A 72,089-nucleotide genomic window follows, 5' to 3' on the forward strand; every position below is an offset into this window, starting at 1 on the left:
CTAGATATCGGGTACCATTGTTAGATGGTCACTTTGATTAGTACAGGAGTTGATTCATGTGCTACTGACTTAGGTTCGAACCTGCAGGGTCACACACATTAGAGGTTCCTATCTGATCTGATGGCTGATGAAGAGTACTAATATTCATGGACTATGAGTCCTATATGTCTGAGACTCTGTGATTGAGAATTAGGACTCTTTGATCATGAGTCCCACACATTTTGGGTACCGGGGTCAAGAGTCCCATTGGTTTGGGACTTTTCGATCAGAATTTCATATCGATGAATTCTGATGCTCGATTGCCCATCAAATTTGGACTCAATATTTATGAGAGGTTTAATTAGTGATTTGATTGCTAATTAACTCAATTTGATTGAGTAATTATTTTTGGATCAAGTCCAATTGAATTGGATTCAGTTGGGTTTGACCCGATTAGGTTAAGAGTTGACCTAATCATCGAGATGGTTTGGTCCCTGATTTGATCAGGGGTTGGACTTAGTCAATTCCTGATTTGATTAAGATTTTATTGAGCCTAATTAAGCCTAATTAAATTGAGTTTAATTTAGTCTAATTGTGCTTAACCTATTTTGATTAGGTTGGTTCAATTAAGATTAAACCACCATTTGAATTTGAATCCCTGTGCCACTTCATATCTCTGCGCCCATTTGAATTCACGAGAAGAAACTTCTCATGAATTTTCTCTCATGCAAAACCCTTCCCATGCCCCACATTTGTGCACCACATAGGTGGATAAGGATGGTTGGTTGGCCATTCAAATTCAAAATAAAGTTTGAATTTAAATGAGCAACCAATCCATGCACCATGTCCTTATCCTCTTTAGCGCCCCATATCTTACATGAGAAAGAGTTTCTCATGAAACCTTTCCACGCACAAAGCAGCCACACACCTTCTCTTCTCACGCCCAAGTGGATAGGGATGAGTTCGTTTGCATTTGAATTCAAATTTGATTTGAATTCAAATGTGCAACCAGTTATCTTTATCCTCTCATGCGGATAAGACACATTTTGAACTATTTTAAAAGAGATAGGGAGGTGGGGCGTGTGTAGAAATTTTTTGAGAGAGAAAGTTGGGCGTGAGAAACCCTTGTGCGTGAGTAGGAAGTCTAAAACTTCCGAGAGAAAAAGAAAGAAAAGAAAGAAAATTGGACGCAGGGTTTTCTGTGTGTTCCCTAGGGTTTCAGCCTGGGGTTCGGGAAGTGAGAAGGTGAGCTACGAGTGTCGTGAGCCCACCAAATTTTAAGAAAATATTCATCAACCTCTCAAGCACACTTGCTAATGATTTGGAGCATCCAAAGAGTCAATAGACATCGATCGAAGGAGTTTGATCAGCATCGGCCATCGAAAGGGCTCTACAATGAGCTAGCACTCGTAAGGAGCTGATCAGATCGGGAGCTTCATGTGGATGATCTGCAGAGGCCAGATATGCTATGTGGCTGTATTGCGATGATCAGATCCTCACGAGGGTGATTAGATTACGGAGATCGACTACCCGCATAAAGGTATTATGTTCTGAACACAGAACAATAAATTATTTACTGTTCAAATTTGAATTTTAAATTTAAATTCATGCATGGTATATATCATATTTAGATCCTAGTATAGGATAAATATATATTAATTAATTAGATTAATTAATTATTTTCACTATAAAATAATAATTTTGAGAAAGTTTTAAAATTATTATTTTACCCCTGCACTCAAATTTCGCTTCATTTTCCATCTCGTAGATCAAGTAGGATCTCCCGTCCTCCTAAAAGATACTTGTATTCTTACAGAGGATTTAGAGGAAGTATTCCTTGTGGGAGATAGGGACATTAGGAATAATCCCAAAACCTACAATGAGGCAATATTAGATATAGACTCCGAGAAATGGATGGAAGTGATGAAGTCAGAAATTGATTCCATGCATTTCAACCAAGTTTGGTCCTTAGTAGATCTACTTGAAGGTATTGTACCTATTGGGTGTAAATGAATTTACAAAAGGAAGATTGAGTCGGATGGTAAGGTAGAGACCTATAAGATAAGGCTAGTCGCAAAATGTTATAGTCAACATGAAGGTATTGACTATCATGAAATCTTTTCATCCATAGCTATGCTAAAATCCATCCATACTCTGCTTGCCATAACAGCATTTCATGATTATGAAATTTGGTAGATGGATATGAAAACTACCTTCCTAAATGGATATCTTGAGGAAGATATCTATATGGAGCAGCCTCTGGGTTTCACGTCCAGTGATAATGATCATAAGGTCTGCAAGCTACAAAGATTCATATATGGACTCAAGCAAGCATCTCAGAGTTGGAACACTCACTTTAATGATGTGATCAAAATATTTGATTTCATCAAAAATGAGGAGGAGCCGTGTATGTACAAAAAGATCAATGGGAATGCTGTTATATTTTTCATATTGTATGTGGATGACATCCTTCTGATTGGAAATGATATTCCCATATTGGCGTCGATCAAAATATGGTTGTCGAAAGGGTTTGCCATAAAAGATCTAGGAGAAGCTTTCTACATTCTTGGTATAAAGATTTATAGAGATAGATCTAAGAGAATGATAGGACTCTCACAGCATATATACATAGAGGAGGTGTTGAAGAGGTTCAGCATGAAAAACTTCAAGAGAGATCTTTTGCCCCTTAGACATGGCATTCATCTCTCTAAAAAAATGTGTCCTGACACACCTGAGAAGAATCGATGCATGAGCAAGATCCTTTATGCTTCGACAATAGGGAGCTTCGTGTATGCTATGTTATGTACGTGCCCTGAAATAGCACTTGTCGTGAGTGTCACGAGTAGATATTAAGCATATCTAGGTGAAGAACAATGGATTGCTGTTAAAAATATCCTTAAGTACTTGAGAAGGACTAAGCATTTGATGTTGGTCTTTATGTTGGATTTATGCCCTAAAAGTCAATTATTGACTGACATATTTGTAATTCTAAAGCCTAAACTTGTACTTGTAATCTTTTTATCAATAAAAGACTTTTTCATTCCAATCATATTTGTGTTCATAATTTATCCCAGAAATTAACAAAGATAATTTTTGTATATTCTTAAAGAGTTAATAATTTGAGACATACATTAATTAGTAGTTAATTTCTAAATGCTCTCAATCAAAGGATCATCACGAAGGACAATGATCAATCCTTTTGAGATCGGTACATGGTTTACCTCCCTTGTGGGCAGATGAGTCTCAGGTTTGCGGTGTAGAGACAATAGGGTGAAGGTATGGGTGGTTGTTAGAGAACAACTTGTATTGAGCGTGACCAACATGAGAACCATATGGATGCCCACTTACTCATCAATGGTCTTCGCGATGCTGCAGTGGTGTGAGTGGTCCATTGATTTGCAGTGCCATTGGCTATTCACAGTGAGGTTACTAGGTTGACTGTACGTTCCCTTGGTCCCTAGCTATTCGGGTCCTTGCTATGTATGTTGACTTTAGTAGGTTCAGGTTCACTATTTGAAGTAGGACGCACCTGATAGAATCTATCGATCTTGGTAGAAAAGGAAAAGTCCTATGTGATTTGCAAGATCGAATTTAGAAAGTCTTTGATCAAAGTAAGTGTGAATACTGAAAAGAGTTTCCACGGGATTCATAAATAAACTCGAGTCAAGCCAATTTAGTATATAACTGACGATGGGGTCTGACGAGTTCTCTATGACCTCCATCAAGTTGGGACTCACGATAGAAGAACTAAATCATATGATAAGTGCACCTAGGAGTTCATATTTTTATTCTTCTGAGTTGTCACTACATACTATTAGGTATCACTGGTTGATTGTGAGACTTATCAGGTATCATCTTGATGATCGATGGCCCTCGAAGGACAGAATTGAAAATATTTCAATTCATCAAAAAGAGTTTCGATGATATTATGATGGAGATCATAATATATCTCATTACCAGATAGAATGGAACCTATGGGGTCACACATTAAGGTATTTAATCTCGAATTTACTAATTAGGCTTATGAAGTTTCAATTGGGTTAGGATTTATTGAAATTCTATTAGATTTATGAGAATCATGGTAGCACATGGTTAAACCTAATTCTTTTCAGGACTTTGATTTGATTGAGTCCATAGCCTTTAACCAAACCTAAATCTATTTGAATTTTAATTGGGCCTTAATTGTGAGCCCAAGAAGATTTGATTAAGTCAATTAGTTGACATAATTATCCTAATATTATCTCTTCTTTATCTCCTAATTATCTCTAAATATGCATGTGGAATTGAAAGAAAGAAGGAGCAATCTTCTCTTTTTGGCATGACTAAGGGGCGCCAACCCCCTAGATTTGGCATGTGGGGCTCGCCACCTTCTCATGTGTGGCATGGAGGAGAGAGAGGTGGGGCCACGCCCCTTTCTTATTTGGTTAGAAATCTTATTGTGGGGTGCCAACCCTACTGTGGGGTGCCAAGAGTTGTTGCCCCAACTACCTGACATGAATTTCTAGGGCACCTCTTGTACATGCTTAAAGGGCTAACCATATACCTTTTATATCTGATATTAATTGAAATAAATCAGATTAAAAAGGTAGAGGATTCTTATAAGTTAAGGATCTACCTTTTTAAGATAAATGGGTTCCTATTTTGTGTTAGGATAGTGCCTATATAAAGGGTACATCTTTAGGGTTCCTAGCTAATTGATTTTTGGTGAAAAATCTCTCTCTCTCCCTTCTCCACTTTTCCTCTCCTCCCTCTCTTCCTTTTCACACCCAAGAGTTGGGTATCCCCTCTTTCACACACCATGAGGTAGTGCTTGGTGACTTAGAGATTGAAGATCGAGGAGAAAAAGAAGAAGGCTACTGATCAAGGAGTTGATCCTGCAGTCCAGATCAAGGCATTGATCAAAGTGTTCAAGGCTAAGATTCTTCTTGGAAAGAAAAATCTTCTATGAGAAGAAATTAGTTCGAGATCGATCCCGATGGATACCTGTAGAGGCCGAACGTATATGTAGCTCAAGCATCTACGAATCCATGATCATCAGAAGCGATGAACATCTATCCGCACCAAGGTAAAGAGATGTGATCTCATATTTATATCTAAATTCTAGATTGTATATATGTGTTTTCTTCTGGACTTGGATAAGATTGATTTGATCTCTTACATGTGGGGTTAAAGGGTTTAATCCATTTTATTTTTCGTCATGTATTTCAAAAATTTTGAAATCTATATATGCTGCCTAACCAGTTTTCTAATAGTGGTATCAGAGCCAAATTTTTGAAAATACATATGATTTGAATTTTAGGTTAGATCTAAAAGTTTTAATAATTTAAAATTAATTTTATGCTGATATAAGATTGTCCTGGTATAGGGTTTACCTCCTATATTGCCAAGGTTGTCCTAGCATAAGATTGATCGATTTTGAAAATTATTTTTAAAATAATTAAATCAAATTTTTTAGATATAAAAATTAGCATATATGATATGTTTAATTTGAGTTTAGATCTAAAATTAGAATGATTAAAAATATACATCAAAACTGATATAAAGTTGTCCTGATATAGTGTTTATCCTCCATATTGTAGGTTGTCCTAGCTTGATGTGAATTATTTTTTAAAAAGATATTTTAAAAATATTTTAATTATTATTTTAGATCTGGTTTTACATATATTTGATATGTGCAAATTTAGTTTTAGATTTGAAATTTGATATATCTGTGATGCAATTTTATTTAGATCTGAATCTACATATATTTGGTATATGAAACTAGGTTTAGATCTGAAACTGTTTCAAGTTCATAAGCTACTAATTGCATGCAATGAAATATAATATAAAATTATTTTTAGATCTGAAATTATGTTGTTGCATATGGGTATGGGATGAATAAATTAGGTCCAGTGATCAAACTACAATTAGGATCTAATTGATTAGATCAGGCTAGAACTTGTTTTTGATTTTGAGCAGTTGATTGTAAAGGAAAAATCGGCTTTTTCCTTGTAGGATCTTCCAAATCTAATGAGATCTGAGGTGAAATATTTTAAAAAATTATCCTATAATATTTCAGATCTAAGATCTATTAGATCTAATTTCTATTATCTGATATTAAATCTAAAATTAAATCTAAAAATATGAGGAATAGAGAAATACCTCTAAGGTAACTAGATTACCCTGTAGATGATCGCAGCAATGCTCGAGGTTCTAAAATAGCCATGTAGTCGCCTGGCCTCTACCAATATCCACTCAAGCAGGATCTAGATTGTCTTCTCCTTGTAAATTTTTGCTCCAAAAATTAGATCTGGATCTGATCTAGAAGATCTTCAAAAGATCTTCTGAAGCTGGAGCAGCAGCTTCTCAACAAATCTCTGCAGCCTTCTAATCAGAAAGCCACCATGCCTTGGACAAGCACTAGATGGATGCCCAACTTCTTAGACATGAAGAGGGGAGGGAGAGGAGTAGAGGGGTTATGGAGAAGTGGAGAGGATTCAAGCTTTTTCTGGTTATTGTGCAGAGAGTCTCTCATCCCTAAGCGCAGACAGGGTTTAAATAGACCTGCTGCGCCATGCAGTGCCACGTCATTCGACCAATCAAAAAATTCTAATTAATTCTGAAAAAAATTTGATTGATGGAGTGATATCATCTGATCATATCAGATAAGAGTCCCCACAATCTCTCCTACTGTTGATGCCAACACTGTATAAGCATAGTGAGATTTGTGCCCCACAGTCCAAGTTGATCAAGGGATCAGAGTCCTCATCTCATGGGACTCTATCTTTATCCACTTGGGGTGCACGCCCAATTTGAATATGGCACCAACTTTGAGGCCCAATTTAGTAGGTGGACACTCCATAAAAAATCTCCAATGACCTCTTGCCAAGTGGCCTTCAGTCTAAAGTCCATGGGCCAACGTTTGACCAATGTCCTAAAACAAAAATGGCCGGTGATAGGAATTAGCAGGTATTGTCTTAAATTCATCTTATAAATTAAGATAAATCTTTTTTAAGCTGGACTGGCTCCAGTTAGACTGTGAGAAACCTTCTCAAGATTCTTTGGGTGAGTCAAATCATATTTGGCTCAGTCAAGATAGAAAAGATTACACGAGGAGAAAGTTAGGCTCAATCATATGCTAGCACGATTTTCTTGAACCTAATTGGATCTAATCCAAATCAATCGAACTAGGTTAGCTCAATTGATGACATCTAGACTCTAACTCTTGTTTGTGTGACCCAGTTAGATTCATTTTTGTATGGTAAAGAGACATGTCGTGATCTCATCATCGACATCATCGAAACTCCTTTCGATGGACCAGAACTCTTCTGATTCAGACAATTAGAATGATCGATCATCAAGATCGTTCTAATTGCTCTCAAAATCTACTAGTGACACCTAGCAGTATATGGTGGCAACCCATCAGAAATGAAGATGAACCTCTCGATGCAGCTATCTGTGCGATTGAGTTCTTCTATCATGAGTCCCGACTGAATTAGGGTTAAGGTGAACTGTTGGGAATAGTATCCCAAAGCCAATTATCAGTCTGTTGATAGTTGTGCTCCTTTTTATATTAGTATATGAATTATAAATAAATAAAAATTATTTTGATATTTTTCATCATAAAATATTTCATCTTTTAATGAACTCTTGTGTTGTGGTGAAGTCCTTAGGACTATTTAGACTCGACAAAGGAGGATTTATCGTTTAGTCCTTAAACCTATTCGTGACCAAATGGTACGTTGTTACTAAGAATGACAACGTTTATCAAGCATAGGTCATTGTGTGCCATATGGGTTGGATGTCCTCTTAACCAAGGAGTGTGGAGACACTGGTATGGCATACAGGTGAGATGTAAGGGTACATCTGCACTGAACGTGACTGACTCTAGAGCTATTTCTACTGTCAAGATTTGCTCTGATGGGATATGGGTATAATTGTTCCTCCGACCTGAGACCGTCACGGTGACTTACAAGCAACTCACTACACTTAGGCATTGGACTACCTGAATTTCTAATTCAATAACGGAAGGATGCTGGGTGTAGTCAAGTACATGACTTATCGGTGCGTGTGTCAAGATGGGATTGACCACTCTAGTTCAAGAGCTGTGTACAGTCATGTTTTAATTTAGCAAAATCTTGGTCAGGGTAGTCCTAGTAAGGAGTCACAAGACTATTTGAGTTGAGCACGATTCGGATGATCTGATCAGGGTTGACAGTTTAACCCTGAGTCATCCTAAACAGAGGGGTCAAAAGGGATGAATTATACGGTAACCATATTCACGTAGGTTCTGAATGTTGTGATTGTGACTATTCAACCTATCTGGATATTGGGTAGCATTGCTAGATGGTCACTTCGATTAGTACAGGAATTGGTTCCTGTGCTACTGGCTTAGGCTCGAACCTGCGGGGTCACACACATTAGAGGTTCCTATCTGATCTGATGGTTGATGAAGAGTCCTAATGCTCGTAGACTATGAGTCCTACATATTTGAAACTCTGTGATCGAGAATCAGGATTCTCTGATCATGAGTTTCACACATTTTGGATACCGGGGTCAAGAGTCCCACTGGTATGGGACTCTTCGATCAGGGTTTTATATCGATGAACTCTGATGCCCGATTGCTCATCGAATTTGGACTCAGTATTTATGAGAGATTTAATTAGTGATTTGATCATTAATTAACTCAATTTGATTGAGTAATTATTTTTAGATCAAGTCCAATTGAATTGGATTCAGTTGGGTTTGACCCGATTAGGTTAAGTGTTGACCTAATCGCCAAGATGGTTTGGTCCCTGATCTGATCAGGGGTTGGGCTTAGTCAATTCTTGATTTGATTAGGATTTTATTGAGACTAATTAAGCCTAATTGTGTTGGGTTTAATTTAGTCTAATTGTGTCTAACCTATTTTAAATAAGGTTGGTTCAATTGGATTTCAAACCACCTTGACTAATCTCCCTTTGCCACCTCACTTCACATGCACCCATTTGAATTCACAAGAAATGAGTTCTCATGAATTTTCTCCCATGCAGAAGCCATTTCACACCCCTTCTTTGTGCACCATTTTGAATGGATAAGGATGAGATTGGTTGGCCATTCAAATTCAAAAGATGTTTGAATTTGAATGGATAACAAATCTCTGCGCCCACCCTTTATTTTGTACGCCCCTTCTTCCACATGAGAAAAGGTTTCTCGTGTAAAGTCTCCACGCACAAATATGCCCACACCCCTCTCTTATCACGTGTAGAGTGGATAAGAATGAGTTGGTTGGCATTTGAATTCAAATTCGATTTGAATTCAAATGAGCAACCACTTATCTTTATCCTCTCACGTGGAGAAAATGCTGCAAAGATGCATTTTACACTGTTTTTAAAAGGAAGAGAAGATAAGGCATGCGCTAATTGGATCCTAGAGAGAAAGATGGCGTGAGAAAGCTTTCCTGCATGAGAAAAGAAAAGAAAAGGAGAGAAAAGAAAGAAACAGAGTGGGTGCAAGTTTCTTCGGTGAGTACCCTAGGGTTTTGGCCTAGGGTTCGGGAAGTGAGAAGGTGAGCTACGAGTGTTGTGAGCCCACCAAACTTTAGGGAGAGCTTCATCAACCTCTCAAGTACATCTGCTAATGATCTGAAGCATCCAAAGAGTTGGCAGATCAAGATCGAAGAAGTTCGATCAGCATCAGCCATCAAAAGGGTTCTACGATGAACTAGCATTTGTGAGGAGTCGATCAGATCGGGAGCTTCGTGTGGATAATTTGTAGAGGCCATACATACTATGTGGCTGTATTGCAATGATCTGACCCTCCCGATGGTGATCAGATTACGACGATCGACTATCCGCATGAAGCTAATGTGTTCTGAACACATAATAGTAAAATATTTACTGTAGAGAATTCGAAATTTAAATTTAAATATATGTTATTTATATCATATTTATATCCTTATGTAGGGTTAATATATATTAATTAATTAGATTAATTAATAATTTTTACTATAAAATTATAATTTTGAAAAAGTTTTAAAATTACCATTTTACCCCTGCACTGTTTTTCCCACATAAGGTATCAAAGTGGGTTCGAAAATATGATATATATTTGCATGCATAGATTAAGTTGTAATCTAAAAGTTTAAATTTAAAATTTAAAATTTAAAATTCAAAATTTGAATTTTGAAATTTGTTCAAAATTCAAAATTCAAAAATTTGAAATTCAAAAATTGAAATTTAAATTTTGAAATTCGAAATTCAAAATTTAAAAATTTAAAATTCAAAATTTGGAATTTAAAATTTGAAATTTATTTGAAATTTCAAATTTAAAATTCAAAATTTAAAATTCAAAATTTGAAATTCAAAAATTTGAAATTCAAAAATTTGAAATTTGAAATTTGTTTGAAATTTGAAATTCAAAATTTGAAATTTAAAATTTGAAATTTGAAATTTAAATTTTGAAATTGGTATATTTAGATATACTTTATCCAAGTAGCAAGTAGTCTAATTAGGTTGGTTGCCATGGTCGTCCGGTCATAGGAGAAAAGTAGGGTTTAAAGGTCCTCTCCTCCCATTCGATGGGGTTCTCCTATGGCGGTAGGGGTGCCCCTGTAATTATATCCCATGCAGATGAAGCAGCGAAAGGACTTAATTGTAAAGGTTTAATTGTAAAATTTATCATGAATGCGTTAGATTAGATCTAAAAGAATATTCATGATTTATTTTGATGGAGTTATTTTCTGTTATGTAATTAGCAATAGGATTGCTGTTTATGAAATGTGCTGATCTATTTGTGAAATGAGTCAACACATTTGATGAATAGAAAATAAAACCTTTCAAATTTAAAAATTATTTTTGAAATATCAAACCCTGATCCATCAGCCCAAATACTTAATTAAAAGAATTAAGTGTTGTCAAGTTGGTCTAGAATTGTGAATTATGACCTAAGACAATTGCATAAACTTATGGATCAATAGGTTAGATGGATTAGATCCATAATTGGGTTATACCTAAGGTTAGCTTAAAGAAATGGACTAAATTAGAGTAATTGGTCAAATCTAATCAAAAGTTGAATTAGATTAGGTCAAGGACACTCTAGACTCAACTCCAATAGTTGTAGTTGAATGGATCCATGTCTTTAACTAGACCAAGATGGACTTAATTCATGGCTACGCGGTAAAACCCTATTTACTAAGTTGATCAAATTAAAATTAATGAACCGATTAGTGTCTAAGGTAAGTTCGGCAGTTTGACCAGTGGTTTTTAAGTGGGAGCTACTCGCATTGATTTGATTTCTGATGAGTTAATTGCATATCCTCACCACCGATCTCACTTACCTGGCCAATCTGGTGAGTTAGATTTTGATTAGATCACTTGGTGATTAGGGCTCACCCATGTCATTAGGTAAATTAGTGTGACTGATTTAGGTGCTCCTAATGCCAGCTTTAATTAAATCCTTTTTAATCTGACTTGATGAAATCAGTGGGAGGATTGAAATTGGCTGGTTAATTTCTTCTCTTCTATCTTTTAATAAAAATCTTTAAAAATTATTAGGTCCCTAAAATGATTAAGTTATAGTGATAACTAAGTCATAGCCTCCCATTAAGTGAGTGATAATGAGTCCATTAGTTTAATAATCACTGGAGGCCCAAAGGCCTGGTGCTTATTGACTAATGGAATTATCATTCATAGTATGATCATTTGGTTGAGTCTTTCTGATGGTGGTTAGGTTGACTGACCAAAGTCGGGCTGTTTGGAATAGTGTCCCAAAGCCAATCGTCAGCTGTTGACGGTTGTGCTCCTTTTGTATTAGTACATGAATTATAAATAAATAAAAGTTATTTTGACATTTTTTCATCACAAATGTTTCATCTTCTAATGAACTCCTGTGTTGTGGTGAAGTCCTTAGGACTATTTAGACTCGACAAAGGAGGATTTATCGCTTAGTCCTTAAACCTGTTCGCGACCAAATGATATGTTGTTACCAAGGATGACAACATTTATCGAGCATAGGTCGTTGTGTGCCATATGGGTTGGTTGTCCTCATAACCAAGGAGTGTGGAGACACTGGTATGACATACAGATGAGATGTAATGGTACATCTGCACTGAACGTGACCGACTCCGGAGCTATTTCTGCTGTCAAGATTTGCTCCGATGGGATATGGATATAAATATCCCTCCGACCTGAGACCGCCACGGTGACTTGCAAGCAACTCACTGCACTTAGGCACTGGACTACCTAAATTTCTAATTCAGTGACGGAAGGCTGCTGGGTGTAGTCAAGTACTTGACTTGTCGGTGCGTGTGTCAAGATGGGATTGACCACTCCAGTTTAGAAGCTGTGTACAGTCGTGTTTCAATTTAGCAAAATCTTGACCAAGGTAGTCCTAGTGAGGAGTTACAGGACTAGTTGAGTTGAGCACGATTCGGATGATCTCATCAGGGTTGACAGTTTAACCCTAAGTCATCCTAAACACAGGGGTCAAAAGGGATGAATTATACGGTAACCATATTCACGTAGGTTCTGAATGTTGCGATTGTGACTATTCGACCTATCCGATCATTGGGTACCATTGCTAGATGGTCACTTCGATTAGTACAGGAATTGGTTCCTGTGCTACCGGCTTAGGTTCGAACCTGCGGGGTCACACACATTAGAGGTTCCTTTCTGATCTGATGGCTGATTATGAGTCTTATGTGTCTGGGACTCTATGATTGAGAATTAGGATTCTCTGATCATGAGTTCCACATATTTTGGGTACCGGGGTCAAAATTTTGAATTTCAAATTTTGAATTTGAAATTTGAACTCTTTGATCAGGATTTCATATCGATGGTCTCTGATGCCTAATTGCCCATCGGATTTGGATTCAATATTTATGAGAGATTTAATTAGTGATTTGATCACTAATTAACTCAATTTGATTGAGTAATTATTTTTAGATCAAGTCCAATTGAATTGGATTCAGTTTGGATTGACCCGATTAGGTTAAGTGTTGATCTAATCGCTAAGGTGGCTTAGTCCCTGATTTGATCAGGGGTTAGGTTTAGTTAATTTCTGATTTGATTAGGATTTTATTGAGCCTAATTAAGCTTAATTATATTGTGTTTAATCTGATCTAATTGTGCTTAACCTATTTTAATTAGGTTGGCTCAATTTGAATCAAACCACCTTGTTTTAAATTCCCTGCGCCACCCAACTTCCTTGCATCCATTTGAATTCACGAGAAGAAATTTTCTCATGAATTTTCACCCATGAAAAGCTCTCTCACATCCACTTTTGTGCACCATATGGATGGATAAAGCTAATTAGTTAACCATTCAAATTCAAAGCGTGTTTGAATTTGAATTGATAACTTATCTCTTTTGCCTTCAAGCTTATCCATCTTGTGTGCCACATAATTCACACGAGAAAGAGTTTCTCGTGAAACCTTTCCACACACAAAGAGTCCACACCCTTCTCTTCTCATGCCATAAGTGGATAGGGATGAGTTGGTTTTCATTTGAATTCAAATGTGTAACCACTTGTCTTTATCCTCTCACGCGGATAAGACACGTTTTGAACTATTTTAAAAAAGATAGGGAGGTGGGCCGTACGTAGAAAAATTTTGAGAAAGAAAGTGGGGCGTGAGAAAGCCTTGTGCATAAGGTGAAGGTCCAAAACCTTTCGAGAGAAAAAGAAAGAAAAGAAAGAAAATTGGGTGTAGGGTTTTTGGTGTGTACCCTAGGGTTTCTACCTAGGGTTCGGGAAGTGAGATTGGTGTGCCACGAGTGTTGTGAGTCCACCAAATTTTACGGAGAGATCCATCAACCTCTCAACCAATCGTGCAGACAATCCAGAGCATCCGAGGAGTCGGCACACATCGATCGAAGGAGTTCGATCAACATCAGCCATCAAAAGGGTGAAATCACGAACTAGCATTCGTGAGGAACCGATCAGATGAAAGCTTCGTGTGGATGATCTGCAGAGGCCAGACACTAGTGTAGCTGCAATGTGATGATCAGAGCCCCCTGATGGTGATCAGATTACGGTGATCGACTACCCGCAAAAGGTGATGTGTTTTGAACACAGTATTGTAAAAAGTTTATTGTTTCAAATTTGAATTTCAAATTTAAATACATACTATTATATCATATTTAGATCTTAGTGTAGAGTTAATTAGTATTAATTAATGAGATTAATTAATAATTTTACTGTAAAATAGTAATTTTGAAAAAGTTTTAAAATTACCATTTTGCCCCTGCACTAAATTTTCGCTTCAAATGGTATCAGAGCATGGTTCTAGAATATGATATACATATGCATGCGTAGATTAAGGTGTAATCTATAAGTTCAAATTTGAAATTTAAAATTTAAAATTTGAATTTTGAAATTTGAATTTTGAAATTTGAAATTTAAAATTTGAAATTCAAAATTTGAAATTTGAAATTCAAAAATTCAAAATTTAAAATTCAAAGATTGGAAATTTGAAATTTGAAATTTGGTTGAAATCTCAAATTTAAAATTTGAAATTTGAAATTTAAAATTTGAAATTCAAAATTCAAAAATTTAAAATTCAAAGATTGGAAATTCAAATTTTGAAATTTGGTTGAAATCTCAAATTTGAAATTTGAAATTTAAAATTTGAAATTCAAAATTTAAATTTTGAAATTGGTATATTTAGATATACTTGATCCAAGTAGCAAGTAATCTAATTGGGTTGGTTGCCACGGCCGTCCAGTCATAGGAGAAAAGTAGGGTTTAAAGGCCCTCTCTTCCCATTCGATGGGATCTCCTATGGCGGTAGGGGTGCTGATGTAATTATATCCCATGTCGATGAAGCAGTGAAAGGACTTAATTATAAAATTTATCATGAATGTGTTAGATTTGATCTAAAAAAAAATTCATGATTTATTTTGAGTTATTTTCTGTTATGAAATGAGCAATAGGATTGCTGTTTATGAATTGTGCTGACCCGTTTGTGAAATGAGTCAACATATTTGGTGAACAAAAAATAAAATCTTTCAAAATTTAAAAATTATTTTTGAAATGCCAAACCCTGATCCATCAGTCCAAGTACTTAATTAAAAGAATTAAGTATTGTCTAGTAGGTCTAGAATTGTGAATTAAGACCTAAGACAATTGCATAAACTTGTGGGTCAATGGGTTGATGAATTAGGTCCATAATTGGGTTAGACCTAAGGTTAGCTTAAAAAATGGACTAAATGGAGTAATTGGTTAAATCTAATCAAAAGTTGAATTAGATTAGGTCAAGGATACTCTAGAATCAACTTCAATAGTTGTAGTTGAATGGGTCCATATCTTTAACTAGACCAAGATGGACTTAATTCATGGCTACGCGGTGGAGTCCTATTTACTAAGTTGATCAAAATTAAAACTAATGAACCGGTTGGTGTCTAAGATAAGTTCGATAGTTTTGACCAGTTGTTCTTAAGCGGGAGCTACTCGCATTGATTCGATCATTGATGAGTTAATGACAAATCCCCACCACTGATCTCACTTACCTGGCCAATCTGGTAAGTTAGATTTTGATTAGATCACTTGGTGATTAGAGCTCACCCATGTCATTAGGTAAATCAGTGTGACTGATTTAGGTGCTCCTAATGCTAGCTTTAATTAAATCTTTTTTTAATCTGACTTGGTGATGTCAGTGGGAGGATTGAAATTAGCTGGATGATTTCTTCTCTACTATCCTTTAATAAAATCCTCAAAAATTATTAGGTCCCTAAAATGATTAAGTTATAATGATAACTAAGTCAATGCCTCCCATTAAGTGAGTGATAATGAGTCCATTAGTTCAATGATCATTGGAGGCCCAAAGGCCTGGTGCTCATTGGCTAATGGAATTATCATTCATAATATGATAATTTGGTTGAGTCTTTCTGATGGTGGTTAGGTTGGCTGGCCAAAGTCGGGCCTGATCATTTATTGGTCTAATTCACTAAATTTAGTCATGTTAATGGTTGGACCTAACCAGATCTTTTTAGTGGAGGCCAAAGCCTACTGATTAGGTTCTGTGGCAAAATCAATTACTAGAAGTTGTTTAGAGAAATAACTAGTTAAAAACCTATCCATAGATGCACATGGGTTGACCAACCAAAGTTAGGCTCGTGTGTAGTCTGTGTGGATTCTAGTACCCATTAAGGAATTAAAGTAATTCCTCGAATTGGAGGTTGAGGCTACCAGTTCGTAAAAATATTGAGAAAAACTTTAGACTAAAGTCCAAATCTTTAGTATTAATTTATGTGCTAATAGAGGTCTGGTTTTTCTTTATACAGCTATGGCCACTACCCTGTCGCTCCGGTCATTATTAGATAATGACAAGCTCATGGGACCTAATTTCGATAGCTGGTATTGAAAATTAAAAATCATCCTTGAGCATGAGCGGATCCTTTATGTAGTAACGGATCCAGCACCTGAGGAGCCAACTCCAAACGCTAGTAAGGCGATCCGAGATACTTACTAGAAGTGGCTCAATGACCGCACTACCGTCCGATGTATTATGCTGGCAGCAATGAATGACGAGTTCAGCCACAGGTTTGAGAATGCCCAGCCACAGGAGATGCTTCAAATGTTGAACGACTCCTTTGGCACGCCTGACGATATTGAAAGGCACGAAACTAGTTGTGCTATTTTCAATACTTGGATGAGGGATGGGGCCTCAGTCATTGATCATGTACTGTACATGATCGAGATGATTGAGCACCTAAGCAAATTGGGTTTTCCTCTGCACGAGCAGCTCGGTAAGGATGCGATCCTTAATTCCTTGCCCAAGTCCTTCCTCCCATTCCTTACTCATTTTTGAATGACAAAGCCTGCAGTAAACTACCATGGGTTATTGGGATTGCTGCAGAACTTTGAGAAGAATCACCAGCTCCATAAGGAGTCAGTGAATGTAGTGGGAGGGTCTTCTTCTCATCGTCAACCCTTTGGGAAGGGGAAGAAGAACAAGAAGAAGAAGAACAAGAAGGTGTAGCCTCATGCTGGGATGGTTGCACAGGGTCAGACCAAGAAGCACAAGCCCGATCAGAGCCAGGCGGTGTGCTTCATTTGCAAGAAGCAGGGGCATTGGAAGAGGAACTGTGCTCAATACATTGCCTCCCTGGACCCGAACAGGCCGAAGAAGAAGCAAGGTAATTATATGATAACTTCTTGCAACTTTTTCATTTGTGATACTACTGCCTGGGTATTGGATACCGGAAGCCCTTATCATATTTGTAATTCGATGCAGGGTCTGCAGGTCAGTAGGAGATTTGATGAAGGTGAGAGGTTCCTGAACGTTGGAGATGGAAGCAAAGTTCCAATTCTAGCTTTAGGAATCATGAGTCTTATAATCAATTCTCGTAATGTAATTCTGAGTGAATGTCACTATTGTCCAAGCTTTTTATTAAATATTATTTCTGTAGGGCTTTTGGCCATGTACGGTTATGATTTTTTAATAAAAAAAATATTTGCAATATCATTTTGAATGATGTTACAATGTTTGTTGGACAATTAAATAATGGAATTTACTTACTATCACAGCCTGTTAATGTGGTTCAAAACTTCGGTAAACGTCCTAGAATAGATAATGTGTCAGAAGTCTACCTTTGGCACTGTAGGCTAGGTCATATCAATAAGAACAGGATAAACAGGTTGGCTCAAGAAGGAATTCTTGAACTTGATGATTGTGAATCACTTCCAACCTGTGAGTTTTGTCTTCTTGGAAAGATGACCAAGTCACCTTTTACTGGAAAAGGTGAGCGAGCCAGTGAACTCTTGGGTCTGGTCCATTCTGATGTATGTGGACCTATGAGCTCAAGTGCAAGAGGTGGATATTTCTACTTCATAACCTTCACAGATGACCTATCGAGGTATGGGTATGTCTACTTAATGAAGCATAAGTTAGAGTCATTTGAAATGTTCAAACTATTCCGAAATGAGGTAGAAAAACAAACTGGAAAGTGTATTAAAATTCTTCGATCTGATCGAGGAGGTGAATACCTTTCCAATGAGTTTCTGACATATCTAGGGGAGAATGGGATTCTTTCTTAGTGGACTCCTCTTGGAACACCACAGCATAATGGTGTGTCTGAAAGGAGGAATCGGACCTTATTGGACATGGTTCGATCCATGATGGGGTTTGCTGGTCTGCCGATCTCCCTCTAGGGATATGCGCTCGAATCGGCTTGTTACCTTCCAAATAGAGTTTCGAGTAAGTCTGTAGCCAAAATGCCATATGAGATATGGAACGACGTAAACCAGTACTCTCGCACCTTAGGGTTTGGGGGTGTCTGGCTTATGTTAAATGTTTAATTACAGACAAGCTTGGACCTAGGTCTGACAAGTGTAATTTTATAGGGTACCCAAAAGAGATCAAAGGATATTATTTCTACCTTACTGATGGGCAAAAAGTGTTTGTCAGTCTTAAGGCAATCTTTTTAGAAAAGGAGTTCCTTAGTGAAGGAACTGTTGCCTCTAAGGTCGAACTTGACAAAGTTTGACAGGTGGAAAATCTGACACATGTTACTGAACCTGAACCGAATTTGATTAGATCAGATCCAGAGCCCATTGATTATGCACCCTTAAGGCGGTCTGGTAGAGTACCATATCAACCGGACAGATACTATGGTTTCTTGGTCCGGGATGGCGATCCTGTCGAACTTGATGAAAACGATGAGGATCCGATCACCTACATGGATGCAATGCAGAGACCTGACTCTGAGAAATGGCTAGAGGTCATGAAATTCAAAATAGAGTCCATGAAGGTCAACGATGTGTGGACATTGGTTGACTCACCCGAAGGAGTGAAACCCATAGGGTGTAAGTGGGTCTTCAAGAGGAAGAGGGGCGCAGACGGAAAGGTGGAGACCTATAAAGCCCATCTGGTTGCTAAGGGATATCGTCAACGTTATGGTATAGACTATGACGAGATATTTTCTCCTGTGGCAATGCTCAAATCTATTCGGATTATGCTTGCGATAGCTGCCCATCTAGACTATGAAATCTGACAGATGGATGTGAAGACAGCTTTCCTAAATGGAGAGCTGGATGAAGAGGTGTATATGATACAACCTGAAGGGTTCACATCCACAGATGAGTCTAAGGTATGCAAGCTACAAAGGTCCATTTATGGACTTAAGCAGGCATCTCGGAGTTGGAACATACGTTTTGATTGGATGATCAAAACGTATGGCTTCGTTAAGAACGGAGAAGAGCCCTGCATTTATAAGTGGGCTAATGGTCCAGTAGTAATATTTTTTGTATTGTATGTGTTGGGAAATGTGTCCCAAAAAGCCAATCGTCAAGCTGTTGACGGTTGAGCAACCAAGTATTGTAATTGATTTGTTAATAAATAAAATATATTTGGCATCTTCATCATAAGCTTTCATCTTCTAATGAACTCTGTTGTTATGATGAAGTCCTTAGGACTATTTAGGTTCGATAAAGAGAGGATTTATCGATTAGTCCTTAAAACTATTCACGACCAAATGATAGGCTGTTAATAAGGACGACAGCTTCTATCGAGCATAGGTCACTGTAGGCCATATGGGTTGGTTGTCCTCTTAACCAAGGAATGTGGAGACACTGGTATGGCATACAGGTGAGATGTAAGGGTACATCATCATTGAACGTGACCAACTTCAGAGTATTCTGCTGTCGAGAATATCTCTGATGGGATATAGGTATAAGTGTCCCTTAGACTTGAGATCGCCTCAGTGACTTGCAAGCAACTCACTGTGCTTTGGTACTGGACTAACTGAATTTCTAATTTAGGGATGGAAGGCTTCTGGGTACAGTCAAGTACTTGCGAAGTCAGAGTGTGGTCGAGATGGGATTGACCACTCCAAGAGTTGGAGAAGAATGAGTCGCTGTATTTCAATTTAGCAAAATCTTGGCCAGGGTAATCCATCAGATGGATTTGATATTTTGAAATACAATGTGGACAACCTGATCAGAGTTGACAGTTGAGCTCTGGGGTGTCCTATGATCATTTTGGTAAAGGGGATGAATTATATGAAAACTATATCCGCATGGGTTCTAAGGATGTTGTTCTACACATTCGACCTATCCGGTCGTCGGGTACCATTGCTAGATGGTCACTTCGATTGGTATAGGAATTTATTCTTATGCTACCAGCTTAGGTTTGGACCTATGAGGTCACACACATTAGAGTTCATGATCCGATCAGATGGTTGATCAATGATTAAGAATCGTTCTAGGGTTAAATGATCAGTACGATTGACATTTAACCCAGTGCAAGTGTTGCGGAGGATCGATTAGCAATTCGATTGCTAATTGGCTTAATTTGATTAAGCCAATGGGCTGAGATTAAGTTTAATTAAATATGATTTAATTAGATTTATTTTGGGCTTGATTGGATCAAGTCCAATTGGTTTATTGGATAAGCCAAGTGCAAAGAAAAACTAGTCCTAGTTCAACTAGGACTTGGGTCAATCTAATTTCTAATTTGATTAAAAAATTAAATCAGATTTAAATATAATTTAATCTGATTAAATTAGGATCTTAATTGGGTTAAGACCTATTTTAATTGGGTTGATCTAATTTTGATTTGATTTGATTTGGAAAACCAAATTAAAACAAGTCATGAGACAGAATCCTAGTAGGACTAGGATTCCACCTTGCGCCACATAAACCTTCTCCACGCCCTCTCTCTTATTCAACGCCAATCTCCACTTATTTTGTGCGATGAAAGCCCTCTCCCAGATCTCTCCCATGTTCACAAAAGGTCTCTTCTCTTCTTTCTTACATGGAAGGTGGTTTGGATCAAATCTAAAAGGAATAAGTTTGGATTTCGAATTCTATGAGATAGAGTTTTAGAAATTCAAAACTCTTTCAATTTTGCACCGAATTTATCCAAATTTTTTTTAAAATTTTTGTGGATTTTAGGGTTTACATTGTACACCCTTTTCTAGTGATCTATGCACAAAAATATGGAGGAGGTGCTCAAGAGTTGGGCATCCCTTAACCTGCCATGTTTGGATAAGCCTTGACTAGGTGTTTGACCTAGACAAGGACTCTATCATATCTCTCTATATAAGATGAGTTTCTTCATGAAATTTTAGGATGAGATATATATTTGAGAGACCTTTTTGTCATCCATGTTTGGATATAAAAGATGCAAGTTTGGATGTCTAGAGAGAAAAATGTGAAGAAGAAGAGGGTCTTCTTCTAGGGTTTTTATTTTCATATCTTTCCTCCTTCCATCTTGAGTTTCCTGAGAGTGTCTCAGATCTAAAACTCCTCCTTCTACTTTCCATCTTTGGAAGAGTCCAAATCAAGAAGGAGGCACCTGATCAACCATCAAAGAAGGATCAGTGCAGTACTAGCATACTATGCTGATTTCCTGAAGCAGGACTTCTGATCAAGATTCGTGGGCTCGTGTGGACGACTCCTAGAGGCCGGACGCGTGTGCGGCTTGCAACATCATCCTCAAGCCCAGATCAGTAAGGTTAGAACATCTAACTTGCATGGTAATAGATCTGATCTATTGTTTAATACATACATTAGATGTAGCTAGTATAGAAACATGTTGATATGATCAACATGTAGTTCATGCTATATTTATATATTTTAATTTTTGATTTAATGCTATGTAATAATCATGTAATAGGATCTTAGATCTAGGAATTTTCTGGTTTTAAAAAATAAATTTTAATTTATTTTAATCTTCCGCTGTATGATCTTGAAAAAGTTTCAAGATCTAACCCTCTTTTTCAAAATCTAACCCTGAAACCCTAGATCTGGTTCCTACAATTGGTATCAGAGCCTAGGTTCTTTATTACATGATTATTTATACATACTTAGATTATTTTTTAGATTAGATCTAATTTATAATCTGATTATTAAATCTAAAATTAAAATTTTAAATCAATCACAAACTGCAAGGTTGTCCTGCTGTAAGGTTTACCCCTTACAGTGCAAAGGTTGTCCTAGTTCGTGTAGATCTATCTTTAATCATAAATTTATTAGATATGATCTAGATTAAATTTATGATTTATTAGATTTAAAAGGTGTTTAAATCTAAAATAAAATCTCTTTGTTAATAATTTTTGTGCAAAGAAATTGTTTAAAGTTGAAATTGTTTCAATTACATGAACCTGTTTAGATTAGATCTAAAGTAGTTTCATGTTTATTTCACTTGCATCTTGATTTTGAATCAATCATGCAATATGGTTGGTAAAATCATATTGTAAAATTATTTTACAAATATGAAAATTATTTTTTGAAAAGCCAAACCCAACCCTCAGCCCAAAACTTAATTAAGAATTAAGAAGTTGTTTGATTAGGTTCTAGGATTGTGAATTGAAGAACCTAAGACACAAATCATAACACATTGGGTTAATGGGTTAGTGGGAATTAGGTCCATTAATTGGGTTAGACCTATGGTTAGATTAAAGATGGACTTAATTAGAGAATTGACTAAATCTAATCAATTGTTGTCTTAGATTAGGTCAAGGATTCTCTAGATCAATTACAATAGTTGTAGTTGGTCAAGTCCATGTCTTTAACGAGAACCAAATAGACTTGATTTTTGGCTAAGCGGTCTAGCACGAACTGTTAGGTTGATCTAATCGAAACTAATTAAACCAGTTGGTGTCTAAGGTAAACCAGACCAGTGGTTTTTAATTGGGAGCCCGCTTACCTGGCCATTTCTGATGGTGTCTAAGGCAAGCTTTGGCAGACCCTCCCACTGATCGAACTTACCTGGCCTCTTGGTGAAATTATGTTTTGATCGGATCACTTGACTATTCGAGCTGACCCATGTCAGCTAGGTAAATCAGTGTGACTGATTTAGGTGCTCCTAGACCAGCCCCTTTAATGGTCTCCCTTAAGCTAACTTGGTGAAGCCAGTGGGAGGATCATGATAAGCTGGTTCATCTGACCTCATCCTCTAAATTATTTAAATCCTCTAAAATTATTAGGTCCTTAAAATGACAAAGTTATGGAGATAACTGAGTCATAGCCTCCCATTAAGGTGTTTGATAATGAGTCCATTAACTCAATAATCATTGCAGACCCAAAGGCTTGGTGCTTGTTGACTAATGGAATTATCACTCATCATATGATGACTTGGAAGTGTCTCTCTAATGGTAGTTAGGTGAGCCAACCAAAGTTGGGCTTAATCATTCGTTGGTTAGATACACCAAGTATGATCATGTTAATGGTTGGACCTAACTGGATCCTTACAGTGGAGGCCAAAGCCTACTGATTAGGTTTCTGGGGCAAAATTAAAATTACTAGAAATTGTTTAGAGAAACAATTGGTTATGAACCTACCCTTAGATGTACATGGGTTGACCAACCAAAGTTGGGCTTGTGTGCAGTCTAAGTGGATTCTAGTACCCGCTAAGAAATTAGGGTAATTCCTCGAGTTGGAGGTAGAGGCTACCAATTCGAATAAAATAGTGGGAGAAACCTTTTGATTAAAGTCCAAATCTTTAGGTTTAATGAATCAATTACTAATTAGGTTATGGTTCTCTTTTGTGCAGATATGGCCACTTCCCTATCGCTCCGATCATTGTTGGACAATGATAAGTTGGTGGGACCCAACTTCGGTAGCTGGTATCGAAAGTTGAAGATAGTCCTGGAGCATGAACGGATCCTATATGTGATAATAGATCCTGCACCTGAGGAGCCAGCTGTCAATGCACATGGAACAATCAGAGACACTTACCAGAAGTGGCTCAGTGATCGGACCACGGTGCGCTGTATCATGCTGGCTGCCATGAGCGACGAGTTCAGTCGCAGATTCGAGATGGCTCAGCCAAAGGACATGCTTCAAGTGTTGGAAGATGCCTTTGGCACACCCGATGACGTGGAGAGGCACAAGACTAGTTGTGCCATCTTCAACGCCAAAATGCGGGATGGTGCCTCTGTCACTGATCATGTATTGTACATGATCGAGCTGATGGAATGATTGAGCAAGCTCGACTTTTCCTTACATGAGCAGCTTGGGAAAGATGCAATACTGAACTCACTGCCCAAGTCTTATCTCCCATTCCTCACTCATTATAGAATGACAAAGCCTGAAGAGAACTACCACAGGTTACTGGGGTTGCTTCAGAACTTTGAGAAGGATCACCAACTTCACAAGGAGACGGTGAATTTAGTGGGAGGTTCATCTTCTGGTTCTCGACCTTTTAAGAAAGGGAAGAAGAACAAGAAGAAAAAAGTAAAGAAGGTGCAAGTTCAGGCTAGGACAACAGTGCAGAGCCAGACCAAAAAGGTCAAGCCTGATAAGAGTCTATTCTACTAGCAAGCACCCTAGATTAGATAGTGTGTCAGATATCTACTTATGGCACTGTAGGCTAGGTCATATAAACAAGAATAGAATAAACAGGTTGACTCAAGAGGGAATCCTCAAAATTAGTGATTGTGAATCACTTCCAACCTGTGAGTCCTGTCTTCTTGGTAAAATGACCAAGTCACCTTTTACTGGAAAAGGTGAGAGAGCTACTGAGCTCTTGAGCCTAGTACATACTGATGTATGTGGGCCCATGAGCACCAGTGCTAGAGGTGGATATTTCTACTTCATAACTTTCACGGATGACCTATCTCGATATGGATATGTCTATCTGATGAAACATAAGTCGGATTCATTTGAAATGTTCAAACGATTTCAAAGTGAAGTAGAAAAATAAACTGGAAAGAGTATTAAAACTCTTCGATCTGAACGAGGAAGAGAATACCTTTCTAGTGAGTTTCTCACATTTCTAGGAGAGAATGAGATTCTCTCCCAATGGACTCCTCCAGGAACACCACAGCATAATGGTGTGTTTGAAAGGAGGAATCGAACTTTGTTAGACATGGTCCGATCCATGATGGGTTTTTGCTAGCTTGCTGATATCCTTCTGGGGATATGCACTCGAATCGGCCTGTTATCTGTTAAATAGGATTCCAAGTAAGTCTGTAATTAAGACTCCATATGAGATATGGACAGGGCGTAAGCCAGTACTTTTACACCTTAGGGTCTGGGGGTGCCCGGCCTATGTCAAACGATTAGTCACAAACAAACTTGGACCTAGGTCTGACAAATGCTCATTCATAGGGTACCCCAAAGAGACAAAAGGATATTTTTTCTACCATGCTGATGAACAAAAGGTGTTCGTCAGCCTTAAGGCAATCTTTTTAGAAAAGGAGTTCCTTGGTGAAGGAACCGTTGCCTCTAAGGTTGAACTTGATGAAGTTCAACAGGTAGAAGGACCGACACCAATAGCTGAACCTGAGTCGGGTATGATTAGATCACATCCGGAGCCCAATATACCTGCACCATTAAGGCGATCCGGTAGAGTACCGCGTCAGTCGGACAGATACTACGATTTCTTGGTCTGGGGCGGTGATCCCATCAAACTTGATGAGAATAATGAGGATCCGATCACCTATATGGATGCTATGCAGAGACCTGATTCCGAGAAATGGCTTAAAGCCATGAAATCTGAAATGGAGTCCATGAAGGTCAACGATGTATGGACATTGGTTGACCCACCTGAAGGGGTTAAACCCATTGGGTGTAAATGGGTCTTCAAAAGGAAGAGGGGCGCAGACGGAAAGGTGGAGACCTATAAAGCCCGTCTGATTGCCAAGGGGTATCGTCAACGTTATGGTATTGACTATGACGAGATGTTTTCTCCTGTGGCAATGCTCAAATCTATTCGGATAATGCTTGCAATAGTTGCCCATCTGGATTATGAGATCTGGCAGATGGATGTAAAGACTGCTTTCCTGAATGGAGAGCTGACTGAAGAGGTGTATATGATACAACCTGAAGGGTTTACATCCATAGATGAGTCCAAGGTGTGCAAGCTTCAGAGATCTATTTATGGACTGAAGCAAGCTTCTCGAAGTTGGAACATGCGTTTTGATAAGGTGATCAAAACGTATGGCTTCATTAAGAATGGAGAAGAGCTCTGCATCTATAAATGGGCAAATGGTCCAATTGTGGTATTCCTTGTCTTGTACGTGGATGACATTCTCTTAATCGAGAATGACATCCCCGCACCACAGGGAATAAAAGTTTGGTTGTCATCACAGTTCTCCATGAAGGACTTGGGTGAAGCATCCTACATCCTAAGGATGAAGATCTATAGGGATAGATCTAAAAGGATGCTTGGGTTATCCCAGTCCATGTACATAGACACTGTGCTGAAGAGGTTCAGCATGGAAAATTCCAAGAAGGGCTATCTACCGATAGGCCATGGAATTTCTCTCTCTAAGAAGGATTGTCCGACAACTCCTGAAGAGAGAGAGCGTATGAGTAGAGTCCCATATGCTTCAGTCGTGGGATCTATCATGTACGCCATGACATGTACAAGACCAGATGTGGCATACTCACTAGGAGTAGTGAGTAGATACCAATCTGATCCTGGAGAAAATCACTGGAAAGTGGTTAAAGCCATCCTTAAGTATTTGAGAAATACTAAGGATCAATGGTTGGTTTATGGCAAGTCAGATCTGAAACTTGTGGGGTTCACAGACTCTAGCTTTCAATCTGACCATGATGACAGCAGGAGCGTGTTGGGTTATATCTTTACTCTGAATGGTGGAGCCATCTGCTGGAAGAGTTCCAAGCAGCATACTGTGGCAGACTCTATTTGTGAAGCGGAGTATATCGCAGCATCAGATGCCGCGAAGGAAGCTGTGCGGCTGAGGAAATTCATCAACGAGCTCGGAGTAGCACCCTCTCTCGATGGTCCAGTCCTGCTCTACTGCGACAGCACTGGTGCCATAGCTCAGGTGAAGGAACCCAAAGCACATTAGCGGACGAAACACATCTTGCGCCGCTTCCACCTGATCCTAGAGATCATGGATCGAGGTGACGTCGACCTTCAGAAGATCGACGGAAAGGAGAACCTAGCCGACCCCTTCACTAAAGCCCTGGCAATAAAGGAGTTCGACAACCACAAGTCGAAGATGGGTATTAGATACTGTGCCGAGTGGCTTTAGGACAAGTGGGAGTTGTTGGAAAATGTGTCCCAAAAAGCCAATCGTCAAGCTGTTGACGGTTGAGCAATCAAGTATTGTAATTGATTTTTAATAAATAAAATATATTTGGCATCTTCATCATAAGCTTTCATCTTCTAATGAACTCCGTTGTTATGATGAAGTCCTTAGGACTATTTAGGTTCGATAAAGAGAGGATTTATCGATTAGTCCTTAAAACTGTTCACGACCAAATGATAGGCTGTTAATAAGGATGATAGCTTCTATCGAGCATAGGTCGCTGTAGGCCATATGGGTTGGTTGTCCTCTTAACCAAGAAATGTGGAGACACTGGTATGGCATACAGGTGAGATGTAAGGGTACATCGTCATTGAACGTGACCAACTCCAGAGCATTCTGCTGTCGAGAATGTCTCTGATGGGATATAGGTATAAGTGTCCCTTAGACTTGAGATCGCCTCAGTGACTTGCAAGCAACTCATTGTGCTTTGGTACTGGACTAACTGAATTTCTAATTCAGGGATGGAAGGCTTCTGGGCACAGTCAAGTACTTGCGAAGTCAGAGTGTGGTCGAGATGGGATTGACCACTCCAAGAGTTGGAGAAGAATGAGTCGCTGTATTTCAATTTAGCAAAACCTTGGCCAGGGTAATCCATCAGATGGATTTGATATTTTGAAATACAATGTGGACAACTGATCAGAGTTGACAGTTGAGCTCTGGGGTGTCCTATGATCATTTTGGTCAAGGGGATGAATTATATGAAAACTATATCCGCATGGGTTCTAAGGATGTTGTTCTACACATTCGACCTATCCGATCGTCGGGTACCATTGCTAGATGGTCACTTCGATTGGTATAGGAATTTATTCCTATGCTACCGGCTTAGGTTCGGACCTATGAGGTCACACACATTAGAGTTCATGATCTGATCAGATGGTTGATCAACGATTAAGAATCGTTCTAGGGTTAAATGATCAATACGATTGACATTTAACCCAGTGCAAGTGTTGCAGGAGGATCGATTAGCAATTCGATTGCTAATTGGCTTAATTTGATTAAGCCAATGGGCTGATATTAAGTCTAATTAAATATGATTTAATTAGATTTATTTTGGGCTTGATTGGATCAAGTCCAATTGGTTTATTGGATAAGCCAAGTGCAAGGAAAAACTAGTCCTAGTTCAACTAGGACTTGGGTCAATCTAATTTCTAATTTGATTAGAAAATTAAATCAGATTTAAATATAATTTAATCTAATTAAATTAGGTTTTTAATTGGGTTAAGATCTATTTTAATTGGGTTGATCTAATTTTAATTTGATTTGGTTTGGGAAACCAAATTAAAACAAGTCATGAGACAGAATCCTAGTAGGACTAGGATTCCACCTTGCGCCACATAAACCTTCTCCACGCCCTCTCTCTTATTCAACGCCAATCTCCACTTATTTTGTGCGACAAAAGCCCTCTCCAAGATCTCTCCCACGTTTACAAAAGGTCTCTTCTCTTCTTTCTTACATGGAAGGTGGTTTGGATCAAATCTAAAAGGAATAAGTTTGGATTTCGAATTCTATGAGATAGAGTTTTAGAAATCCAAAACTCTTTCAATTTTGCACCGAATTTATCCAAATTTTTTTTGGAATTTTCATGGCTTTTAGGGTTTAAATTATACACCCTTTTCTGGTGATCTATATACGAAAATATGGAGGAGGTGCTCAAGAGTTGGGCGTCCCTTAACCTACCATGTTTGGATAAGCCTTGACTAGGTGTTTGATCTAGACAAGGACTCTTTCATATCTCTCTATATAAGATGAGTTTCTTTATGAAATTTTAGGGACAGATAGATATTTGAGAGTCCTTTCTATCATCCAAAAATCAGAGAGAAATACCTTTAGGTCGTAGAGATATAAAAGATGCAAGTTTGGGTGTCTAGAGAGAAAAACGTGAAGAAGAAGAGGGTCTTCTTCTAGGGTTTTTATTTTCATATCTTTCCTCCTTCCATCTTGAGTTTCCTGAGAGTGTCTCAGATTTGAAACTCCTCCTTCTACTTTCTATCTTTGAAAGAGTCCAAATCAAGAAGAAGGAGGCACCTGATCAACCATCAAAGAAGGATCAGTGTAGTACTAGCATACTGTGCTGATTTCCTGAAGCAGGACTTCTGATCGAGATTCGTGGGCTCGTGTGGATGACTCCTAGAGGCCGGACGCGTGTGCGGCTTGCAACATCATCCTCAAGCCCAGATCAGCAAGGTTAGAATGTCTAACTTGCAAGGTAATAGATCTGATCTATTGTTTAATACATACATTAGATGTAGCTAGTATAGAAACATGTTGATATGATCAACATGTAGTTCATGCTATATTTATATATTTTAATTTCTGATTTAATGCTATGTAATAATCATGTAATAAAATTTTAGATCTAGGGATTCTCTGGTTTTAAAAAATAAATTTTGATTTATTTTAGTCTTCCGCTGTATGATCTTGAAAAAGTTTCAAGATCTAACCCTCTTTTTCAAAATCTAACCCTGAAACCCTAGATCTGGTTCCTACAGTATGTGGATGACATTCTCTTAATCGAAAATGATGTCCCTGCATTACAGGAAATAAAGATTTGGCTGTCGTCACAGTTCTCCATGAAGGATCTGGGAGAAGCTTCCTACATCTTAGGGATGAGGATCTATAGGGATAGATCCAAAAGGTTGCTTGGCTTATCCCAGTCCACGTACATTGATACTATTCTGAAAAGGTTCAGCATGGAGAATTCCAAGAAAGGCTATCTACTGATAGGCCATGGAATTTCTCTCTCGAAAAGAGATTGTCCGACAATGCCTCAAGAGAGAGAGCGTATGGGTAGGATTCCATATGCTTCGACAGTGGGATCTATCATGTACGCCATGACATGTACATGACTAGATGTGGCATACTCACTAGGGGTAGTGAGTAGATACCAATCTGATCCAGGGAAGAATCACTGGAAGGTTGGTAAAACCATCCTGAAGTATTTAAGAAATACTAAGGACCAGTGGCTTGTATATGGTGAATCAGACTTGAGACTTATAGGGTTTACAGACTTTAGTTTCTAGTCTGATTGCGATGACAGCAAGAGTGTGTCATGATTTATTTTTACTCTTAATGGTGGGGTTGTCTGCTGGAAGAGTTTCAAGCAGCACACTGTGGCTGATTCAGTATGCAAGGCAGAGTATATTGCTGCATCAGATGCTGCCAAAAAAGCGATATGGCTGAGGAAATTCATCACCGAGCTCGGAGTAGCACCCTCCCTTGTTGGTCCAGTTTTGCTCTACTGTGACAGCTCTGGAGCCATTGCTCAGGTGAAGGAATCGAAGGCACACCAGCGGACGAAGCATATTCTGTGCCGCTACCATCTCATCCGGGAGATCGTGGATCGAGGTGACGTCGACCTTCAAAAGATCGACGGGAAAGAGAACCTGGCCGACCCATTCACTAAAGCCATTGCGGTGAAGGAGTTCAACGACTACAAGTCGAAGATGGGTATTAGATACTGCACCGATTGGCTTTAAGCCAAGTGGGAGATTGTTGGGAATAGTATCCCAAAGCCAATCATCAGCCTGTTGACGGTTGTGCTCCTTTTGTATTAGTACATGAATTATAAATAAATAAAAGTTATTTTGGTATTTTTTCATCACAAATGTTTCATCTTCTAATGAACTCCTATGTTGTGATGAAGTCCTTAGGACTATTTAGACTCGACAAAGGAGGATTTATCGCTTAGTCCTTAAACCTGTTCGCGACCAAATGATACGTTGTTACCAAGGATGACAATGTTTATCGAGCATAGGTCGTTGTGTGCCATATGGGTTGGTTGTTCTCATAACCAAGGAGTGTGGAGATACTGGTATGGCATACAGGTGAGATGTAATGGTACATCTGCACTGAACGTGATCGACTCCGGAGCTATTTCTGCTGTCAAGATTTGCTCCGATGGGATATGGGTATAAATGTCCCTCCGACCTGAGACCGCCACAGTGACTTGCAAGCAACTCACTGCACTTAGGCACTGGACTACCTGAATTTCTAATTCAGTGACGGAAGGCTGCTGGGTGTAGTCAAGTACTTGACTTGTCGGTGCGTGTGTCAAGATGGAATTGACCACTCCAGTTTAGGAGCTGTGTACAGTCGTATTTCAATTTAGCAAAATCTTGGCCAGGGTAGTCCTAGTGAGGAGTCATAGGACTAATTGAGTTGAGCACGATTCGGATGATCTCATCAGGGTTGATAGTTTAACCCTGAGTCATCCTAAACACAGGGATCAAAAGAGATGAATTATACGGTAACCATATTTACGTAGGTTCTGAATGTTGCGATTGCGACTATTCGACCTATCCGGTCGTCGGGTACCATTGCTAGATGGTTACTTCGATTAGTACAGGAATTAGTTCCTGTGCTACCAGCTTAGGTTCGAACCTACAGGGTCACACACATTAGAGGTTCCTTTCTGATCTGATGACTGATTATGAGTCTTATATTTCTGGGACTCTATGATTGAGAATTAAGATTCTCTGATCATGAGTTCCACATATTTTGGGTATCAGGGTCAAAATTTTGAATTTCAAATTTTGAATTTGAAATTTTGAATTTGAAATTTGAACTCTTTGATCAGGGTTTTATATCGATGGTCTCTGATGCCTAATTGCCCATCGGATTCGGACTCAATATTTATGAGAGGTTTAATTAGTGATTTGATCACTAATTAACTCAATTTGATTGAGTAATTATTTTTAGATCAAGTCCAATTGAATTGAAATCAGTTTGGATTGACCCGATTAGGTTAAGAGTTGATCTAATCGCTAAGGTGGCTTAGTCCCTGATTTGATCAGGGGTTAAGTTTAGTTAATTCTTGATTTGATTAGAATTTTATTGATCTTAATTAAGCCTAATTATGTTGGGTTTAATCTAGTCTAATTGTGCTTAACCTATTTTAATTAGGTTGGCTCAATTTGAATCAAACCACCTTGTTTTAAATTCCCTGCGCCACCCAACTTCCTTGAGTCCATTTGAATTCACGAGAAAAAATTTTCTAATGAATTTTTTCCCACGCAAAGCTCTCTCATGCCTACTTTTGTGCACCATATGGATGGATAAAGTTAATTAGTTAACCATTCAAATTCAAAGCGTGTTTGAATTTGAATTGATAACTTATCTCTTTTGCCTTCAAGCTTATCCATCTTGTACGCCACATAATTCATACGAGAAAGAGTTTCTCGTGAAACCTTTCCATGCACAAAGAGTCCACGCCCTTCTCTTCTCATGCCACAAGTGGATAGGGATGAGTTGGTTTTCATTTGAATTCAAATTTGATTTGAATTCAAATGTGTAACCACTTGTCTTTATCCTCTCATGCGGATAAGACACGTTTTGAACTATTTTAAAAAAGATAGGGAGGTGGGGCGTGCGTAGAAAAATTTTGAAAAAGAAAGTGGGGTGTGAGGAAGCCTTGTGCATGAGGTGAAGGTCCAAAACCTTCCGAGAGAAAAAGAAAGAAAAGAAAGAAAATTGGGTGCAGGGTTTTTGGTGTGTACCCTAGGGTTTCTACCTAGGGTTCGGGAAGTGAGATTGGTGTGCCACGAGTGTCGTGAGTCCACCAAATTTTAGGGAGAGATCCATCAACCTCTCAACCAATGATGCAGATGATCTGGAGTATCCGAGGAGTCGGCACACATCGATCGAAGGAGTTCGATCAACATCAACCATCAAAAGGGTGAAATCACGAACTAGCATTCGTAAGGAACCGATCAGACGGGAGCTTCGTGTGGATGATCTACAGAGGCCAGACACTAGTGTGGCTGTGACATGATGATCAGAGCTCTCCGACGGTGATCAGATTGCGGTGATCGACTACCCGCAAAAGGTGATGTGTTCTGAACATAGTACAGTAAAAAAATTATTGTTTCAAATTTGAATTTCAAATTTAAATGCATGCTGTTGTATCATATTTAGATCCTAGTGTAGGGTTAATTAGTATTAATTAATGAGATTAATTAATAATTTCACTATAAAATAGTAATTTTGAAAAAGTTTTAAAATTACCATTTTGCCCCTGCAATAAATTTTCGCTTCACGGGCCTGATCATTTATTGGTCCGATTCACCAAATCAATTCATGTTAATGTTTGGACTTAACCAGATCTTTTTAGTGGAGGCCAAAGCCTACTGATTAGGTTCTGGGGCAAAATTAATTACTAGAAGTTGTTTAGAGAAACAACTGGTTATGAACCAACCCATAGATGCACATGGGTTGACCAATCAAAGTTGGGCTCGTGTGTGGTCTGTGTGGATTCTAGTACCCACTAAGAAATTGAAGTAATTCTTCAAATTGGAGGTTGAGGCTATCAGTTCATAAAAATACTGAGAGAAACTTTAGACTAAAGTCCAAGTCTTTAGTATTAATAATTTATATACTAATAAAGGTCTGGTTTTTCTTTATGCAGCTATGGCCACTACTCTGTCGCTCCGGTCATTATTAGATAATGACAAGCTCATGGGACCTAATTTCGATAGCTGGTATCGAAAATTAAAAATTATCCTTGAGCATGAGCGGATCTTTTATGTAGTAACGGATTCGGCACTTGAGGAGCCAGTCCCGAACGCTAGAGGGGCGGTCCGAGATACTTACCAGAAGTGGCTCAACAACCGCACCACTGTTCAGTACATAATGCTGGTGGCAATGAATGATGAGTTCAGTTGTAGGTTCGAGAACGCCCAGCCGTAGGAGATGCTTCAAATGTTGAACGACTCCTTTGGCATGCCTGTGATGTTGAAAGGTATAAAATTAGTTGTGCCATTTTCAATGCTCGGATGAGGGATGGGGTCTCAGTCACCGATCATGTACTGTACATGATCGAAATGATTGAGCGCCTAAGTAAACTGGGCTTTCCCTTTCACGAGCAGCTCGGTAAGGATGCGATCCTTAATTCTTTACCCAAATCTTTCCTCCTCTTCCTTACTCATTTTTGGATGACAAAGCTTGCAGTGGACTACCACGGCTTGTTGGGGTTGCTACAGAACTTTGAGAAGGATCACCAGCTCCATAAGGAGTCGGTGAATGTTGTGGGAGGGTCTTCTTCTGGTCGTCGACCCTTTAAGAAAGGGAAGAAGAACAAGAAGAAGAAGAACAAGAAGGTGCAGCCGCATGTTGGGACGTCAGCACAAGGTCAGATCAAGAAGCACAAGCCCGACCAGAGCCAGGCGGAGTGCATCTTTTGCAAGAAGCAGGGGCACTGGAAGAGGAACTGTCCTCTATACATTGCCTCTCTGGACCCGAACAGGCCAAAGAAGAAGCAAGGTAATTATATGATAACACCTTGCAACTTTTTCATTTGTGATACTTCTGCCTAGGTATTGGATATCGGAAGCCGTTATCATATCTGTAATTCGATGCAGGGTCTGCAGGTTAGTAGGAGATTTGATAAAGGCGAGAGGTTCCTGAACGTTGGAGATAGAAGCAAAGTTCCAGTTCTAGCTTTAGGAATCATGAACCTTGTAATCAATTCTTGTAATGTAATTCTGAGTGAATGTCACTATTGTCCAAATTTTTTATTAAATATTATTTTTGTAGGCCTTTTGGCCATGAACAGTTATGAATTTTTAATAAAAGAAAATGTTTGCAATATCATTTTGAATGGTGTTACAATGTTTGTTGGACAACTAAATAATGGAATTTACTTACTATCACAGCCTGTTAATGTGGTTCAAACCTCTGGTAAACACCCTAGAATAGATAATATGTCAGAAGTCTACCTTTGGCACTGTAGGCTAAGTCATATCAATAAGAACAGGATAAACAGGTTGGCTCAAGAAGGATTTCTTGAAGTTGGTGATTGTGAATCACTTCCAACCTGTGAGTTCTATCTTCTTGGAAAAATGATCAAGTCACCTTTTACTGGAAAAGGTGAGCGAGCCAGTGAACTCTTGGGTCTGATACATTCTGATGTATGTGGACCCATGAGCTCAAGTGCAAGAGGTGGATATTTCTACTTCATAACCTTCACAAACGACCTATCGAGGTATGGATATGTCTACCTAATGAAGCATAAGTCGGAGTCATTTGAAATATTCAAACTATTCTGAAATGAGGTAGAAAAATAAACTGGGAAGTATATTAAAACTCTTCGATCTGATCGAGGAGGTGAATACCTTTCCAATGAGTTTCTGACATATCTTGGAGAAAATGAGATTTTCTCTCAGTGGACTCCTCTTGGAACACCACAGCATAATGGTGTGTCTGAAAGGAGGAATCAGACCTTGTTGGACATGATTCGATCCATGATGGGGTTTGTTGGTCTGCCGATCTCCCTTTGGGGATATGCACTCGAATCGGCTTGTTACCTTCTAAATAGGGTTTCGAGTAAGTCTGTAACCAAAATGCCATATGAGATGTGGATAGGATGTAAGCTAGTACTCTCGTACCTTAGGGTTTGGGGGTGTCCGACTTATGTTAAATATTTAATTACGGACAAGCTTGGACCTAGGTCTAACAAGTGTTATTTCATAGGATACCCAAAAGAGACCAACGGTAATTATTTCTATCTGGCTGATGAGCAAAAGGTGTTTGTCAGCCTTAAGGCAATCTTTCTAGAACCCTTTTTTGATGGTCCATACATGAAAATAAGGAGGAGGAGCTCAAGAGTTGGGCGCCCCTTATCTTGCCATGTTTAGATAAGCCTTGACTAGGTATTTGACCTAGACAAGGACTCTATCATATCTCTCTTTATAAAATGAGTTTCTTTATGAAGTTTTGGAGAAGATAGAGATTTGAGATACCTTTGGGCCATCCAAAAATCAAACAGAAAACCCTTTGGGTCGTGGAGATATAATAGACACAAGATAGGGTGTTTAGAGAGAGAAACGAGAAGAAGAAGAGGGTTTTCTTCTAGGGTTGTTTGTTTTCATCTCTTTCCTTCCTCCATCTTGAGTTTTCTGAGAGCGTCTCAGATTTGAAACTCCTCCTCCTACTTCTCATCTTTGGAAGAGCCCAAATCAAGAAGAAAGAGGCACCTAATCAACCATCAAAGAAGGATCAGCGCAGTACTAGCATACTGTGCTGATTTTCTGAAGCAGAACTTCTGGTCGAGATTCGTGGGCTCGTATGGATGACTCTTAGAGGCCGAATGCGTGTGCGGCTTGCAACATCATCCTTAAGCCCGGATCAACAAGGTTAGAACGTCTAACTTGCAAGGTAATAGATCTGATCTATTATTTAATACATACATTAGATGTAGTATAGAAACATGTTGATATGATCAACATGTAGTTCATGCTCTATATATTTTAATTTTTAATTTAATGCTATGTAATAATCACATAATAGAATCTTAGATTTAGGGATTCTTTGGTTTTAGAAAATAAATTTTGATTTATTTTAGTCTTCCACTGCATGATCTTGAAAAAATTTCAAGATCTAACCCTGAAACCCTGATCTGGTTCTTTCTATTGATTTTGTTAGGAAATATATCCCAAAAGCCAATCGTCAAGCTGTTGACGGTTGAGCAATCAGGTATTGTAATTGATTTATTAATAAATAAAATATATTTTTGGCATTTTCATCATAAGTCTTCATCTTCTAATGAACTCCGTTGTTATAATGAAGTCCTTAGGGCTATTTAAGTTCGATAAAGAGAGGATTTATCGATTAATCCTTAAAACTATTCATGACCAAATGATAAGCTGTTAATAAGGACGACAGCTTCTATCGAGCATAGGTCACTGTAGGCCATATGGGTTGGTTGTCCTCTTAACCAAGGAGTGTGGAGATACTGGTATGGCATACAGGTGAGATGTAAAGGTACATCATCATTGAACGTGACCAACTCTAGAGCATTCTGCTGTCGAGAATATCTCTGATGGGATATAAGTATAAGTGTCCCTTAGACCTGAGATCGCCTCAGTGACTTGCAAGCAACTCACTGTGCTTTGGTACTAGACTAACTAAATTTTTAATTCAGAGATGGAAGGCTTCTGGGTGCAGTCAAGTACTTACGAAGTTAGAGTGTGATCGAGATGGGATTGGCCACTCCAAGAGTTAGAGAAGAATGAGTCGCTGTATTTCAATTTAGCAAAACCTTGGCCAGGATAATCCATCAGATGGATTTGATATTTTGAAATACAATGTGGACAACCTGATCAGAGTTGACAGTTGAACTCTGAGGTATCCTATGATCATTTTGGTCAAGGGGATGAATTATATGGAAACTATATCCGCATGGATTCTAAGGATGTTGTTCTATACATTCGACCTATCCGACCGTCGGGTACCATTGCTAGATGGTCACTTCGATTGATATAAAAATTTATTTTTATACTATCGGCTTAAGTTTGGACCTATGAGGTCACACACATTAGAGTTCATGATCCGATCGGATGGTTGATCAATGATTAAGAATCATTCTAGGGTTAAATGATCAATACGATTGACATTTAACCCAGTGCAAGTGTTGCAGGAGGATCGATTAGCAATTTGATTGCTAATTGGCTTAATTTGATTAAGCCAATAGATTAAGATTAAGTTTAATTAAATATGATTTAATTAGATTTAGTTTGGACTTGATTGGATCAAGTCCAATTGGTTTATTGGATAAGCCAATTGCAAGGAAAAACTAGTCCTAGTTCAATTAAGATTGGGTCAACCTAATTTCTAATTTGATTAGAAAATTAAATCATATTTAAATCTAATTTAATCTGATTAAATTAGGTTATTAATTGGGTTAAGACTTATTTTAATTGAGTTGATCTAATTTTGGTTTTATTTGCTTTGAGAAACCAAATTAAAACAAGTCATAAGATAGAATCCTCGTAAGACTAGGATTCCACCTTGCGCCACATAACCCCCCCACGCCCTCTCTCTTATTCCACGCCAATCTCTTCTTATTTTGTGTGACAAAAGCCCTCTCCCATGTCTCCCCCATGTCCACAAAAGGTTTTCTCTCTTTTTTCTTACATGGAAGGTGGTTTGGATCAAATCAAAGAGGAATAAGTTTGGATTTCGAATTCTATGAAATAGAGATTTAAAAATCCAAAACTCTTTCAATTTTGCATCGAATTTATCCAAATTTTTTTTAATATTTTTGTGACCTTTAGGGTACACATTGTGTATCCTTTGCTAGTAGTCCATGCATGAAAATAAGGAGGAGGTGCTCAAGAGTTGGGCACCCCTTATCTTGCCATGTTTGGATAAGCCTTGACTAGGTATTTGACCTAGAAAAACACTCTATCATATCTCTCTCTATAAAATGAGTTTATTTATAAAATTTTTGATAAACATAGAGATTTGAGATACCTTTGGGCCATCCAAAAATTAGACAGAAAGACCTTTAGGTCATGCAGATATAATAGACACAAGATAGGGTGTTTAGAGAGAAAAATGAGAAGAAGAAGAGGATCTTCTTCTAGGGTTGTTTGTTTTCATCTCTTCCTTTCCTCCATCTTGAGTTTTCTGAGAGTGTCTCAGATCTGAAACTCTTCCTCCTACTTCTCATCTTTAGAAGAGCCCAAATCAAGAAGAAAGAGGCACCTAATCAACCATCAAAGAAGGATCAGCGCAGTACTAGCATACTGTGCTGATTTCCTGAAGCAAGACTTCTGGTCGAGATTCGTGGGCTCATGTGGATGACTCCTAAAGGCCGGATGTATGTATGGCTTGCAAAATCATCCTCAAGCCCAGATCAGTGAGGTTAGAATGTCTAACTTACGAGGTAATAGATCTGATCTATTGTTTAATACATACATTAGATGTAGTATAGAAACATGTTGATATGATCAACATGTAGTTCATGCTCTATATATTTTAATTTTTGATTTAATGCTATGTAATAATCATATAATAAAATTTTAGATCTAGGAATTCTCTAATTTTAAAAAATAAATTTTAATTTATTTTAGTCTTCTGCTGCATGATCTTGAAAAAGTTTCAAGATCTAACCCTGAAACCCTAGATCTGGTTCCTACAATTGATATCAAAGCCTAGGTTCTTCATTACATGATTATTTATACATTCTTAGATTAGATCTAATTTATAATCTAATTATTAAATCTGAAATTAAAATTTTAGATCAATCACGAACTGCAAGGTTGTCCTGCTGTAAGGTTTATCCTTTACAGTGCAAAGATTGTCCTAGTTCGTATAGATCTGTCTTTAATCATAAATTTATTAGATATGATCTAAATTAAATTTATAATTTATTAAATTTAAAATATATTTAAATATAAAATAAAATCTCTTTGTTAATAATTTTTGTGCAAAGAAATTATTTAAAATTAAAATTGTTTCAATTACATGAATCTGTTTAGATTAGATCTAAAGTAGTTTCATGTTTATTTTACTTGCATCTTGATTATGAATCAAACATGCAATATGGTTGGTAGAATCATATTATAAAATTATTTTATAAATATGAAAATTATTTTTTGAAAAGCCGAACCCAATACTCAACCCAAAACTTAATTAAGAATTAAGAAGTTGTTTTGATTAGGTTCTAGGATTGTGAATTGAAGAACCTAAGACACAAACCATAACACATTGGGTTAATGGGTTAGTGAGAGTTAGGTTCATTAATTGGGTTAGACCTATGGTTAGATTAAAGATGGACTTAATTAGAGAATTGACTAAATCTAATCAATTGTTGTCTTAGATTAGGTCAAAGATTTTCTAGATCAATTACAATAGTTGTAGTTGGTCAAGTCCATGTCTTTAACGAGAACCAAATGGACTTGATTCTTGGCAAAGTGGTCTAGCATGAACTGTTAGGTTGATCTAATCGAAACTAATTAAACCAATTAGTGTCTAAGGTAAACCAGACCGGTGGTTTTTAATTGGGAGCCCGCTTATCTGGCCATTTCTGATGGTGTCTAAGGCAAGCTTTGGCCAACCCTCCCATTGATCGAACTTACCTGACCTCTTGGTGAAATTCTGTTTTAATCGGATCACTTGACTATTCGAGCTGACCCATGTCAGCTAGATAAATCAGTGTGACTGATTTAGGTGCTCCTAGACCAGCCCTTTTAATGGTCTCTCTGAAGTTGACTTGGTGAAGCCAGTGGGAGGATCATGATACGCTGGTTCATCTGACCTCATCCTCTAAATCATTTAAATCCTCTAAAATTATTAGGACCTTAAAATGATAAAGTTATGGAGATAACTGAGTCATAGCCTCCCATTAAGGTGTTTGATAATGAGTCCATTAACTCAATAATCATTGCAGACCCAAAGGCCTGGTGATTGTTGACTAATGGAATTATCACTCATCATATGATGACTTGGAAGGATCTCTCTAATGGTGGTTAGGTGAGCCAACCAAAGTTGGGCTTAATCATTCGTTGGTTAGATACACCAAGTATGGTCATGTTAATGGTTGGACCTAACCGGATCCTTATAGTGGAGGCTAAAGCCTACTGACTAGGTTTCTGGGGCAAAATTAAAATTACTAGAAATTGTTTAGAGAAATAATTGATTATAAACCTACCCTTAGATGTACATGGGTTGGCTAACCAAAGTTGGGCTTGTGTGCAGTCTAAGTGGATTCTAGTACCCACTAAGGAATTAGGATAATTCCTCGAATTGGAGGTAGAGGCTACCAATTTGAATAAAATAGTGGGAGAAACCTTTTGATTAAAGTCCAAATCTTTAGGTTTAATGAATCAATTACTAATTAGGTTATGGTTCTCCTTTGTGCAAATATGGCCACTTTTCTATCGCTCCGATCATTGTTGGACAATGATAAGTTAGTGGGACCCAACTTCGGTAGCTGGTATCGAAAGTTGAAGATAGTCCTGGAGCATGAACGGATCCTATATGTGATAATGGATCCTGCACCTGAGGAGCCAGCTGTCAATGCACATGGAACAGTCAGAGACACTTATCAGAAGTGGCTCAGTGATCGGATCATGGTGCGCTGTATCATGCTGGCTACCATGAGCGACGAGTTTAGTCACAGATTCGAGATGGCTCAGTCAAAGGACATGCTTCAAGTGTTGGAGGATGCCTTTGACATACCTGATGACGTGAAGAGGCACAAGACTAGTTGTGCCATTTTCAATGCCAAAATGCGGGATGGTGCCTCTATCACTGATCATGTATTGTACATGATCGAGCTGATGGAACGATTGAGCAAGCTCGGCTTTTCCTTGCATGAGCAGCTTGGAAAAGATGCAATACTGAACTCACTATCCAAGTCTTATCTCCCATTCCTCACTCATTATAGAATGACAAAGCCTGAAGTAAATTACCATGGGTTACTAAGGTTGCTTCAAAACTTTGAGAAGGATCACCAACTCCACAAGGAGTCGGTGAACTTAGTGGGAGGTTCGTCTTTTGGTTCTCGACTTTTTAAGAAAGGAAAGAAGAACAAGAAGAAGAAAGTGATGAAGGTGCAAGTTCAGGCTGGGACATCTGTGCAGGGCCAGACCAAAAAGATCAAACCCGATAAGAGTCAAGCTGAATGCTTCTTTTGCAAGAAGCAGGGGCACTGAAAAAGGAACTGTCCCTAGTACATTGCCTCCCTGGATCCGAACAGGCAGAGAAAGTAGCAAGTTGTTGCTGGGCAAGGTATTTATATGATAACTCCTTGCAATTTCTCTATTTGTGATATAACTGACTGGGTATTGGATACCGGTAGCCCTTACCATATTTGCAATTCATTGCAGGGGTTGCAGGTCAATAGAAGATTCGAGCAAGATGAGAGGTTCTTGAATGTTGGAGATGGAAGACCAGTTCCAGTTCTAGCACTAAAAATCTTAAAACTTATATTTGAATCCCATATCGTTGTTCTTAATGATTGTCATTTCTGTCCCAGTTTCTTTTTAAATGTCATTTCTGTAGGCCTTCTGGCTAAAAATGATTATGAAATTTCAATAAAGAAACAAATTTGTAATGTCATTGAGAATGGTGTTACTATTTTCTTTAGACAGTTGAACAATGGTGTGTATATGTTATCACAATCTGCTAATGTAGTCTATTCAACTGGCAAGCACCCTAGATTAGATAATGTGTCAGATATCTACTTATGGCACTGTAGGCTAGGTCATATAAATAAGAACAGAATAAACAGGTTAACTCAAGAGAAAATCTTCAAAGTCAGTGATTGTGAATCACTTCCAACCTGTGAGTCTTGTCTTCTTGGTAAAATGACCAAGTCACCTTTTACTGAAAAAGATGAGAGAGCTACTGAGCTCTTGAGCCTAGTACATACTGATGTATGCGGGCCCATGAGCACAAGTGCTAGAGGTGGATATTTCTACTTCATAACTTTCACGGATGACCTATCTAGATATGGATATGTCTATCTGATGAAACATAAGTCGGATTCATTTGAAATGTTCAAACGATTTCGAAGTGAAGTAGAAAAATAAATTAGAAAAAGTATTAAAACTCTTCGATCTGATCGAGGAGGAGAATATCTTTCTAGTGAGTTTCTCAAATATCTAGGAGAGAATGGGATTTTCTCCTAATGGACTCCTCTAGGAACACCACAGCATAATGGTGTGTCTGAAAGGAGGAATCGGACTCTGTTAGATATGGTCCGATCCATGATAGATTTTGCTAGCTTGCCGATATCCTTCTGGGGATATACACTCGAATCGACTTGTTATCTATTAAATAGGGTTTCAAGTAAGTCTGTAATTAAGACTCCATATGAGATATGGACAGGGTGTAAGCTAGCACTTTCACACCTTAGGGTCTAGGGGTGCCCGGCCTATGTCAAACGATGACTCACAGACAAACTTGGACCTAGGTCTGACAAATGCACATTCATTGGGTACCCCAAAGAGACGAAATGATATTTTTTCTATCATGCTGATCAACAAAAGGTGTTCGTCAGCCTTAAGATAATCTTTTTAGAAAAGGAGTTCCTTGGTGAAAGAACCATTATCTCAAAGGTTGAACTTGATGAAGTTCAACAGGTAGAAGGACCGACACCAATAGCTGAACCTGAGTCAGATTTGATTGGATCAGATTCGGAGCCCAATGTACCTACACCATTAAGATGATCCGATAGAGTACCGCATCAGCTGGACAGATACTATAGTTTCTTGATCCAGGACAGTGATCCCATCGAACTCGATGAGAACGATGAGGATCCGATCACCTATATCGATGCAATGCAGAGATCTGATTTTGAGAAATGGCTTGAAGTCATGAAATTTGAAATGGAGTCCATGAAGGTCAACGATGTATGGACATTGGTTGACCCACCTGAAGGGGTTAAACCCATTGGGTATAAATGGGTCTTCAAAAGGAAGAGAGGCACAGACGGAAAGGTGGAGACTTATAAAGCCTGTCTGGTTGCCAAGAGATATCGTCAACATTATGGTATTGACTATGACGAGATGTTTTCCCCTGTGGCAATGCTCAAATCCATTCGGATAATGCTTGCAATAGCTATCCATCTGGATTATAAGATCTGGCAGATGGATGTAAAGATAGCTTTCCTGAATGGAGAGCTGATCGAAGAGGTGTATATGATACAACCTGAGGGGTTTACATCCACAGATGAGTCCAAGGTGTGCAAGCTTCAGAGATCCATTTATGGATTGAAGCAAGCTTCTCGGAGTTGGAACATGCATTTTGATAAGGTGATCAAAACGTATGGCTTCATTAAGAATGGAGAAGAGCCCTGCATCTATGAATGGGCAAATGGTCCAATTATGGTATATCTTGTCTTGTACGTGGATGACATTCTCTTAATCGGAAATGACATCCCTGCACTACAAAAAATAAAAGTTTGGTTGTTATCACAGTTCTCCATGAAGGACTTGGGTGAAGCATCCTACATCCTATGGATGAAGATCTATAGGGATAGATCTAGAAAGATGCTTGAGTTATCCCAGTCCACGTACAGAGACACTGTGCTGAAGAGGTTCAGCATGAAAAATTCCAAGAAGGGCTATTTACCGATAGGCCATAGAATTTCTCTCCCTAAGAAGGATTGTCCGACAAGTCCTGAAGAGAGAGAGCATATGAGTAGAGTCCCATATGCTTTATGTTGGGAAATGTGTCCCAAAAGTCAATCGTCAAGCTATTGACGGTTAAGCAACCAAGTATTGTAATTGATTTGTTAATAAATAAAATATATTTTTGGTATTTTCATCATAAGTCTTCATCTTCTAATAAACTCCATTGTTATGATGAAGTCCTTAGGGCTATTTAAGTTCGATAAAGAGAGGATTTATCGATTAGTCCTTAAAACTGTTCACGATCAAATGATAAGCTGTTAATAAGGATGATAGCTTCTATCGAGCATAGGTCGTTGTAGGCTATATGGGTTGGTTGTCCTCTTAATCAAAGAGTGTGGAGACACTGGTATGGCATACAGATGAGATATAAAGGTACATCGTCATTAAACATGACCAACTTCAGAGCATTCTACTGTCAAGAATGTCTCTGATGGGATATAGGTATAAGTGTCCCTTAGACCTGAGATCGCCTCAGTGACTTGCAAGCAACTCACTGTGCTTTGGTACTGTACTAACTGAATTTTTAATTCAGGGATAGAAGGATTCTGGGCACAGTCAAGTACTTGTGAAGTCAGAGTGTGATCGAGATGAGATTGACCACTCTAAGAGTTGGAGAAGAATGAGTCACTGTATTTCAATTTAGCAAAACTTTGGCCAGGATAATCCATCAGATGGATTTGATATTTTGAAATACAATGTGGACAACCTGATCAGAGTTGACAGTTAAACTCTGAGATGTCCTATGATCATTTTGGTCAAGGGGATGAATTATATGGAAACTATATCCGCATGGGTTCTAAGGATGTTGTTCAACACATTCGACCTATCCGATCGTCGGGTACCATTGCTAGATGGTCACTTCGATTGGTATAAAAATTTATTTCTATGCTGTCGACTTAGGTTCGAACCTATGAGATCATACACATTAGAGTTCATGATCCGATCGGATGGTTGATCAATGATAAAGAATCGTTCTAGGGTTAAATGATTAATACGATTGACATTGAACCCAATGCAAGTGTTGCAGGAGGATCGATTAGCAATTCGATTGCTAATTGGCTTAATTTGATTAAGCCAATGAGTTGAGATTAAGTCTAATTAAATATAATTTAATTAAATTTAGTTTGGATTTGATTGGATCAAGTCCAATTAGTTTATTGGATACGCCAAGTGCAAGGAAAAACTAGTCCTAGTTCAACTAGGACTTGGGTCAATCTAATTTCTAATTTGATTAAAAAATTAAATCAGATTTAAATATAATTTAATCTGATTAAACTAGGTTCTTAATTGGGTTAAGACTTATTTTAATTGAGTTGATCTAATTTTTGTTTGATTTGGTTTGAGAAATCAAATTAAAATAAGTCATAAGATAGAATCCTAGTAAGACTAGGATTCCATCTTGCGCCACATAACCCCCCCACGTCCTCTCTCTTATTCCATGCCAATCTCCTCTTATTTTATGTAACAAAAGCCCTGTCCCAGGTCTCTCCCACATCTACAAAAGGTGTCCTCTCTTCTTTCTTACATGGAAGGTGGTTTGGATCAAATCAAAGAGGAATAAGTTTGGATTTCGAATTCTATGAGATAGAGTTTTAAAAATCCAAAACTCTTTCAATTTTGTACCGAATTTATCTAAATTTTTTTTGATATTTTTATAGATTTTAGGGTACATATTGTGCACCCTTTGTTGGTGGTCCATGCATGAAAATAAGGAGGAGGTGCTCAAGAGTTGGGCGCCCCTTATCTTGCCATGTTTAGATAAGCCTTGACTAGGTATTTGACCTAGACAAGGACTCTATCATATCTCTCTTTATAAAATGAGTTTCTTTATGAAGTTTTGGAGAAGATAGAGATTTGAGATACCTTTGTGCCATCCAAAAATCAAACAGAAAACCCTTTGGGTCGTGGAGATATAATAGACACAAGATAGGGTGTTTAGAGAAAAAATGAGAAGAAGAAGAGGGTCTTCTTCTAGGGTTGTTTGTTTTCATCTCTTTCCTTCCTCTATCTTGAGTTTTCTGAGAGCGTCTCAGATTTGCAACTCCTCCTCCTACTTCTCATCTTTGGAAGAGCTCAAATCAAGAAGAAGGAGGCACCTGATCAACCATCAAAGAAGGATCAGCGCAGTACTAGCATACTGTGCTGATTTCCTGAAGCAGGACTTCTGGTCGAGATTCGTGGGCTCGTGTGGATGACTCCTAGAGGCCAGATGTATGTGTGGCTTGCAACATCATCCTCAAGCCCAGATCAGTGAGATTAGAACATTTAACTTGTAAGGTAATAGATCTGATCTATTGTTTAATACATACATTAGATGTAGTATAGAAACATGTTGATATGATCAACATGTAGTTCATGCTCTATATATTTTAATTTTTGATTTAATACTATATAATAATCATGTAATAGGATCTTGGATCTAAGGATTCTCTGATTTTAAAAAATAAATTTTGATTTATTTTAGTCTTCCGCTGCATGATCTTGAAAAAGTTTAAAGATCTAATCCTGAAACCCTAGATCTGGTTCCATCAATTGGTATCAGAGCCTAGGTTCTTCATTACATGATTATTTATACATGCTTAGATTATTTCTTAGATTAGATCTAATTTATAATCTGATTATTAAATATAAAATTAAAATTTTAGATCAATTACGAACTGCAAAGTTGTCCTGCTGTAAGGTTTATCCCTTACAGTGCAAAGGTTGTCCTAGTTCATGTAGATCTGTCTTTAATCATAAATTTGTTAGATATGATCTAGATTAAATTTATAATTTATTAGATTTAAAAAGTATTTAAATTTGAAATAAAATCTCTTTGTTAATAATTTTTGTTCAAAAAAATTATTTAAAGTTGAAATTGTTTCAATTACATGAACCTGTTTAGATTAGATCTAAAGTAGTTTCATGTTTATTTCACTTGTATCTTGATTATGAATCAAACATGCAATATGGTTGGTAGAATCATATTATAAAATTATTTTATAAATATAAAAATTATTTTTTGAAAAGCCGAACCAAACCCTCAGCCCAAAACTTAATTAAGAATTAAGAAGTTGTTTCGATTAGGTTCTAGGATTGTAAATTGAAGAACCTAAGACACAAACCATAACACATTGGGTTAATGGGTTAGTGGGAATTAGGTCCATTAATTGGGTTAGACCTATGGTTGGATTAAAGATGGACTTAATTAGAGAATTGACTAAATCTAATCAATTATTGTCTTAGATTAGGTCAAAAATTTTTTAGATCAATTACAATGTTATAGTTGGTCAAGTCCATGTCTTTAACGAGAACCAAATGGATTTGATTCTTGGCTAAGCGGTCTAGCACAAACTGTTAGGTTGATCTAATCAAAACTAATTAAACCAATTGGTGTCTCAGGTAAACCAGACTGGTGGTTTTTAATTGGAAGCCCGCTTACCTGGCCATTTCTGATGGTGTCTAAGACAAGCTTTGGCCGACCCTCCCACTGATCGAACTGAAGCAAAATTTGAGTGCAGGGGTAAAATGGTAATTTTAAAACTTTTTCAAAATTATTATTTTATAGTGGAAATTATTAATTAATCTAATTAATTAACATGTATTTACCCTACACTAGGATCTAAATATGATATACAGCATGCATGCATTTAAATTTGAAATTCAAATTTGAACAGTAAATAATTTACTATTCTGTATTCAGAACACAATATCTTTGTGCGGGTAGTCGATCATCATAATCTGATCACCGTTGGGAGGCTCTGATCACCGCAACATAGCCACATAGCATGTCTGGCCTCTGTGGATCATCCACACGAGGCTCCCGGTCTGATCGGCTCCTTACAAGTGCTAGCTCGTTGTAGAGCCCTTTCGATGGCTGATGCTGATCGAACTCCTTCGATCGATATCTGCCAATTTTATGGATACTCTGGATCATTAGCAAACATGCTTGAGAGGTAGATGATTCTCTCCCTTGAATTTGGTGGGCTCACGACACTCGTAGCTCACTAACTCACTTTCCGAACCCCAGGCTGAAACCCTAGGGAACACACTGAAAACCCTGCACCCAATTTTTTTTTTTTCTTTCTTTTTCTCTCGAAAGGTTTTGGACCTTCACCTCATGCACAAGGCTTCCTCACACCCCACTTTCTTTCTCAAAATTTTTTTACACACGCCCCACTTCCCTATCTCTTTTAAAACAGTTCAAAACGTGTCTTATCCGCGTGAGAGGATAAAGATAAGTGGTTGCACATTTGAATTCAAATCAAATTTAAATTCTAATGCAAACCAACTCATCCCTATCCACTTGGGCATGAGAAGAGAAGGTGAGAGGCTACTTTGTGTGTGGAAAGGTTTCACGAGAAACTCTTTCTCGTGTGAGATATGGGGCGCTAAAGTGGATAAGGTCATGAAGGCGTAAGAGATAAGTTATCCATTCAAATTCAAACACGCTTTGAATTTGAAGGCTAACTAATCAATTTTATCCAAATATTGGTGCACAAGAGTGGGCGTGAGAAGGGCTTTGCATGAGAAAAAATTCACGAGAAATTTCTGTGGGGAAATTCAGTGCAGGGGTAAAATGGTAATTTTAAAACATTTTCAAAATTATGATTTTGACAGTGGAAAAATATTAATTAATCTAATTAATTAACATAAATTTATCCTATACTAGGATCTAAATATGATATATAATATGCATGTATTTAAATTTAAAATTCAAATTTGAACAATAAATAATTTATTGTAATGTGTTCAGAACACAATACTTTTGTGCGGGTAGTAGATCGTCGCAATCTGATCACTGTCGGAAGAGTCTGATCATCACGATACAGCCACACAGTGTGTCTGGCCTCTATGGATCATCCATACAAAGTTTTTGATCTGATCGACTCCTCACGAGTGCTAACTCATTGTAGAGCCCTTTTGACGGCCGATGCTGATCGAACTCCTTCGATCGATATTTATCGATTCTTTGGATGCTCCAGATCATCAACAGATGTGCTTGAGAGAATGTTGAAGATCTCACTGAGATTTTGTGGGCTCACGATAGCTCACTTTGTCATTTCTCGAACCCCAGACTAAAACTCCAGGAAACTCACCGAAAATCTTGCACCCACTTTTCTTTCTTTTCTTTCTTTTTCTCTTGGAAGGATATGGACTTTCTTCTCACGCACAAGACTTCTCACGCCGTAGAATTTTTCTTCAAAAATCTTCTTCTTGCATGCCCCACTCTTCTCCTCCTTTTATAACAACATCAAATGTCTTATCCAAAAGAAAGGATAAAGATGAGTAATTGCACATTTGAATTCAAATCAAATTTTGAATTCAAATGGACACCAACTCATCCCTTATCCCCTAAAGGTGTGAGGCATGGCTTAAATTATGCATGGAGTGATTTCATGAGAAACCTTTTTCTCATGTAATAAATGGGGCATAAAAAAAAGGGATAAGGTGCAAAGATTGATTGCCCATTCAAATTCAAACTTTATTTTGAATTTGAATAGCCAACCAATCATCCTTATCCATTCAAATGGCACATTAAAGTGGGGCATGGAGAGGGCTTGGCATGAGAAAAAAATTCATGAGAAGTTCTTTCTCATGAATTCAAATGGGTGCAATGGAAGTGAGGTGGCGCATGGAGATTGGGTCAAGGTGGTTTAATTATTTAAACCAACCTAATTGAATCAAATAAATTAGATCCAATTAGACTAATTTAAATCTAACTTAATTAAGCTTAATTAGGCTCAATAAAATCTTAATCAAATCAGGATTTGACTAAGCCCAATCCCTGATCATATCAGGAACCAAACTATCTTGACGATTAGGTCAACTCTTAACCTAATCAGGTCAAACCCAACTGAATCCAATTCAATTGGACTTGATCCAAAAATAATTACTCAATTAAATTGAGTTAATTAGTGATCAAATTACTAATTAAACCTCTCAAAAATACTGAGTCCAAATTCGATGGGCAATCGGATATCAGAATTCATCGATATGCAACCCTGATCGAAAAGTCCCAACCAGTGGGACTCTTGACCTCGGTACCCATAATGTGTGGAACTCATGATCAGAGAATCTTGATTCTCGATCATCAAGTCCCAAATATGTAGGATTCTACATCAGCCATCAAATCAGATAGGAACCTCTAATGTGTGTGACCCCGCAAGTTCGAACTTAAGCCAGTAGCACAGGAACCAATTCCTGTACTAATTGAAGTGACCATCTAGCAATGGTACCCAACATCCGGATAGGTCAAAGAGTCACAATCACAATACTCAGAACCTACATAAATATGGTTACTGTATAATTCATCCTTTTGACCCCTGTGTTTAGGATTACTCAGGGTTAAACTGTCAACCCTGATCAGATCATCCGAATCGTGCTCAACTCAAACAGTCCTGTGACTCCTCACAAGGACTACTCTGGCCAAGGTTCTGCTAAGTTGAAACATGACTATACACATCTCCTAAACTGGAGTGGTCAATCCCATCTCGACACACGCACCAACAAGTCAAGTACTTGACTACACCCAGCAGCCTTCCATCACTGAATTAAAAATTCAGGTAGTTCAGTGCCTAAGTGCAGTGAGTTGCTTGCAAGTCACCGTGGCGGTCTCAGGTCGGAGGGATATTTATCCCCATATTCTATTAGAGTAAATCTTGACAGCAGAAATAGCTCCAGAGTCGGTCACGTTCAGTGCAGATGTACCCTTACATCTCACCTGTATGCCATACCAGAGTCTCCACACTCATTGGTTAAGAGGACAACCAATCTATATGGCACACAACGACCTATGCTTGATAAACGTTGTCATCCTTGGTAACAACGTATCATTTGGTCACGAACAGATTTAAGGACTAAACGATAAATCTTCCTTTGTCGAGTCTAAATAGTCCTAAGGACTTCACCACAACATAGGAGTTCATTAGAAGATGAAACATTTTATGATAAAAAATACCAAAATAATTTTTATTAATTCATAATATATGTACAAATACAAAAATGAGCACAACCATCAATAGGCTGACAATTAGCTTTGGGACACTATTCCCAATAATCTCCCACTTGGCCTAAAGCCAATCGGTGCAGTATCTAATACCCATCTTCGACTTATAGTTGTCGAACTCCTTCACTGCAATGGCTTTAGTGAATGGGTCAGCCAGATTCTTCTTTCCGTCGATCTTCTAAAGATCGACGTCACCTCGATCCACAATTTCCCAGATGAGATGGTAGCGGTGCAGAATATGCTTTGTCCGTTGGTGTGCCTTTGGTTCCTTCGTCTGAGCAATGGCTCCAGAGTTGTCACAGTAGAGCAGAACTGGACCAACAAGGGAGGGTGCTACTCCGAGCTCGGTGATGAATTTCCTCAGTCACACCGCTTCTTTGGCAGCATCTGATGCGGTGACATAGTCCGCCTCGCAAACTGAATCAACTGCTGTGTGCTACTTAGAACTTTTTCAGTAGATAGCCCCACCATTAAGGGTAAAAATAAATCCCGACATACTTTTGCTGTCATCATGATCAGACTGAAAACTAGAGTCTGTAAACCCTATAAGTCTCAAGTCCGATTCATCATAAACAAGCCACTGATCTTTAGTATTTCTTAAATACTTCAAGATAGTTTTACCAACCTTCCAGTGATTCTCCCCTGGATCAGATTGGTACCTACTCACTACCCCTAGTGAGTATTCCACATCTGATCGTGTACATATCATGGCGTGTATGATAGATCCCACTGTCTAAGCATATGAAATCCTACCCATACGCTCTCTCTCTTGAGGTGTTGTCAGAAAATCCCTCTTTGAGAGAGAAATTTCATAGCCTATCGAAAGATAGCCTTTCTTGAAATTCTCCATGCTGAACCTCTTCAGCATAGTATCAATGTACGTGGACTGAGATAAACCAAGCAACCTTTTAGATCTATCCCTATAGATCCTCATCCCTAGGATGTAGGAAGCTTCTCCCAGATCCTTCATGGAGAACTGTGACGACAGCCAAATCTTTATTCCCTGTAATGCAGGGACATCATTCTCGATTAAGAGAATGTCATCCACATACAATACAAGAAATACTACTACTGGACCATTAGTCCACTTATAAATGTATGGCTCTTCTCCGTTCTTAACGAAGCCATACGTCTTGATCATCTTATCAAAACGTATGTTCCAACTCCGTGATGCCTGCTTAAGTCCATAAATGGACCTCTGTAGCCTGCACACCTTAGACTCATCTGTGGATGTGAATCCTTCAGGTTGTATCATATACACCTCTTCATCTAGCTCTCCATTTAGGAAAGCTGTCTTCACATCCATCTGCCAGATTTCACAGTCCAGATGGGCAGCTATCGCAAGTATAATCCGAATGGATTTGAGCATTGCCACAGGAGAAAATGTCTCGTCATAGTCTATACCATAACATTGACGATATCCCTTAGCAACCAGATGGGCTTCATAGGTTTTCACCTTTCTGTCTGCGCCTCTCTTCCTCTTGAAGACCCACTTACACCCTATGGGTTTTACTCCTTCAGGTGGGTCAACCAATGTCCACACATCGTTGACCTTCATGGACTCCATTTCGGATTTCATGGCCTCCAACCATTTCTCAGAGTCGAGTCTCTGCATTGCATCCATGTAGGTGATCGGATTCTCATCATTTTCATCAAGTTCGATAGGATCGCCGTCCCGGACCAAGAAACCATAGTATCTGTCCGGTTGACGTGGTACTCTACCAGATCGCCTTAAGGGTGCTTGAACAATGGGCTTCGAATCTGATCTAACCAAATCCGGTTCAGGTTCAGCAACTTGTGTCGATTTTTCCACCTGCTGAACTTCGTCAAATTCGATCTTAGAGGCAACAGTCCCTTCACCAAGGAACTCCTTTTCCAAAAAGATTGCCTTAAGGCTGACAAACACTTTTTGCTCATCAGCTAGGTAGAAGTAATACCCTTTGGTCTCTTTTGGGTACCCTATAAAATTACACTTGTCAGACCTAGGTCCAAGCTTATCCGTAATTAAACGTTTAACATAAGCCGGACACCCCCAAACCCTAAGGTGCGAGAGTACTGGCTTATGTCCTATCCATATCTCATATGGCATTTTGGTTACAGACTTAATCGAAACTCTATTTAGAAGGTAACAAGCCGATTCGAGTGCAAATTCTCAGAGGGAGATCGGCAGACCAGCAAACCCCATCATGGATCGAACCATGTCCAACAAGGTCTGATTCCTTTTTTCAGATACACCATTATGTTGTGGTGTTCCAAGAGGAGTCCACTGAGAGAGAATCCCATTCTTTCCAAGATATGTCAGAAAATCATTGAAAAGGTATTCACCTCCTCGATCAAATCGAAGAGTTTTAATACACTTTTCAGTTTATTTTTCTACCTCATTTCAGAATAGTTTGAACATTTCAAACAACTCCGATTTATGCTTCATTAAATAGACATACCCATACCTCGATAGGTCGTCTGTGAAGGTTATGTAGTAGAAATATCTACCTCTTGCACTTGAGCTCATGGGTCCACATACATCAGAATGTACTAAACCCAAGAGTTCACTGGCTCGCTCACCTTTTTTAGTAAAAGGTGATTTGGTCATTTTACCAAGAAGACAGGACTCACAGGTTGGAAGTGATTCACAATCACCTACTTCAAGAATTCCTTCTTGAGCCAACCTATTTATCCTGTTCTTATTGATATGACCTAGCCTACAGTGTCAAAGATAGACTTCTGACACATTATCTATTCTAGGACGTTTACCAGAGGTTTGAACCACATTAACAGGTTGTGATAGAAAGTAAATTTCATTATTAAGTTGTCCAACAAATATTGTAACACCATTCAAAATGATATTGCAAACATTTTCTTTTATTAAAAATTGATAACCGTTCATGGCCAAAAGGCCTACAAAAATAATATTTAATAAAAAGCTTGGACAATAGTGACATTCACTTAGAATTATATTTCAAGAATTGATTACAAGGTTCATGATTCCTAATGCTAGAACTGGAACTTTGCTTCCATCTCCAACGTTCAGGAATCTATCGCCTTCATCAAATCTCCTACTGACCTGCAGACCCTGCATCGAATTGCAAATATGATAAGGGCTTCCGGTATCCAATACCCAGGCAGTAGTATCACAAATAAAAAAGTTGCAAGGTGTTATCATGTAAGTACCTTGCTTCTTCTTCAGCCTGTTCGGATCTAGGGAGGCAATGTATAGAGGACAGTTCCTCTTCCAGTGCCCCTGCTTCTTGCAAAAGAAGCACTCCGCCTGGCTCTGGTTGGGCTTGCGTTTCTTGGTCTGACCCTGTGCAGACGTCCCAGCATGCAGCTGCACCTTCTTATTATTCTTCTTCTTGTTCTTCTTGTTCCCTTTCTTAAAGGGTCGATGACCAGAAGAAGACCCTCCCACAATATTCACCGACTCCTTATGGAGCTGGTGATCCTTCTCAAAGTTCTGCAGTAACCCCAACAAGTCATGGTAGTTCACTGCAGGCTTTGTCATCTGAAAATGAGTAAAGAAGGGGAGGAAGGACTTAGGCAATAAATTAAGGATCGCATCCTCACCGAGCTGCTCGTGTAGGGGAAAGCCCAGTTTACTTAGGTGCTCAATCATTTCGATCATGTACAGTACATGATCAGTGACTGAGACTCCATCCCTCATCCGAACATTGAAAATGGCACAACTAATTTTGTGCCTTTCAACATCGTTAGGCGTGCCAAAAGAGTCATTCAACATTTGAAGCATCTCCTATGGCTGGGCATTCTCGAACCTGTGACTGAACTCATCATTCATTGCCGCCAGCATAATGAACCGAATGGTGGTGCGATTGTTGAACCACTTCTGATAAGTATCTCGGACCGTCCCTCTAACATTCGGGGCTGGCTCCTCAGATGCTGGATCTGTTACTACATAAAGGATCTGCTCATGCTCAAGGATGATTTTTATTTTTTGATACCAGCTATTGAAATTAGGTCCCATGAGCTTGTCATTATCTAATAAAGACCGGAGGGACAGGGTAGTGGCCATAGCTGCATAAAAGAAAATCAGACCTCTATTAGTACATAAATTATAAATACTAAAGACTTGAACTTTAGTCTAAAGTTTCTCCCAGTATTTTTACAAACTGATAGCCTCAACCTCCAATTCGAAGAATTACTTTAATTCCTTAGTGGGTACTAGAATCCACACAGACTACACGAGCCCAACTTTGGTTGGTCAACCCATGTGCATCTATGGGTAGGTTAATCACCAGTTGTTTCTCTAAACAACTTCTAGTAATTGATTTTGCCCCAGAACCTAATCAGTAGGCTTTGGCCTCCACTGAAAAGATCTGGTTAGGTCCAACCATTAACATGATTTGATTTGGTGAATCGGATCAATAAATGATCAGGCCCGACATTGGCCGGCCAACCTGATCACCATCAGAAAGACTCAAACCAAATTATCATATTATGAATGATAATTCCATTAGCCAATAAGCACCAGGCCTTTGGGCCTCCAATGATTATTAAACTAATAGACTCATTATCACTCACATAATGGGAGGCTATGACTTAGTTATCAATATAACTTAATCATTTTTAGGGACCTAATATTTTTTTTTTTTGAGGATTTTATTAAAGGATAGATGAGAAAAAAATATCCAGCCAATTTCAATCCTCCCACTGACTTCACCAAGTCAAATTAAAAAGGATTTAATTAAAGCTGGCATTAGGAGCACCTAAATCAGTCAAACTGATTTACCTAATGACATGGGTGAGCCCTAATCACCAAGTGATCTAATCAAAACCTAATTCACCAGGTTGGCCAGGTAAGTGAGATCAGTGGTGGGGATAAACCATTAACTCATCAGAGATCAAATCACTGCGAGTAGCTCCCGCTTAAAAACCACTGGTCAAACTACCAAACTTACCTTAGACACCAACCAGTTCATTAGTTTTAATTTGATCAACTTAGTAAATAGGGTTCTACCGCATAGCCATGAATTAAGTCCATCTTGATCTAGTTAAAGACATGGACCCATTTAACTACAACTATTGGAGTTGAGTCTAGAGTATCCTTGACCTAATCTAATTAAATTTTTGATTAGATTTGATCAATTACTCTAATTTAGTCCATTTCTTTAAGCTAACCTTAGGTCTAACCCAATTATGGACCTAATCCATCTAACCCATTGACCCACAAGTTTATACAATTGTCTTATGTCTTAATTCACAATTCTAGACCTACTAGACAACACTTAATTCTTTTAATTAAGTATTTGGGCTGATGGGTCAGGGTTTGGTATTTCGAAAATAATTTTTAAATTTGAAAGATTTTATTTTTTGTTCATCAAATATGTTGACTTATTACACAAATATATCAGCACATTTCATAAATAGCAATCCTATTGCTAATTACATAACAGAAAATAACTCAATCAAAATAAATCATGAATATTTCTTTAGATCTAATCTAACACATTCATGATAAATTTCACAATTGAACCTTTACAATTAATTCCTTTCTCTGCTTCATCTGTGTGGGATATAATTGCAGCGGCACCCCTACCGCCATAGGAGACCCCATCGAAAGGGAGGAGAGGGCCTTTAAACCCTACTTTTCTCCTATGACCGGACGGCCATGGCAACTAACCCAATTTAATTGCTTACTACTTGAATCAAGTATATCTAAATATACCAATTTCAAAATTTAAATTTCAAATTTCAAATTTCAAATTTTAAATTTTAAATTTTAAATTTCAAATAAATTTCAAATTTTTGAATTTCAAATTTTGAATTTCAAATTTTGAATTTTAAATTTTGAATTTCAAATTTGAAATTTCAACCAAATTTCAAATTTCAAATTTTGAATTTCAAATTTTTGAATTTTGAATTTCAAATTTCAAAATTCAAATTTTAAATTTTGAATTTCAAATTTTTGAATTTTCAATTTCGAACAACTTTTAAATTTTAAAATTTTGAATTTTAAATTTTAAATTTAAACTTTTAGATTATAACTTAATCTACGCATGCAAATATATATATCATATCTAAGAACCCGCTCTGATACCATTTTTATGGAGAAATTCAATGCAGGGGTAAAATGATAATTTTAAAACTTTTTCAAAATCATAATTTTACAGTAGAAAAATAATAATTAATCTAATTAATTAAGATAAATTTATCCTACACTAGGATCTAAATATGATATATAGCATGCATGCATTTAAATTTGAAATTCGAATTTGAACAATAAACACTTTATTGTAATGTGTTCAGAACACAATGCCTTTGTGCGGGTAGTAGATCGCCGCAATCTGATCACCGTCGGGAGAGTCTGATCATCGTGATGCAGCCACACAGTGTGTCTAGCCTCTGTGGATCATCCACATGAAGCTCCTGGTATGATCGACTCCTCACGAGTGCTAGCTCGTTGTAGAGCCCTTTTGACGGTCGATGCTGATCGAACTCCTTCGATCGATGTCTGTCGACTCTTTGGATGCTCCAGATCATCAACAGATGTACTTGAGAGGATGTTGAAGATCTTCCTAAAATTTTGTGGGCTCACGACACTCGTAGCTCACTTTCTCACATTCCGAACCCTACGCTAAAACTCCAGGAAACTCACCGGAAACCTTGCACCCACTTTTCTTTCTTTTCTTTCTTTTTCTCTTGGAAGGATATGGACTTCCTTCTCATGCACAAGACTTCTCATGCCTCAAAATTTTTCTCCAAAAATCTTCTTCTTGCACGCCCCACTCTTCTCCTCCTTTTATAACAACGTCAAACGTCTTATCCAAAAGAAAGGATAAAGATGAGTAATTGCACATTTGAATTCAAATCAAATTTTGAATTCAAATGGATGCCAACTCATCCCTTATCCACTAACGGTGTGAGGCATGGCTTAAATTATGCATGGAGTGATTTCATGAGAAATCTTTGTTGCCCAGCTATGCAACCCAAGAGGGGGGGGGGTGAATTGGGTTTTTAAAAAAAATTAAGCTTAACTAATTACTTATGAAAAGTATTTGTTAAAAGCTTGATGAATGAGGAGAAAGACTTTAGTTCAAGATTAATTACCTAAAGCAAGAATGCAAGGATATAATAAAGAAATAAAGAGAAACAATAAAGCACACCACAAACACAAGGATTTATAGTGGTTCGGTGCCAACCTTGCACCTACATCCACTCCCCAAGCTCCTACTTGAGAATTCTAATTCACTATACTTGTATTCAACCCGAATACAAATGTCGAAACCTCCGACACTAGCTATCCCAAGCTAGTCCACTTATTTCTCAGATACAAGCCAACCCAATACACTCCGATTTCAGGTTCGGATCAACCTTCCCTTGTTTTAGAAACCCTCCAAAAATAAGAACAATTACTCACAAAGAGTAAGACAGTTTAGAGCATAAATAAGTACAAGAATAGCTCCTTAAATGAGCGAATATAACATTAAATGCACTTTACTCAAATGAAGAATCCCCTTTTTGATTTCCTCAAGGTGGATGAAGAGTTGAATGAACGCTTGAGGAATAGGTGAGCTTTGATTGAAGGCTTCTTGAAGGCTTTGAAAGAGCTCTTGATCAAGGTTGAAAAGTTGGCTTGAAAAACCCTCTCTTTGAATGCTCTTGAATGCCCTTTTGAACGCTCTTGCTTTTCTCTTTCAAAATCTCTTGTATCTCTCGTGTATATTGTAGATCCCCTTTTTTGTTTTCCACCTTTTGAAACCTTTTCTAGCTTTAAGAAACAAGGAAAAATATTTTAGGCAGAAAAAGAGCCGTTAGAGCATTTAACGTGAGCATTAAAGGTAACTAAAACGGGCAAAAAACTAGCCGTTGTGGATAATTCCCATCGTAGGGGTCGACTCATGAGTCGACTCATGCTTCAGGGATCGACTCATGAGTCGACCTCTGTTGCAAAAACCAGAGATTTGGGTTTCTAGATATTTTGGCCCAAAACAGCAGAAGTCGACTCATGAGTCGACTCATGCCTTGTGGGTCGACTCATGAGTCGACTCACAGGTCGTGCCAAGCCAAAAAACCAGCGTGCCAAGGGAAATTTTAGCGTGCCAAGCAGCTCATTGTGCCATGAGTTGACTCATGAGTCGACTCATGCACTTCAAACATTCATAACTTCAAAAATATAAGTCCAAAAATAATGAAATTTTCACCAATAGATTATAAATCATTTGTTCTACCAAATGATACTATCAAATCAGGATTTTAGTAAAATTATGATTTTGCCCCTGAAGAGCATAAAGACTTTTTCAAATAAAAATATTTGTATCCCTTCAATCTGCTTTGTAATCATCAAAATCAATCTAGGAGCAACAATCTCCCCCTTTTTGATGATGACAAAACACTTGAACAAAAGCATTTATGTGAATGCATTATAGATTTATATGCTTGAAAAAAGTATGATTCTTTTGGCATGTGATATAAATGGTCATATGCAAGAATAGTTTGCCCATTTGCTTAAAGATTTGAAGATATGCTCATTGGATTATGTGATTTTGGTGATAGAGCAGAAAACTTGTTTTTGTTATCAGATCAAGCTGTATTTTGAAAATTTGCTCATTCTCATTTGATTTTAGTTTTAGCATCAGAGCAAAAAATAATTATGTGCTTTAATTGCTTTTGATATAAAAAATAATTATGTGTGCCAAAGCATGTTTAAGAGTTGATTTGGAAAGTGTATTAGATCATTTTGAGTGTAAGATGTATCAGAGCAAGAGAAAAATAAATTTTGCAATGTATCGGAGCAAGAAAAATAATATTACAATGTTATCAGAGAAAAAAAATTTTTAGAATGTATCAGAGCAAGTTAAAAATTTTAAGATGTATCAGAGCAAGTTAAATTTCTTAAGATGTATCAAGGCAAGTTGAATTTCAAAAGATGTATCAAGGTAAATAAAATTTCAAAAGATGTATCAGAGCAAGTTGGAATTTTGAAGTATATCAGAGCATATGTAAATTTTTAAAGCAAATCAGAGCATATGTAAAGAAGTAATTTAAAAGTTACTTATTTGCATTGTACTTAGCATTGTACTTTTGATATTGTTCTTTAAATTCTCCAATTCATTCATTAATTTCTCATAATTTGTAGTTTTGCTTTTGATGGGTTGCTTTTTCTTTAATTGCTGATGGGTTGCTTTTTCTTTAATTGCTCATAATTTATGGTTTTGATGGTTTTGTTTAATTTCTCCCCCTTTTTGACATCATCAAACATGGTTAACTCCTCCTTTTTCTGAAACATTCTTTAATTTCTCTCCCTTTAGAGTTTATCACAGATGTTTGCTCCCCCTTAATACAACAATTATTAACAGCAAACAACAACAAAGAGAAGACAATATTTCAACAAGGAGAATATATATAACCAAAATATGATCGACATCATTACAAAAGGTAGAAATATAAGTAAAAGATGATACCATAAAACCATAATTGTTTCAATACATAGTTCATAATATAAAAGTAAACCAGCTAATTGTCAATACATGGCCCCAAAATACAAATCCTAGAACAAGACACTAACACCTAGGATCTAGTAATGATCATGAGAAGTCATGGATCGGAGTCATCAGATATGGGATGAGAAGCTGATGGATCTCGATCAGAAGTGCATCCTCTACCCCGTCTGCCTCTGGCATGAGCAGGAGAGCGAGATGAACTGGGTGGCTGAGAACGCTGAGAGGCTAAGGACTGAACAGAAAGGGTGAGTCTGATGGAATCAAGTACGTTCAGTGCTCTGAAAATAGACTGAAGTAGAGCAGTGAACTGAGTGGATGCATGCTCACTCGATCCTCGGATCTCTTTCCTCAGTAACTCATATCCACCCTCCAGTGCTCCTCTGAGCCTGCCAGCCTCTGTAGTGAGGTCTGTGACCTCAATAGTGGACTCCTGTGGCTGAGGATGGGCCAAAGCAAGGACTTGCCCCTGCAAGTCAAGAACTCTGCCAGTCAGTCTCCAGACGGTGTCCTCAAGCTGCTGAATCTGGATGGACTGATCTGATATCATCTAAAACACAGTGGATATGTGGGGAGTCATGGTCTGATCAGAAGAAGTGGCTCCTGGTGCAAAAGTAGTACTGCTCCACTGACTAGATAGCAAAGAGGCCACACGCTGTGATATCTACTCGATTTGATCGTCAGCCAGTCTGAACTCTGATTGAGGTGCTCTGCTCTCTGGCTGATACACTGGTGTGGGCATCCTAGTAAACTCTGAAGGGCCAGCCTCTGTATCAGGAATGAACTGGATATTTGGTGATGCTGCCCTGAAGTCATGGATAGGAGATGATGGACCTTCTTCTTCAGCTCTGTCTTCAACTCTGTCTTCAGCTATCTCCTCAGCTCTCTCCTCAGCTCTCTCTTCAGAGCCCTTGATCCAACCACCATCAGTCTTTGTAAATCCCATTCGGTGCAGGGTGTGTTGGTTGAAAGTGTCCACATGAGAGAGCTTAGTAGATGCCTCCCCCTCACAGCTAACTCCAAACCTCCTAAATACTCGAGTAAGGGCCATACCAAAAGGCAAGTGTGCCTTGGATCTATTCAAAGTCTCTCTCATGGCCTCTATCATAAGTGCAGGGAGGTTCAGGGGGGTCTGAGTGATGACATGAAATATGATACAAACATCTCTGCTGAAAAGTAAATCATGCCCACCACTCCTAGGAAAGAAGAGCTTCGTTACCATCTGATGCAGGATCCTCATCTCAATGGACAAAATCTTTGCTTCCAATTTATTTAAACTCCCTGAATAAGTTTCCCGTAGAATAACACTGATTCCCTCTTCTTTTACTGGGAGTTCCATATAAGAGTAACCCTCACTAGGCAAATGAAGTATTTCTCCCAATATACTAGAATCCAAGCAAATATCAATACCCTTGACTGTTGAAGTCACTGACCCATTTCCATAATGTAGATTCTGGTAGAATTCTCTAACTAGGTCAACATAGGTGACTTCCTTAAGGGAGCAGTAGAAACCCCATCCTTGGTTTTTAATCTTGGTTGCAAATGTAAAACCCTCTTTTTCAAAGAACCGAAAATCTATATTCTTCCCGGTTTCAACTTTTCTATTAGATAGAGGATTCTTACTGGGGCTTAGGGAGGATTGAGGGGGACCTTGAGCAGATACTGAAGCTGGAGTGGGAGCAGTGGAAGACTAAGCAGCTTGCCTTTTCTTTCGGATATTTTCTTCAAGCTCACGGACTGACTTTCTTCTTTGGGGAAGCTTCATCTTTGGAGCCATATTCACTACAGTAGCAAGCAAGGAGACTTGGAGGAACAAGTGAATGAGTGGAGGAGGGATCACAAGAGAGTGAAGAGAGATTTTGGTGGAGAAAAGAGGTGGATTTGGGAAGAATGGTGGAGTGCTAGGGCACGCTCCAACCGTGCCAAACAATGGGAGAAAGCACAAAAATCCCTTTCCAAGGTGGCGATTTTTGGTGGAGAGGAGGAGGGAGAAGTGCCTCGAGCTAGATCCTTGGATTTGGAGCAAAAGAAAATGGGGAAGTTGGCTTTTGGAAGGAGGAAGATGAAAGGATGAGTCGGCTCACGAACAGGATCTCGTATAAAAACAATGAGCCCGTGGGAAGTTTGAGGAAATAACAAGTTTGCCATTGAGTCGACTCATGGGGGTCGACTCATGAAGTTCAGAAATTCAAAAAAAATATGAATAAATTCCAGAAAAATTTAAAATTTTGGGAGAAGGAGTTTTGCTCAAAGATAAGTTTTTAGAATGATAAACTTGAGCTTTTGGGACCAGGATAGATGTTGGAAATTGAGCTCTAAGAATTTTTGACATCAATTCTTGGAAATTGAGAAAAATTTAGGTATATGGATCTAGAATTCCTAGATTTCTCCTAATTTCACAGAATCTATCCTCACTAAGGGCCTTTGTAAAGATATCAGCTAATTGATTTTCAGTGCAAACATATTCAAGAATTATATTTTTGTTTTGAACATGTTCTCTTATAAAATGATGTCTTATTTCAATATGTTTGGATCTTGAGTGTTGAATTGGATTTTTAGATAGATTTATGGCACTTGTGTTATCACATCTTATTGGTATTTCATTAAGTTTGATTCCAAAGTCTTCAAGTTGTTGCTTAATCCACAAGATTTGAGCACAACAACTTCCGGCTGCAATGTATTCGGCCTCAGCCGTAGACAGTGCCACCGAATTTTGTTTCTTGCTAAACCATGAGATTAGGTTAACTCCAAGAAATTGGCAAGTTCCACTTGTGCTTTTTCTATCTAATTTACATCCAGCAAAATCAGCATCTGAATATCCTAATAAATCAATTTGTGAGTCTTTAGAGTACCATAACCCTAGAGTTTGAGTACCATTTAAATATCTAAGGATTCTTTTAACAGCATTCAAATGAGATTCTTTAGGATTAGATTGATATCTAGCACATAAACAAACACTAAACATGATATCAGGCCTACTTGCAGTTAAATATAATAATGAGCCAATCATACCTCTATAGTATTTTAAGTCTACACATTTACCTTCATCATCCTTGTCAAGCTTACATGAGGGACTCATTGGTGTGCCAATTGGTTTGCAGTTCTCCATTCTAAATCTTTAGAGTAGTTCCTTGGTGTACTTGCTTTGGGTGATGGAGATTCCCTCTTTTGATTGTTTGATTTGGAGTCCGAGGAAGAAGGTGAGTTCTCCCATCATGCTCATCTCGAACTCTCCCTGCATAAGCTTAGCAAAGTCTTAACAAAGGGATTCATTAGTAGACCCAAAAATTATGTCATCAACATAAATTTGTATAACTAGCATATCATTTTGATTTCTTTTAATAAAGAGGGTTGTATGTACATTACCTCTTGAAAAACCATTATTTAGTAGAAATTTGCTTAGCCTATCATACCATGCTCTAGGTGCTTGTTTTAATCCATATAAAGCTTTATTTAATCTAAAGACATGATTAGGAAAAGCATGATTTTCAAATCCAGGGGGTTGTTCTACATATACTTCTTCAGCAATATATCCATTTAAAAATGCACTTTTAACATCCATTTGAAATAATTTGAATTTCATAAAGCAAGCATATGCAAGTAGAAGTCTAATAGCTTCTAATCTAGCAACAGGTGCAAAGGTTTCATCAAAATCAATTCCTTCTTCTTGATTATATCCCTTAGCAACCAGTCTTGCTTTATTTCTAATTATATTTCCATGCTCATCTAATTTGTTTCTAAAGACCCATTTTGTGCCAATTATTGAATAATTTTTAGGTCTTGATACTAAGGTCCAAACATTATTTCTTTCAAATTGATTAAGTTCCTCTTGCATTGCATTAATCCAATTATGATCATTTTCAGCTTCTTCAAAAGTTTTAGGTTCAAGATGAGATACAAAAGCACAATGATTAACTACATCTCTAAGTGAAGAACGGGTTTTTACCCCATGCATAGGATCACCAATAATTAGCTCCTTAGGGTGGTTGTGAACATACCTCCATTCCTTGGGTAGGTCATTTGTACCTTGAGGTTGTTCTTGAATTTCTTCACCTCTCTCATCTTGTTTGTCTTCTTGATCCTTGTCTTCTGGAGTTGCTGAATTTTCAGAGTAATCTCCTTCATACCTTCTATTAGTGGATCTGCATCATCAACACCCTCATTCTTCCTTGAAGGAAGATCGTTAGATTCATCAAAAACAACATGTATGGACTCCTCAACTACTAAAGTTCTTTTGTTGAAAACTCTAAATGCTTTACTAGTGGAGGAGTAACCTAGAAAGATTGCTTCATCTGATTTTGCATCAAATTTACCAAGTCTTTCTTTGTCATTATTTAATACAAAACATCGGCAACCAAAAACATGAAAATATGCAATATTTAGTTTTCTTCCTTTCCAAAGTTCATAGGGGGTTTTCTTTAAAAATTGTCTAATCAAAGCACGATTTAAAATGTAACATGCTGTGTTAATTGCTTCCGCCTAAAAATATCTTAGAAGGTTGCTTTCACAAAGTATGGTACGGGCCATTTCTTCTAAGGTTCTGTTTTTCCTTTCAACTACCCCATTCTGTTGGGGTGTCCTAGGAGCAGAGAAGTTATGGCCAATTCTATTTTCATCACAAAAATTTTCAAAGTCTTGATTTTCAAATTTAGTTCCATGATCACTTCTAATATTTTAAATTGAAAACCCTTTTTCATTAGTGACTTTTCGATGAAATTTAGTGAAAATATGAAAAGTTTCATCTTTGTGTGCCAAAAAGAAAACCCAAGTAAAACGAGAGTAATCATCTATAATTACAAAACCATATCATTTTCCTCCTAGACTAGTGGTTCTAGTTGGTCCAAATAAGTCCATATGCAAAAGCTCTAAAGGTCTAGAAGTTGAAACAATGTTTTTGGATTTAAATGAAACTCTAGTTTGTTTACCTAATTGACATGCATCACAAATTCTATCCTTTTCAAAATTCAGTTTTGGCAAACCAAGAACTAATTCTTTCTTAATTAATTTTGAAAGAGAATGCATGCTAATATGTGCAAGTCTACGATGTCACAGCCAACTAGTCTCATTAACTTTAGCATTCAAGGATACTAGGCATTGCATGTCTAATTTGGCTAAATCATTCAAATCTACCATATAAACATTGCCATGCCTATGTCCTATAAATTTAATGCCATCGTTAATAGGACTAGTCACAATGCAAACAGATGATTCAAAAATAACTTTATACCCTTTATCACAAAATTGACTAATGCTAAGTAAGTTATGCTTTAAACCTTTAACTAACAAAACATTTTTAATGTATTTGGAGGGAGTGATACCAATGTTACCTATCCCGATGATCTTTCCTTTGCCATTATCTCCAAAGGTGACCATCCCTCCATCCTTAGCATCAAGCGTGATGAATTGTGATTCATCACCAGTCATGTGTCTCGAGCATCCACTGTCAAGATACCATTTCCTGTTTCCTCCTTGGGATGCTAGACACACCTGCAAGCAAAAGTCAAGTTTCTGTCTTAGGTACCCAAGCTTTCTTGGGTCCTTTTAGGTTAGTCAAAATGGTTCCTTTTGGAACCCATATTTTCTTTATAGTTGTGTTTGCAGATTTGTTAATAAGGCATGTGTATGATTTATGTCCTATTCTACCACATTTGAAACAAGTAATATTTGTAGACTTGTTACTTGAATAATTTACATAAATATTCTTTAGAAATTTTTGTTTCTTCAAGGGATTATAGCCAAGTCCAGCCTTATCATATACAGCTTTTTGATTATCAAAAATCATATTTAGTTTGTTTGAACTTAAGGTGAACTTATCTACTATAGGTTTCAGCTTGTTAATTTCATTCTTTAAGCTTTGATTTTCTTGAATCAAGGTGGATTTTTCAATTGAAAGGTTTTCAGCTTGTTTCACTAAGGACTGATTTTCCAATTTCAGTTCTTTGTTTTTCATCCCTAGTTTCTTTAATTCATCAATTAAATCATAGAATGCTTCATGCAATTCTTCAAAAGTAAATTCACTAGGGGATTCAGAAGTTACCTCATTTTCATGTGCCATAAGGCACAGGTTGGCTTGTTCTGTTGAGGTTTCCTCATCGGAGCTTGAGTCATCACTCGCACTCCAAGTCGCCATCATTGCTTTCTTTTTGAACTTTTTGGGACCTTTCTTCAGTTGTGGACATTCGGATTTGAAATGTCCCGGCTTCTTGCACTCGTAGCATATAAGGGGTTGATCTTTCTCTTTCTCTTTGCTTTGTTCCCCTTTTGTGAATGACTTCTTTCTCATCTCCTGTTTCCTTTTTCTTAGAAACTTCTTAAATCTCCGGATGATGAGTGCCATCTCTTCATATTGTTCTTCATCTTCAGTGTCATCCATTTCATCATCAGGCGAAGCTGTGGATTTGAGGGCAATGGTTCTTTTCTTTTTGACTTCATCCTCTTGATGTTGCTTCATGCTAAGTTCATGAGTCATCAAGGATCCAAGAAGCTCTTCTAGAGGTAGAGTGTTCAAGTCCTTTGCTTCTTGGATGGCAGTCACTTTGGCTTCCCAAGTTCTTGGCAATGACCTGAGAATCTTCCTTACAAGCTCACTGTTAGTATAAGATTTGCCAAGACTCTTCAAACCATTAATTATATCAGTAAAATGAGTAAACATAGCAGTTATGGACTCATCATGCTCCATTTTAAACAATTCATATTTATGCACAAGCATATTTATTTTAGACTCTTTTACTTGATTTGTTTCCTCATGGGTTACTTCTAACCTATCCCATATTTCTTTAGTAGATGCACAAGTAGAAATGCGATTAAATTCATTTGCATCAAGTGCACAATAAAGAACATTCATAGCTTTAGCATTTAATTGTGCCAATTTCTTATCAACCTCATCTCATTCTTTCTCGGGTTTGGTTGACTCCTCACCATCTATAATCTTGGTGAGTGTGTGAGGACCGTTCACTATGATACTCCACATATCATAGTCGAGTGCTTGTATGAATATCTTCATCCGAGCTTTCCAATAGGTGTAATTAAATCCATTGAAAAGTGGAGGTTGGTTGGTAGATTGCCCCTCAGCTAGAGAAGTACCGACATGGGTTGCCATAGATCTTTGGCTCTTTGATTGTTAGATCAAAGAAGGGCTAGAGCACCGGACTCTGATACCACTTGTTGCCCAGCTATGCAACCCAAGAGGGGGGGTGAATTAGGTTTTTAAAAAAATTTAAGCTTAACTAATTACTTATGAAAAAAAATTGTTAAAAGCTTGATGAATGAGGAGAAAGACTTTAGTTCAAGATTAATTACCTAAAGCAAGAATGCAAGGATATAATAAAGAAATAAAGAGAAACAATAAAGCACACCACAAACACAAGGATTTATAGTGGTTCGGTGCCAACCTTGCACCTACATCCACTCCCCAAGCTCCTACTTGAGAATTCCAATTCACTATACTTGTATTCAACCCGAATACAAACGTCGGAACCTCCGACACTAGCTATCCCAAGCTAGTCCACTTGTTTCTCGGGTACAAGCCAACCCAATACACTCCGATTTTAGGTTCGGATCAACCTTCCCTTATTTTGGAAACCCTCCAAAAATAAGAACAATTACTCACAAAGAGTAAGACAGTTTAAAGCATAAATAAGTACAAGAATAGCTCCTTAAATGAGCGAATATAACATTAAATGCACTTTACTCAAATGAAGAATCTCCTTTTTGATTTCCTCAAGGTGGATGAAGAGTTGAATGAATGCTTGAGGAATAGGTGAGCTTTGATTGAAGGCTTCTTGAAGGCTTTGAAAGAGCTCTTGATCAAGGTTGAAAAGTTGGCTTGAAAAACCCTCTCTTTGAATGCTCTTGAATGCCCTTTTGAACGCTCTTGCTTTTCTCTTTCAAAATTTCTTGTATCTCTCATGTATATTGTAGATCCCCTTTTTTGTTTTTCACCTTTTGAAACCTTTTATAGCTTTAAGAAATAAGAGAAAATATTTTAAGCAGAAAAAGAGCCGTTAGAGCATTTAACGTGAGCATTAAAGGTAACTAAAACGGACAAAAATCTAGCCGTTGCGGACAATTCCCGTCGCAGGGGTCGACTCATGAGTCGACTCATGCTTCAGGGGTCGACTCATGAGTCGACCTCTGTTGCAAAAACCAGAGATTTGGGTTTCTGGATATTTTGGCCCAAAACAGCAGAAGTCGACTCATGAGTCGACTCATGCCTTGTGGGTCGACTCATGAGTCGACTCACAGGTCGTGCCAAGCCAAAAAACCAGCGTGCCAAGGGAAATTTTAGCGTGCCAAGCAGCTCATTGTGCCATGAGTTGACTCATGAGTCGACTCATGCACTTCAAACATTCATAACCTCAAAAATATAAGTCCAAAAATAATAAAATTTTCACCAATAGATTACAAATCATTTGTTCTACCAAATGATACTATCAAATCAGGATTTTAGTAAAATTATGATTTTGCCCCTGAAGAGCATAAAGACTTTTTCAAATAAAAATATTTGTATCCCTTCAATCTGCTTTGTAATCATCAAAATCAATCTAGGAGCAACAATCTTTTTCTCATGTAATAAATGGGGCGTAAAAAAAGGGATAAGGCGCAAAGATTGATTGCCCATTCAAATTCAAACTTTATTTTAAATTTGAATGGCCAACCAATCATCCTTATCCATTCAAATGGCACATTAAAGTGGGGCGTGGAGAGGGCTTGGCATGAGAAAAAAATTCATGAGAAGTTTCTTCTCATGAATTCAAATGGGTGCAATGGAAGTGAGGTGGCGCATGGAGATTGGGTCAAGGTGGTTTAATTATTTAAACCAACCTAATTGAACCAAATAAATTAGGTCCAATTAGACTAATTTAAATCCAACTTAATCAGGATTAATTAGGCTTAATAAAATCCTAATCAAATCAAATTAGGAACCAAACCATCTTGACGATTAGGTCAACTCTTAACCTAATCGGGTCAAACCCAACTGAATCCAATTCAATTGGACTTGATCCAAAAATAATTACTCAATCAAATTAAGTTAATTAGTGATCAAATTTCTAATTAAACCTCTCAAAAATACTGAGTCCAAATTCGATGGGCAATCGGACATCAGAATTTATCGATATATAACCCTGATCAAAAAGTCCCAACCAGTGGAACTCTTGACCCCGGTACCCATAATGTGTGGAACTCATATCAGAGAATCCTGATTCTCGATCATCGAGTCTCAAATATGTAGTATTCTATATCAGCCATCAGATCAGATAGGAACCTCTAATGTGTGTGACCCCGCAGGTTTGAACCTAAGCCGGTAGCACAGGAACCAATTCCTGTACTAATCGAAGTGACCATCTAGCAATGGTACCCGATGTCCGGATAGGTCGAAGAGTCACAATCGCAATACTCAGAGCCTACATGAATATGGTTACTGTATAATTCATCCTTTTGACCTCTAATTAGGATGACTCAGGGTTAAACTGTCAACCCTGATCAGATCATCCGAATCGTGCTCAACTCAAACAGTCCTGTGACTCCTCATAAGGACTATCCTGGCCAAGATTTTGCTAAATTGAAATACGACTGTACATAGCTCCTGAACTGGAGTGGTTAATCCCATCTTGATACATGCACTGACAAGTCAAGTACTTGACTACACCCAGCAGCCTTCCATCACTGAATTAAAAATTCAGGTAGTTCAGTGCCTAAGTGCAGTGAGTTGCTTGCAAGTCACCGTGACGGTCTCAGGTCGGAGGGATATTTATACCCATATTCCATCGGAGCAAATCTTGACAGTAGAAATAACTCCAGAGTCGATCATGTTCAGTGCAGATGTACCCTTACATCTCACCTGTATGCCATACCAGAGTCTCCACACTCATTGGTTAAGAGGACAACCAACCTATATGGCACACAATGACCTATGCTTGATAAACATTATCGTCCTTGGTAACAACGTATCATTTGGTCGCGAACAGATTTAAAGACTAAACGATAAATCCTCCTTTGTCGAGTCTAAATAGTCCTAAGGACTTCACCACAACATAGGAGTTCATTAGAAGATGAAACATTTTGTGTTGAAAAATATCAAAATAATTTTTATTAATTCATAATTCATGTACAAATACAAAAATAAGCACAACCGTCAACAGACTGACAATTGGCTTTGGGACACTAATCCCAACAGTTTCTTCTAGTGAATTCAAATGGGCATAGAGATATGTGGTGGCGCAGGGATTGAAATTCAAATGGTGGTTTAATCTTAATTGAACCAACCTAATCAAAATAGGTTAAGCACAATTAGACTAAATTAAACCCAACATAATTAGGCTTAATTAGGCTCAATAAAATTCTAATCAAATCAGGAATTAACTAAGCCCAACCCCTGATCAAATCAGGGACCAAACCATCTCGACGATTAGGTCAACTCTTAAACTAATCGGGTCAAAACCAACTGAATCCAATTCAATTGAACATGATCTAAAAATAATTACTCAACCAAATTGAGTTAATTAATAATTAAATCACTAATTAAACCTCTCATAAATATTGAGTCCAAATTCGATGGGCAATCGGGCATCAAAATTCATCGATATGAAATTCTGATCGAAAGGTCCCAAACTAGTGGGACTCTTGACCCCAGTACCCAAAATGTGTGGGACTCATGATCAGAGAATCCTGATTCTCGACCATAGAGTTTTAGACACATAGGACTCATAGTCCACGAATATTAGGACTCTTCATCAGCCATCAGATCAGATAGGAACCTCTAATGTGTGTGACCCCGCAGGTTCGAACCTAAGCCGGTAGCACAGGAACCAATTCCTGTACTAATCGAAGTGACCATCTAGCAATGGTACCCGATGTTCGGATAGGTCGAATAGTCACAATCGTAATATTCAGAACCTATGTGAATATGGTTATTGTATAATTCATCCCTTTTGACCCCTGTGTTTTGGATGACTAAGGGTTAAACTGTCAACCCTGATTAGATCATCCGAGTCGTGCTCAACTCAAACAATCCTGTGACTCCTCACTAAGACTACCCTGGCCAAGGTTTTACTATATTGAAACACGATTGTACACAGCTCCTGAACTGGAGTGATCAATCCCATCTTGACACACGCACCGACAAGTCAAGTACTTGACTACACCTAGCAACCTTCCATCACTGAATTAGAAATTCAGGTAGTCCAGTGCCTAAGTGCAGTGAGTTGCTTGCAAGTCACCATGGCGGTCTCAGGTTGGAGGGACATTTATACCCATATCCCATCGAAGCAAATCTTGACAGTAGAGATAGCTCCGGAGTCGGTCACGTTCAGTGCAGATGTATCCTCACATCTCACCTATATGCCATACCAGTGTCTCCACACTCCTTGGTTAAGAGGACAACCAACCTATATGGCACACAATGACCTATGCTTGATAAACATTGTTGTCCTTGGTAACAATGTATCATTTGGTCACAAACAGGTTTAAGGACTAAACGATAAATCCTCCTTTGTCGAGTCTAAATAGTCCTAAGGACTTCACCACAACACAGAAGTTCATTAGAAGATGATAATTTGTGATGAAAAAAAAATACCAAAATAACTTTTATTTATTTATGATTTATGTACTAATACAACAAAGAGCACAACCGTCAACAGGCTGACGATTGGCTTTGGGATACTATTTCCAACAATCTCCCACTTGGTCTGAAGCCAATCGATGCAGTATCTAATACCCATCTTCGACTTGAAGTCATCGAACTCCTTCACCGCAATGGCTTTAGTGAATGGGTCGGTCAGGTTCTTCTTCC

The sequence above is a fragment of the Elaeis guineensis genome, chromosome 5 (assembly GCF_000442705.2).
Source record: "Elaeis guineensis isolate ETL-2024a chromosome 5, EG11, whole genome shotgun sequence".
Taxonomy (NCBI): Eukaryota; Viridiplantae; Streptophyta; class Magnoliopsida; order Arecales; family Arecaceae; genus Elaeis; species Elaeis guineensis.